The following is a 72089-nucleotide window of genomic DNA, read 5'->3' on the forward strand; positions in this document are numbered from 1 at the left end:
CTGTAAGACTGAGACTTGAATAGTGGATTAAACTGAGTCTGGTTGAACACAAAAAATCTGAATGTGCCTTTAATTTCATTCTTTGGTTTTGAGCCTCATTTGTCATGTTTTAAATGTCTTTTGAGTTATTTTCAGTGCGAGGAAGATTATTGTTGATCTTTAGTGTCACATGTTCTGGGATGTCATGTTTTCTTCCTGCTGTTCTAATAAATAAAGCGCTGATGGATGGAAGACTTGTTCTTTGTTTGATATCCTTCTGGAGTCCACAGCCCAGACTGTTAGGCTGATGGGAAAACCTCGACCCACTGAGCTCTAGTAAAGTAACTCTGAACCAGCTCTATGAGTGTCTGATGTTTGGACTGATGGGGACAGGGTAGAGGTCAAAGGTTATTCTTCCACTTCAGGTCATTGTACAGCCAGCTTTGTTAAAATATCAGAATCACATTGGCTCACTGAAACGCTAAATGTTACGTTTAAAAGTTGTCTCTCATAATCATGCGGTCGGTCAGAGGCTCAATGGATTATTAATGAGAATTAATGAACAATTTCATCTATTTTCATTACAAATATTAACAACAGGAGTAAAGAAAACAATGTTACTGTAAACATGAGATGAGAGACTGACTGACTGAGTCATTGTTTGGTATCAGACCTGCTGGGTCAAAGGTCAGGTGACCAGCAGACTCATTAGAATTTGTCCTGTGGGGAACGTGAAGATCTAAGTTCAAATGTGAGGTTAATAAAACACTGAGTTTGATCTGTTCTGGATGTGTCATTGGTGTTTAACAGAGACACACACACACTTACTGTTTTGTTCCACTCACGTTTTATTCCACACACACTAATACATTAATAAGACACTCCTCTGTTAACAGGAACACATCTGACAACACTTACAGCTTTACAAGGTTAAGTTAAGTTAATAAAACAACACATGGACAAATGAACCATATCTATATATAAAGACTACAACTACCTACTGAGCAGCAGGTTTTACATTCACATGGAGGTCATTCTGTCATCTTTTTGCTTATTCATGTTTGTATATGGAGAACCTGGAAGAGAAGGAAAGAGACACATGTTAGAGCTACACAGATCATCACCATCAGGACACAACGAGCTCTGAAATCAGTCTCCGAACGTCCAACACACATGGAGACCAGGGCTGCGGGCGATTAGTCTTTTTTCTTAGGAAGGTTCAAACTGAGTGAAATGAGTTGAAGTATCTGAGCAACAGCCATGAGAGGCTGAGGAAACACAGTATTTCTCCTTTCCTTTAGGAAAGGAAAGGAGAAATACTGCAGCAACATTTAAAACGCAGCTGTTTTATGTTTGTGACACAATCCAGAACTGATGGAAATCCTTGTCTGATCCACTGAAGCCAAATCCATTAATATAGATGTCTTCTCTTTAAGTCCAGTGAGGAGTCATTAATAAGAACAAGCAGACTGAATTCATAGTTAACAATATCATCATCATAACAAAATACTATAGTCTATACATAAATGTTTCACTAAATCCCTGCCCATTGTGTAAAGCAAAAAAATCTATTTTCTCTATTAAACAATTTTATAAAAATGCCAAAAGTGCCTATGTTAGGAAACCTAGGAGGCCTGTTTTATTTTGCTGCCTTATGTAAACATGGGTTTAGAAAAGTGCTCTATAGATAAATAAATAATATATACTTGTCTGAATATAATTTATTCTGGCCTTTGCTCGGTAAGGACTTGTAAGGACTAAAAACTCTGTGTTAGATCAGCTGTGTGAAGTTGTCTGTTGACTCTCAACGTCGTCTCAGCCCTGAGGTCAAAGTTCATCTTATTTCTCTAAGAACAGCAGTGATGATTCTTACTTGCTGATTTCATGCTGAACTTCTTCTCTTGAAGCTTCATTTTCCTGTGGAGACAAAGAAGCCAGGTGAGCAACCTACAGGTGACACATGCAGGTAGAGCAGAGGACACAGGTACAGATACAGGTAAGGTAGAATAAAGGTCAGTGAATCACACCCATCCTTCCCAGTGCTGATACAGTATGCTCCCAGAGAGTTCCCCCAAAAAGGTGATGAATTATAACTTTGTCTCACCCACTGTGGGATGATTTCTGCCTCTGAATTACATAAACTTGTGACCTGGAAGGAAAATGACACTTTTTCTTAACTGGTCACGTCCCTGCTGCCAAAACAAGGCAGAGGAAAGAAGTGAAACAAGTTCACATCATCACCCCGTCCTACAATATGATAACGATAAAAATCTAATATAAACACATGTGCAGTACACCAGCTGTAGTTTGAGTTGGTTTACATCAGTATGGAAACAGCTGTGTGGGAGACTCCTTCAGCTCCTGTTCTTGTTGTGGTCTCCGTCTTCAGTCTGGTCTTCAGCAGGTGGACTCACTGAGAAGCTCTTCACTCTGACGTATTTGTCTGCTCCTGTAGACGTCTGTGTTCATCCTGCTGCTTCTGTCCGTCTGTCCCTAAAATCACTGTTTGGACACTTTGTATGGACTTTGTTTATTTCCTGTTTCATTTTGAAATAATGTCCCTTGTGTCTCCACTGTTTTACTTCCTGGCTTTGTCTAGTTTCCCTCCGTTGTGATAGTTTCAGTCTTTCCCTGGAGTCTCCTCCTGCCGCCTGTGTTTCCTTCACATTCAGGTAGTTTATCTGTTTATGTCCCTGAGTGTTGTCTGTCTTTTTACCTTAACCCTGGGTTGGTCTACCTGTTACACACTGCGTCGTTCCATCCAGTAAGCCTTTGTGTTTTATTGTCTCTGTGGATTTGTTGATTGTGTTTGGTCCTGAAAAGCTAACTGACAGTAAGCCACAGAAACTGACAGAAAACATCAATAAATATTCCTGTTCCTTTCACAAACACAGCCTTAGATAGAACAGTCAGACTTCAGGTAGACGTTGTCTGGATTCATCTGTTCCACAAATACAGTTTACTTCTTGACCATCTTATGACAGACTGTGGTTCAATGAATTCTGGGTAAATTAAGACTTTTTTCAAATTAAAAAAATGGCTGACCGAGGAACTGCATCCTACCGCTCTGCTCTGTTTACAGTGTATGAAGACTGAAACAAGCCAGAGCCATGGTTTCCTGTTTCTTGTTGTAGGGTGCTACTGGTCAGCGCAGGTGTCACTGACTGTTGCCATGGTAACATTGGTCTTATGTTAGTCTGGGGGGTAAGGTGTCTAATGTTTTTGGCTTAAAATAAGTCAGTCTTTAGTTTCGTGAAACAGTGTGACTAACATTAGACTGGTCTATGATCAGGTTGCTCCACTCTCTCCTCTCTCATTCTGATCGAGGTTGATTTTAGTTTCATCTGTCCGGCTTTTCCCAGGTTTCTTTCAGTAAACTGCAGACTGGCCTTTCTGTGTCTGAGGTTTACCAGGGGTTTGCATGTTGTGAATCCTCTGTTATTGTCCTGAGGTCTTCTCATCGTTGACATGACCTCCTACTTCCTGTAGAGTGTTGTTCCTCACCTACTGTGCAGCCATGAAGGAGATTTTCTTCACCATGAACATGATTTTCTTTTTTCCACCAGATTTCTGCTGTATCATTTTTATAATCTTCACTTTCATGGTCTCCTGTTTTCTCCTTGTGTTCAGGGACCACCTCATTCTCTACTCTCCATCAACTCCCTGTCTGAACAACCTCCTGCTGGAGTGACAATCAGCTGACCAACCAACATTGAGGTTTTCCTCAGGTGTTCCTATGTTGCACTGATGTAAACCTGCTCAAAATTACAGCTGAGACGGATGTTTGTACACCACAGAAGCAGCTGAAACTCACTTGGTTTTGCGGTTGCACACGCACACAACAGTGGTCACAATGATGATGATGGCAGTGACCGAGACCAGGACCGCGATCAGGATGATCCACTTGGTTTCTGTAACAAACAAACAAACAAACAAACAAACAAACTTTGACTCCTTCTGCCAACAAAAGAAAAAAGTCTGTACCATTAAGTTTTTTACTGTTCCTAACTTTTCAGGCCTGTTTTTATTTTCCTGGTAGAAACTGCTCCAACACAGTCCAAGACTGACTCCCTCACTCAGCTTAAGTTAAACTGTCATGTAAACAGCACAGTCGCTGTAGAAGCTTATTTATTTGATGTGTGTTCATTCCCTGAAGAGTGACGTACCCAGTCCGTCGCCCTGTGTCACCTCCACCTCACAGTTTGTGCCCTCGAAGCCCTCTGCACACTGACAGGTGTAGGTGCTGTTGCTGGCTTCTTTGCATGTTCCTCCGTTCTGACAGGGGTAACTGAGGCAGGGACTCGCTGCAACACAGAACATGATCCAGTTTTTACACTTTTCTCTCACAGTCATCATTCAAACACAAACACAGTGGGCTGATTACCAAAGCTTTAACGTGTTTCCCTGCAGTACTTTAAGTATTGTAAGAAGGTTGTCAGTGAAGATCAACAAGGCTCCAGAAAACCAGGTCCAGGGGCCGGTTTCACAAAGACAGACTTTGACTGTCATATGACAAATAGTCAGACTTCAGAGAGACGCCCGTTCCACAAATACAGTTTAGTTCTTGACTGTCGGACTTTGGTACAATGAATTATGGGTAAATGAAAACTTTCTTCAACAGAAAAAAAATGGCCGAATGCGGAACCACATCCAAAATGTTTGTCTTTTGGAAGAATTCAAGAGTTACAAGGACACTTTACTTTGCAAATTGAACGAAGAGGGAAACGATAAAAAGAAAAACATGATTTTTGTCTCTAAAAACTCTTTCCCTTCTCGTTGCTCTCTCTATAATAATGTTAGCAAACCACAAATTGTGAGCCATGTTTTCCTGTTTTTTGTTGTTGGGTGCTACTGGTCAGCAGAGGTGTCACTGATTGTTACCATGGTAACATTGGTCTTAGGACTGAGTTAGCTTGGAGGTAAGGCGTCTAATGTTTTTGGCCTAAAATGAGTCTTTATTTTTGTGAAACAGTCTGACATTAGACCAGACCAACACTACACACCAGTCTGACATATCTCTGTGACACTGGCCCCTGATCCACTGTTAGTGACACACAGATTCAACCTGAATGACCTCTGCAGCAAACATTTGCTATTTGAATAAATGTGTACGATGAGGAAGCTCACTCACAGACCTGTGTACATTTTAATATTTCATGAGTCCTAAGAAATGACATGTCACGTGGTCATGACACGGCCCTATCAGCCCCTGTTTACCTCACATGCTGCTAAAGGGACGCACACACACACACACACACCTCTGTAGCAGTCACGTTTTAAGTCATAGATGGTGCAGACGTAATTATCTGGGCAGGTCTTGGGTCGGCACGCGGCGCCGGTGCTCGTGCATTCACAGGTCTGAGAACAGTCCTCGGTCACAAACGTCTCCTTCAGCTGCAGGATGGAGGGAGAAAGGAGAGAGGGAGGATGAAATCAGATCAGATCACATCATCATCATCATCATCACAATCAGTACTGTAACTGTTTGATGACTTACAGGGTAGTATCTGTCGAGGAATGTGCAGCCGCACTGTGTGTACGGCACGCAGATGCCCTCGCTCATGACGAAGCCCGCGGCGCACTGGCAGCCCTCCACGCAGGAAGAGGTGTCACAGTCGGAGGGTGCTGCCAGGTTGGCGCAGGAGGCCGGGCAGGGCGACATACAGGGGGAGTAGGTGCTGTTGGCGTCACAGGAGAGAGCTGGGAGAGAGAGAAACCACAACACTGTCAAGCTACATGTGGTTTCCAGAGCCACAGAAAGACGTTCACAGATGTACACAGATGTTCGATCTTGTGCTGAAACACTCTCCACTGTCCTCTGACCTAATGTGAATGTTCAACCCACCACAGTCCAGCTGCTGCCTCCAGGATCCCAGTTTGACTCCGGCCTCCTGACAGGCGGCGGCGTACGCTTCATAACTGGCACAACGCAGCGCTGCACTGCCGCGCTCAGCACACAGGTCAAACACACAGTCACTGAGGGAGTCACACACACACACACACACACACACACAATGAATACAGGGAGGGGTGTTAGGTGTATCAGGTGTTGTACATGCTCCCACTCAGACTACTCACTCCTGGTAGGGTTTGGGAGGCAGGGTGGCATGGCAGGCAGCAAACGGCCCCTTGGAGTCAGACAGCGCTCCACACTGAGCCGCACTGTTGTAGTCATTGAGCTGAGACTCAGAGCAGTCTGACGTCTCAAATCCTGAGTCTGGATCAGTCTCCACCTCTCGCCTGGAGACGGATGGAAAAGAGAAACTAATCAATGACAGCAACACTGCTGCTCCTCATGTCTCTGTTACACGTTCATAACGGTGTCCAGGTTTCTGTTGGTGTGCCTGCAGGTCAGTCTCGGTTCACAAACCTTGGATAAGTGTCCCGGTTTCTATCGGAGAGTACTGCAGGTAGTAATATCCAGGTTTCTGAGACTGGGGCAAGCTGTTTACAGCCTCAAAACAAAACCAGGATACTAGTGTGCACGTGAACACACTCACTGAGATCATCAGCTTTCAAGGAAGATATTTTGGTGAGAAGTTATAAGAGCAAAACAGTGGCAGCGCACGACTCCAACTCCTGAGTGAGATACTGAAATGAGCTCTTAATTTCTATTCCATACAAGCTGTTTGTCCTGTTGAATTCAGATCTTTAGATGCACTGGATGATGTTTACTGAATTGAATAACCTCCTTTTTATAGAAAATGTTCTGTTCTTATCATTCTACTTGTTTTCTGGGGTAACTAGGTTGGTAAATAAAATCATATAGACTCAAAATTTCTTCCTCTACCCTTTGTGTGCTGTACATCCTCAAGCCTTTATTTACTGGATAGTTTGGATGTTCTCTAAGATAGCCTTTTCCTCTAAGTTTCGGATTGTATAGCCATGAGATGGTGGAGGTTTATATAAGAGTTTGTTCTTGAATGTCTAATTTGTTGTTCTGGTGTTGATCTCGTACAGCCACTCCCCCTCTGGTGGTTCATTCAGAGACGCGCCTCATCAACCAGTCATGTTCTAACCTCTGCTGTTTATCTATATATATATATATATTGTCTGATTTACCACTGTTTCTTACGCTGATGATGTTTACAGCTGAAACGTCTTGGTTGTTTGCCCCATATTAAATATCAAGACTATATATATCAAGTGTGTGTGCCGGCATCTCCTTCACCTTAGTACTCATCAGTAGCATGTGTTGATAAAAAACTATTATATGTTATATAAGAGCTGGGAGCACCGGGAAAACCAAGGTCTCAAGCTGAAACAGTGATGATGACACAAATAGTTCTATTTCATAAAAACTGCTCTGGGTTTTTACAGGCCCAACATATAGATGCTGAAAAATTCAAGTGCACTTACAGTGGCAGAAAAGTCAGTCAACCCTTTTGAGTTAGAGTATATAAGTGTGTATGTACAGAGACTGTGTTTAGAGTTAAGGCAGTGACCCCGGTTGCGGTCCTACCTATGGACTGTGTGAGGGAGGTCGTAGCTCTTCAGTCCAGCCTGGCGATCAGTGACCCTCCAGCTCTCTCCGAACTCGTTCAGGTTCCTGACCACCGTCCCGTCAGGCTTCATGTACTCATTCCTGGTGATGCCGTCGTAATTTCCACACAAGCCTCTGACGGAGTTCTTGTATGTGCTGGGCAGAATGATCTCTGATGCACACACAGAGAGACAGAGGAGGGGGGTGAGTGGATTCACGGAAGAGCCAAAGAAGCCTCAGGTAGTGTAGCAAACGTTTCTTCTTCTCTTACCTCCACGTATGTTGCCGTCGAAGCGAACAGTGAGTCCGAAGTCAGTGGTGAGCTGCACCTGCCTGGAGTTCATCGTGATGGTCAAACCATCAACTGGACTGAGAGGAGGCGCAACACGCTCCCCATTCACCTACAGGAGGTACAGTATGATTATTATATGTATGATTATCTATACTCCACAAATCGATGGTGCTCCATGAGAGAAACTACTGACCAGGACGGTCTTCCTCGGCAGGAAGCGAACATTGACACCGTAAACATCAATGTACATCTGATCCAGGAATGACACCCTCCTGTTCCCACCACGTCTGATGTTCTTCCCCCTAACCACCAGGGGCGACAGGGAGCTCGGCAGGTTGTGGCCCTGAGTCAGGACGTAGGTGTAGGGGCCCTGGAAGTGATGGGTGAAGCCGTCGAATGTTCGGTGGTGAGGATCCCCGGAAATGCTGCACTTGTCAAACTCTGGAGGACGACAAGTTCATTCGATGATTAAAATGGGTTCGGATTCAAACAACGCCAAGATGTACGACAGGACATTTACTCATTGACTCTTCATGCACATTTTAAGGTCTCTCAGCTGTGATATGTGACTCACTGGTGGGTTTGCAGTAGAGGTCTCCATCTTTGTCCAGAGCACACACTGAGTTTGACTTACAGCTGTGGTCCTTACATGTGATTTTACCACCAAGGTTACACACACAGGATTCAGCACACTTATCTGTCAGCCACGAGTCTCCCACCTACACACACACACACACACACACACACACACACATATACACACACACACACACACACACACACACACACACACACACACACATCGTCAGTGTATGATATTGAATACAGTGATGTCATATTTGTTTTATACCTGCTTCAACTAAAAGAAGTGCTGACTGTCAATCAATAAAAGTGCAATATAATTCATTAATTAACAGTTAATTAACAGTTAGTGATGATGATGTGAACAGTTTCATTCATTTATTTTATGTGAAGCACTGGGTGCATGTCATTTCTTGTGCCAAACCACATTGTGCTACATTTCTTGTATCAAAGATGCTATACAAACTGAGTTCATTCTTCTTCTTCTTCTTCTTCTTCTTATTGTTATTATTATACTATTATACTAATATTTTCCTAGGAAGGTTTGTGGAAAGAACTGTGTAATTTGGTACCGAGCAAACAATAAATGAACGAGTTTAAAGGAGCCAAGGAAATTGTGTAGAAAAAAAACACTTTTATCTTTTTTTCTTCTCTGTTCTTCTAATCATTTTGTGAACTCTCAGATCTATTTTGTGAACTCTTCAGTGGGTCCTGACTGCAGACTGCCTGGTTTTCTACTAAAATCAGTCCCGGTTAGATTTTAATGGCTGCATGTGTTTTCAGGATGTTTTTCTGCTCAGACCCATCATCAGTGTGAACATCACTCACATCATGGTATTCTCCATCTGAGTCCACACAGCCACACTCGTGCAGAGGAACGCACTTGTTGTCACTCAGCACATGACCGGCGTCACACTGGCAGCCCTCCACACAGGTGGTCGGGGGGAGGTGGCAGACCATGGGGAAGAGGTCGGAGCAGGTTGGGGGGCAGGGGGCGGTACAGTCTGAGAAGTGGCTGTTAGGAGGGCAGGGCAGCGCTGCGGGGAGAGCAGAGGATGACGTTTGAAAAAGAGTAAAACTAGAAGGTTTTAGTTGAACTGTGATGGTTGTAACTTACGACAGAAGGTGTTGTTCCTCCAGCTGATGGTGACGCCCGCGCTCTGACAGGCCTGAGCGTACGCCTCCGTGTTGTCACACAGCGTCGCCTGCATGCCGTCATACTCGCACATGTCGTAGACGCAGTTACCCAGGAAAGCTTCGGGGGGCACCAGAGAGTGGCAGGGCTTGAAGCGGTCGGAGAGGATGACCTCGGCGCACTGAGCCTCAAACAGCTTCTCTTCTTCTGCTGTGCAGTTGGGGTGGATGTCTGGACGAGTGTCCGGCTGACAGCTGCGGAGGAGGATGTTTGGATGAGTGGTGTAGGAACTTGTGTTTTTCTAAATGACAATGTTTTTAAATCTGTCTGTATCACATACGATAAGATCACTGAGTTCACCCTGTTAATCAGCAGTATGTTGTTATTGATCGATTACTGAATGGACCTACTCCTGTATGAAGAGACCGGGAGTGTTTATATTTCATAAAGCTCAGATTATCATATCGGTAAAGAAGGTGTTAACTGTCAAAAGAAGATGAGGTTAATTAAAAATAATGAGCTTATGTACAGGAATTTAATGATGTCATAAAGCTTCAAGTACGACGGAGTATTAGGGGCCAAACAGAGGGAAAAAAATCATACATTATGAGCATAAAGTTGTAATCGTCGTATTCGTCATCGCTGCTTCTGTTATTTTTATTTCAGATTATGTTCCTCAAATACCTAATTTTTTACACACGTCTTCTGTAACTCAAAATCTTTTCTTTTTTTTTTAATCATTATGAGCAGGACTGGCTTTCCTCATGGGTTCCTTTAATATTTGTGTAGTGATGTATCATAGTATTTACTTTTTACATTGTAGTGGTAAGTGCACTTTTAACTATGACTGACCTAACATCACATGGTGCTGCTGCCATTAATGTCCCCTTGGAATTATAAGCTTCTATCTGACATTTTTTGTCAAAATTGAGATATTCACATATTCTGTGACAACGTATTAACGTTATGCGAGGTGGTTTCATTTTTGGACTCCTTATCGAGAAAACAGTAAAGGTTCTTGTAAGGTTCTACCTCTGAGCAAATCAGCACTTGTCCATCCCCCGAGGATAAGAGGGACAGCGTATCAAATGCAGTTTAGTCTTTTTTCAATCATTTTAGATCTTGCTGAGCGGTTTATTTTCACTGTTAGCTATCACACCAGCCGCCTAATGCCTTACAGGTAATTACATACCCTATAAATATACCTTATGATTCCAAGCAGAAAATAAATTCTTGGGATTACAAGTTCTTTCTGCATTTGAACTGTTCTAAAAAAAAAAACATTTACACATTTGAAATGATTTTGATATTGTAAATGTAGAATACATTTAGGGTTTAGGGTCAATTGCACACAAAGATCAATAGAACATAAACATCTTTCATAGCATCTATAATAAACTGATTATAAGATGTAATCTGATCGATGTCAGGAACTCAACACTGAGATGAGATGAGACTTTGATATGGTTGTAATCCACTGACCCAGGGTCACTGTCTCCATCTGATTTCCAGCTGTTGCCCAGTTGAATCACGTCCTTGGCGGGTTTCTTGTTGGGCATCAGGTTGTCATCAGAGGAGTTGTGGTTGTAGTTCCCACACATGCCGCACAGCTGGAGAGGAGGGAGGTTGAATTACAGTTAGACCAGCTTGTATCTTGTACCACTTACAATCCATTAAAAACACCAAGCAACTAGAATTAGAGTGATACATGTGGTGAAACCTTTTGTGTCGGACTGTCTGTCATTAACATCTGTCATTAAGGCTGATGTGACGTCTTCATACCTTGTTGAAGTATTCTCCAGGAACAGTTATCTCCAGGTGATGGACTCCGTCAAACTTCACCTGCAGACCAAAGTTTGTGTCCAGCAGACTGTAGGATCCACTGGTTATCACCTTGGCTCCGGCCAAGTCGACGGAAACTGGTGTACGCACCCGTCGTCCATTCAGCTAACAACACAGAGAGAACACAGACATCAGTTTGATGCGGTTGTGAACACATATCCATTAAGGCCTTTAAAAAAAAAAAAAACCTTCCTTACCAGGACTCTGCGGCTCTTCTGCAGCTCCACCACATTATCATGAGGCAGGTAGACTTTGACAGAGCGAACGTAGGAGGCCTCTGGCTGACCACGCTCCTCGTTTTTAGCCACTATCTTAAAGGGAGTGACTCTGGTGGTGTTACACACCTAGAGTATTAAAAAAAAAAAAAAAAAAGGATTTGAAACAACGTGGATTTATTTTTTGTGTTTTGTGTGTCTCATTAAAAATGATGAAATGGTGAAAATATAGGTCAAATTCATCCTGTACCTCCACCAGAGTGTACGTGCAGGTGCCCATGAATGTGTGCATCACACCGTCAAAGGTGTAGTAGTGAGGATCTCCAGCCACATGACACACTCCTTTACCTGAGGAGGAAATGAATGTATCTGGTGATCAGTGATTGGCTCAAGTAGAAATACTACTACTACTACTACTATTAATAATAATAATAATAATAATAATAATAATATAATGTATAAGGACATGATGAAGAAAACTACAACAATAAGACTGAAGTTCACACTGACACAGCTTCAGGTGTGGTGATGAGTTTACCTGTTGAATGGCAGTCCAGTACTCCTTCCACCACTTTACACTCCTGAGCGGGGCTGCACTGCCAGGGCTCGCAGGTGATGTTGCGGTTGCCGTTACACTTGCAGCGCTCTGAGCAGTCCGTCTCTGTGAACCAGCTGTCTCCCACCTGCACTCAGCCGCACATCAACAGTGCAGATAAATAAGTTCAACTCATGTTCAAACTGCAACAACGTGAAAATCATTCCCGCTGAGCGTCAGCACCTACCGGCCTGTACTTTCCATCTTCATCAGTGCACCCACACTCACTGAGTGGGACACATTTGTCTCCACTGAGGACCAGACCGGGGTTACAGATGCATCCCTCCACACACGGCTGGTTGCAAGAGCCACCGGGGCCCGCAGGATCCTGACAGCTGGGCTGGGGACAGGCGGGGCCACATGGGGTGTACTGACTACCTGGAGGGCACTTCAGAGCTGGAGGGAGGAAGACAGCATTATAACGTTCCTCAATCTTAAATGAAATGGAAATGAAATTGAGTGCATGGTGAATGGACTGCATTTCTAAAACGCTTTTCTTGTCTTCACAAACACTTTACACTACTAGTCGCATTCACTCATTCACACACACATTCATACAGTGCTTGATATAGACATCACACACACTCTGATGGTACATCCGGGGCAATTTGGGGTTCGGTCCTAGTAGTAGGACACTTCGATTTAGACTGGAGGAGCTGGGGATCCAACTTCTGATTAGTGGTTTTCCCGCTCTATGTCCTCTCCTCCTTGCTATACATATATATATATATATCTTCAAATGCAATGCTGCAATTTATAGTTTTTTAATGAGTCCTTTTTGAACCAGTGTGAACTCTGAATTTAACATGTCACTGGGTCTGAAAGGAAAACAGACTGGAGACCACTCATTTTTTCTTCTACTGAAGACTTCAGTGACAACAGAATAATAAAGGTGAAGTATTCACATTGAAGTCAAGGCAAAACTATACTCTATATGTTTTTTATTAATTCAGCTTTTCATTAGTAAAAGGAACATTTTCTTACAATGAAAAATTCTGTCTTTAAAATGTAAAACTAACTAAACCTCTCTAAAGTGAATGATCAACTCAGACCTAACATGTCATTTCTTCCTGATAAACCTGATAGTGATGACATGACACACTGTTAAAGGTCTTTGTGTCTCACACACACACACACTCACACACACACTCACACTCACACTCACACTCACACTCACACACACACACTCACACACACACACACACACAGACTTACGACAGAAGGTGTTGTTTCTCCATGTGATGGGGACTCCTGCAGCAGCACACATGTCAGCGTAGCTCTCGATGGCCTGGCACAGAGCCACGGTCTGACCTCCAGTAGCACACATGTCGTACACACAGTTTCCAAAGTACTGCTCAGGGGGCACCACCGAGTGGCAGGGCTTAAAGATACCTGAGGTTCACAACACATGTGGAGGTGAATGCCAGGGACACTCACTTCACTCAGTGATCACTTTCAGCAGTATCAGGCTACTCTACTGGTAGTATCAGTTCTAGTATCAAGGGCCAAGTTCAGCATTTCTGGGCTCCTAAACAATATTTTTGTGACATTTGTGAGGCTTTTAAAGGAAAACACTCATCAAGTTAACAATATGTATCTTTCATATTCATACACACTCCATCATCGTTCTTTTATAACTAATCATGTGATATGATAATCACTCTCTCACATTCCCTCAGCCCTAGTCTCCACTCCCTGACAGGAGGTTAGTATCTACACTCCCCCCTGTGCTGAGTTTGGTGCTTCTTGTCCAGACACCAGATGTATTTAACGCTGTATGTTCTTCATTCACATAATGACCTGCTCCACCTTCACTTTCCCCTGATGTCTGTATGATGATGTATATGATATGTAGGCAGAGATTGTGATGCCAGTGGTGATGATGAGTGGATGTGGTCTACAAAGCGTTGACATGTGTTGTGTGTTGTGTGTTGTATGTGTGTGTGTGTGTGTGTGTGTGTGTGTAATACCATTGGGATCAGTGATCATGCCGCAGTTGGTGGGCTTCTGGGCCTCCTCCTCCACGTCGTCATCACAGTCTTCCTGTTCTCCGCCATTGGTGCAGCTAGAGAAAAGGTGGAGGATTAATTAGAACAGAATAAAGTGATTGTGGCGGGTTTGACTGAAATCTATATGAATAAATCTATATTTTCCTATTTATCTATATCCATATAATTCTATATCATATCTATATGAATAATAGCTGAATCACTTTTGAATATGTAATAAGGGCTGTTTCAGCCTTTGACACTGAACAGGTGTAACGACTATGGTGTCTGAGTTTCTGAGCTTTAAACTGTTAAACTGGGGTCTTTATATAATGGTAATAACATGGTAGATTTAGCACAACATATATTTCTGCAATCAGTTTCTCTTGTCTGACAAAAATACTGTTTTTATTCACAGTTGCTTTAACTTTGTTTAAATTACTGTTACGTCAGTGAAATTAAAGTCAAGGAAAAATAAATTAGTGAATAAAGATTCAAGTGTTTAAGAAGATTTAGTGAGTGGACATGAGTCTGGCTACTTAAAGCCTGTTACTACAACATAATATTAGGGTCAAATTGAGGAATTTCTTTTTTGAAATTTCAAGAATAAAATTGTAATTTTATAAGAAAAAAAAAAATATGAGAATAAAGTCATAATTTTTGATTTTGTAATATTACGACTTTATTCTTGTAATATTACAACTTTTTTCTCATAATATTATGACTTTATTCTCGAAATTTCAGATTTCTTTTTTTTTCTCAATGTGGCCCTGGTCCTCTTTGTCACTGAGGCAAATAAAGCCACTATTCCCAGGACATAAAGCCCCTGTCTCACTGGTCAAAACATCAGGCTTTTGACAGCAATGGAAAAAAGGGAACAATTGGCATTCACACCCGGGTCAAATGACTCTGCAGTAGACACTGGTTTTTATCGGCTCTGGCTCTGATCAGCTCTGATTGGCATTGATGTAAACACAACACCCAGGTGAACACGCTAATTTTCAGCCCCTTTCCTGCTGTAACATCTTTCAGAGCACGGACACGGTAAACACACTGTCACCTGTCAACTGGAAACACCGCGACTACACTGCACACGGAGGGATGAGTGGAGCTTCAAAATAAGTTTTTAAAACACACAATAATTGATCAAAGTGTCTCAATCGGAGGCTTCGACACTGGAGCACCAACTCGGAGATGAGATCTGACAGATCCATTTTACCAGCGGCTAGCAGCTGAAAAGCAAACTGGACTGGCAGTGGAAAAGGCTTTTATTAGAGGGTTTACCCGCGTTAAAAAATCCACTTATACCCACTAAGATTGGTGGAAAAAGGGCAATAGTTGTTCTGTTTGATAGGTTTGTATTTATACAGTGATGTCACTCACTCAGGCCGTGGGTCAGGAACCTGCCAGCTGTCTCCCAGTTCATTGGTGTTAGCAGCTGGTGTATTGTCTGGTTTCAAGTTGTCATCTTTTGAGTTTCCATTGAAATTACCTGCAACAAATACAGAGACTCACTACAGAGTGATCGGTCAACATGGCTGCCTCTGGGACATGCTTCTGGTTGGACCTGGTAGTGCTGGGCTGCAGAGCTACACTGAGGCAGTGGAAGGTGAAAATGTCTGGATGCTGAAATGGGACACGACTCATTACTTATACTGGTTCTTACCACACAAGCCACAGAGCAGGCCATTGTAGGAGGTCGGCACGGTGACGTCGGCGTGGTGGTTACCATCGAAACGCACCCTCAGGCCGAAGGAGGTCTCGAGTAGAACAAACTTTCCGCTCAGGTAGATCTTGACTCCACTGATGGAGGTGACAGGTGGGACAACCACCGTCCCATTGACCTGAAGAACAGAGACACATTTACTCAGATGATGGACAGAGGTCAAAGAAGAGAGGACGGACAGTGTGGAGGCGCCATGTTTATCTATTTTGACTTGTCGCAGCAGGAAACTAATAAAATGAATGATCACTGCAATGTAAAACATTAATAATGTTATTAGTTAAGCTCTAAGTCTGACATGGTACCACACAGCAGAATGTTAACCATCCTGTCAAGGCGACCTACCTGGACTCTACGGCTCTTGCCGAGGATGACAGTCACACCGTTCACATTGATCACCACAGCTCTGACGTAGGAAACCTTCTTATTACTTCCTCTGTGCTCGTTCTGGGTGTCCACAGTGAAGTACGGCAAGTCGGAGGAGACGTTGCAGGGTTTGGTCAGGGTGTAGGAGCAGGCTCCCATGTAATTGTGTGTGCGTTTGTCAAACGTGTTGTAGTGAGGATCACCAGATACTGAGCAGATACCGGTTCCTGAACAAGAGAGGTGAGAGTTTAGACTTCACGCTGATGGGCTCTTTCCTCACTTCTGTCCACAGTGATGTAAACCTGTGCAAATTAAAGCTGAGACTTGGCCCTTATTTAAACTTATTTTATTTCAGCCTGGAGCTTGAAGAACAAAAATGTGTCTGGACTGAAAGCACAATATCAGCTGATATAATGAAGACCTTGACTTCGACACAAGATCCCCTCAACTCAGGACCACAGCAGGTCTACATTCTTGATGTTGTGCTTCAGTAGAGAATATACAAAGAACCAGACCAGACCTCAATATTATTTCTCAGTGTGATGATACGGTAACACATTACACTGAAGTCGGCTGGTTTTAAATAAACATTTATTTAAAGAAAAACTTTCCTGTAGCAGGTTTTTCCACTGAACACAATCTGATGTTTATATTCTGAATGCCTCTGATACTTCCTGAACATGAGCAGTTTAAAAGCTCATAATAAACAGTAATACATCATAACGAGTTCAGCAGTCCAAACACAGTGAAGCTGAAAAATGAAGCTACACATTTCTAATTTATATTTTCCTCATACATTACATATTATCTCACCCACCCACAGCCCATCAGCTGTTAAATAGATTCTATAATCAGAGAATCGCTAATGCAGTTTAAGTCTATGTGTGTGTGTGTGTGCGCGTTTGTGTTGTGTATGTCTATGTAACATACCCAGAGGGCGGCATTCATATTCTCCATCTTGTAGCTGGCAGCTCTCAGTGCTTGGTTTACAGCTGCTGTTGCGACACTGGATGAGACCTCCACTGTGACACACACACTCCTGCTCGCAACCCTCCAAGTACCATTCATCATCCACCTGACAAACACACGGTGAAGATCACACACCAATCAACAAAAAATGAATTGTTTTAGTTCTAGATAAATGGATGTGGTTTGTTCCCACTTACAGGGTGATAGGCTCCACTGGTGTCCACACAGCCACAGTCTTTCAGAGCCACACACTTGTTGTCGCTGAGGATGAAGCCTGGGTTACACTCGCAACCCTCCAGGCACACGTCCTCACAGCCAGGGGCTCCGACCACACCCAGACACGTCTCCGGACACGAACTCACACACAGAGAGTAGGAGCTGTTGGGAGGACAGGCCAGGGCTGGAGGGAGGGAGGGAGGGAGGGAGGGAGGGGGGTGCAGATGATGGAGAACGTCAGAGGATGAATTCAAAGTAGGATGCTTGATGCTGCCTTGACTCAGGATGTCCTGCGCCTCGACCAGAAAAAAGAAAAGTTAATCATTGAGCTGCTGAAGACTTACGACAGAAGTCTGGAGTCCTCCACTGGTGGACTTTGGCTCCGTGGGTCTGGCAGGCATCAGTGTAGGCCTGGAGCTGGTCACACAGTACTTTCTGCTGGCCATTGAACTGACACATGTCATACACGCAGCTCTTGAAGAATGGAGTGGGATCCACCACACTGATACACTCCCTGGAACACAGAACAACACTCACTCAGTTTGGGGAGGAGAAGGAAAAGAAAGACAGCAAATATCTGCCGTTTGACAGAAATCTCTTATTGGCCCCAACTCGGTCCTCGAAAAGATTTCTTTACATTTAAATATGAAAGACATGAAAGCATATCCTAAATAACCCAACCAGCGAGAGGGAAGTCTGCTCCTTCCACCACACGAACACACACTGTAGTTTATTATGACACAATTACTACACTCACTAAAGCACCATTTGGTTTACTCTGCTACTGATAATAGTCACTATATTTTCATAAGACTATAATGTTTATATCTCTGTTATCTATCATCTATTTTAATTATGTTATTGTTGATTCTGACTGTAGAGAGACGAAAGGAAAAGAGGGATGATAGAAGAAGAATCACATGCAACAGCACTGAGGTGTGTGTGTGTGTGTGTGTGTGTGTGTGGTTCAGAGTCCACTGCTGTTCCTATGATATTCCATGAACAAGCTATAACTGTAATCTGAACCCAGATAGTGAGTCAGATAATCTGTGTAACACAAAGTTTATAGACACTTGTTTATGGTTTCTGTGCGGTCATTGTCACCTCTGGCCACCTCTTTCAAAATAAAACGCCTGTTTTCTGTACAGTTGTAAAACAGGTACAAAACTGAAGCGATAAAAAATCAGATAAAAGTATTCAGACTGATGTAAGTACCACACCCTGGAACTCCCCCTGCACACAGTATTTAATATGATAAACACGTGCTCATGTCCTTTTTCTGATATTGTTTAAAGGTGAAACATTAACATAGTCAAATATAGACATTTAATTATGGGTTTACTGAACGATATATATCAACTGGACAAGAATAATTATCTTAATTATCTTATATCAACAGGACAAGAATAATTATCTTATATCAACTTGACAAGAATAATTATCTTAAAAATGAATGAGTAATTTTCACGTTAAGAAAATTCAATGCTTTCAAATTTTAACAATGTTCAGTAAATGACGGACATAAACTAACACCGAGGTGTCACTGCAGAAAAAAAGAAAATCAACATGAACGCCTCTATAACTACTTCAGTTCACAAATTCTGAAAAAATATTCAGTTAATTAAGTGTTAAGTGTTAATAACTTTAACACTGTTAAAGGGACATTCTACCATTTTTTAGCGACTATCCCTGATGATGTCACAGTGATGTCACTGAGCGTCTGGACTTCGGCTTGGAGACGACAGATTCATAACAAAAAGCATTTATCAGGAAAGTCTAACATGAGACACTATCAAGTTGCATCATGGGAAACGTTGGATCAAAGCTTTCGGGGACTTGGACGGTTTAATTTAAGAAGACAACCTGAATAATATTGACTATTAAAGTTAAAGATATAAAAATGGATCAAACAAACAAATGACAACACAGAGGACATCAGGACATGTTCACTGTGGGCAATGGCCACGTTCAGTCGTATTTCAGCCATCTGTACAATTGTTCAGATACTGAACGAGTATTTCAGCAGGGAGGTGGTTTCAGTGGTTCCAACAGGTTCACAGCAGTTCAATATCTTTCTCACCTGAAAGGTCCAGCAGGGTCTTTAATTTTGCCACATTTGTCTGGTTTCACCACCTCAGCTTCAAGTTTGGGGTCACAGTCTGGGTCGGGCTTGGTGCCTGGGGTACACCTGATCAATACAGACACAGCGGGGTCACATTCCATTTCTTTCATCAACAGCAGTTAGTGTCAAGATAATTATATTTGTGTCTGTATTCTGAGTGCACTAATCATTTTTCACATTTGTTTTCTCAAAATAATTTTTTCATACAAAAACAATTTCTCTAGAAAATGCAATTCATTAAATATATTTAAATTAAGCGATTATATAATCGTAAATATCCATATTATATATTTTAGATATACTTCTATATTTTTTCACCCCCAAACTAACATTAACTGACTGCATGAGTCAATTCATGAGCCTGGTTCATGTGTGGCTTAGTCACATGCCTGAGTATCCAAAGAATTAAAAAAAAAAAAAATTCTCAGATTACAGCAGAACGATGGATGTGTGTAAACTCACGAATCATCCTCATCCTCTTCTGTTTGCCAGCTGTTTGCAAAGTCGTTGACATTTCCTACCAGGGTGCCATCTGGTTTGGTGTAGTCATTGTTTGGGTTCCCATCGTAGTCACCACAGAGACCACACATCTGGTCATAGTAGGAGCTGAATAGACCAAGACACCGAGAATAAGGGATTAAGAGATGAAGTGGAAGGTCTTAAGAAGATTAACAAGGACAAATAACGTTTGGCCCTTTAATGGAATTCAACGAAGACACAAGATGTAGAAATCTCTTCATTACTATAAGTCAGGGTATCATCAATACAGTATATAACCAAAGCATTAGAGATGCTGGGAGGATTTATTGAAAATCTGTATGAGCTTTAAACTGCAGCTTGCACAGATGCTCAGCTGATTTCTTAAGCAATGTTCATGAAATATACCTCTTCAGTTGTGTCGACCTAAACTGAGATTAAATTATGATGTTTTCTCTAGACCATTATATGTATATATCATTTGAGGAAATTCATACAGTTAAAGATATTCGTTGAGAAAGCACTCGATATAATCTGTGTTTAAAGTTGTGTTTGTCAATTCAAAGGATGGATGTGTATTCTCTCTGAGTGGCATGAACTGAGGTGCATGTTTCACTCTGACTTGACTCCATCAGGCCAAGGTTGTATGACTTAAAAAGGCGACTGTATGGAGATTAGAAACATGGGCTCCAGAGATGCCATTGAAGTTAACAATGTCCAGTCTAAATAGACTTAGTGTTCATCATTTCAGTAAAAACCATGGATTGAAAACCTGTGACTATATCTCATTAGAATCACAATACTGGTTGTTGTGTGAGGTTGTTCTGAGTGTGTTTTACAGGATTATTTTCTCAGACCCGACACTGTGAACGCAGCTGGGAAGGACAGATTGACTTTGTGACTCAATGTTAGAGTTTCAGTTAACTACATGAGAAACATTTATTCTGTTTGGCTCTTTAGTTTCTACTTTTGTTATTAACTATTACAAAGTGCTCTCATTGCTGTTGTTTGTGTCGTGCTTTATACTTTTTTACCTGCTTTACTTTACGTACATACAGTGGCCCTGAGAGCTCACTGCACTGCAACTTAAGAAAATACATGCAAGAGAGAGAGAGAGAGAGAGAGAGAGAGAGAGAGAGAGAGAGAGAGAGAGAGAGATTGATATGCAGCACTCAAACCCCGGCCCGGCTGCTACAGTTAGGTCATGTGTTGTCAAATTGATGAAGATGTTTTTTGAGGCTGTTTGTGATTTGTCTGTTTTCTTAAGTTGCAGTGCTTTGAGCTCTCAGGGCCACAGCACATACAATCTGTGTGCAACTGTTTTCCAAACAAAAAAGAGAAAAGTGCACTGTCATGTTTCAACAAGGAGACCATAAAACACCAGAACAATTCAGTTCATATTATTAAGACAGCAGCCATATTTAGTAAACATCATCATCATCAAAATCAACCTCTGACATGGTGTGACCACCTCTGAACAAACCTTTATACCAACCTGGGAACTGTGATTTGGGCGTGATGGTTTCCATCCCAACGCACCCGGAGGCCAAACGGTGTCTGCAGGGTGATGTACTGACCGGCAAGACTGAGAGTCATGAGAGGAGAGGGGGAGTGAGGGAGGGCCACTCGCACTCCATTCACCTGCCAGAGGGAAAGACGGTGTCAAACAGAAGCTACAGGTACAGTTCATACACATTTACAGTTTCCTGTCAGCTTTAGAAACTGTGACGCATCACAGATCATAAGACACATGGATAAAAACCCAGCACATAGGATTTAAATCTCCTGCTCTCTGGGATAAGATGACAAAGCACTGACGCTGAGAAAACCTCTTTGATCTTTTGACAAATCAAACAGAGGAGGATAGGGAGGAATAGTGTGGGCGGATTTCTGGGATTATGGAATAAAGAGAATAAAGAGATGAAAGTCAAAGAATGAGGATAAGATCAAATAAAAAAGGTGAAGAGAACCATGGGCAGGCTTTAAGTTGTAATTCCACTAAACCAGAGGATTAGGACTGATAAAGGGAGAGTGCTGTAGCTGGTGTGCACGTGTGTGTGCACATGTGTGCGTGTGTGTGTTTCATACTGACCAGAGTCCTTCTGGCCTTCATCATGGTCACAGTGATTCCATTCACAGTGACATAGAGTTTTCTTAGGTAGGACACACCTGGCACTCCTCTCTCCTCATTCTTCCCCTCCACTGAGAACCAAGGACCTGCGCAGGGAGCACAACACCAAACCTTTTGTCACTCAAGTGAGTAAATTCATATCAGCCTCTTCCACAGTTGAGGGAAAACATCAGAGAACTAGTTCTCTTGTGTTGCAAAGATCGGATTAATTAACTCACTTTCACAAGCAGTTGTCATTGATCAGATTTCGCTCCATACACATAAAACAAAGTTCAGTATTTCCTAAACATCATTTCAGTGAAAATCCGATGTGACTTTATGCCTCTTTGTCAAATGTTGAGAAAAACAAACATGATAAAACTGTGTTCCTCATGGAAGAGATAGTTAATATATAAATACATAAATGTCCTGTTCCTACCTGTGTTGTTCTTGCAGGTTCTGGCCAGCGTGTAGGTACATGTTCCCATGAAGCTGTAGAACTTCTTGTCAAATGTGTTGTAATGTGGATCTCCAGAGACCACACAGTCCTGAGAGCCTGAGAGAGAGGGACCAACAGAACTGAACAACCGCAGGACATCAGACTATAACACAGCTGCCAACCAACTCAGCTTTTAGTTAATATCCACTTCAGTTCCCACTGAGCCAAGAGTAAGGCTTACCAGTGGGATAGCAGCCCAGCTCTCCATCCTGGAGTTTACACTCATGCATCGGGGGACAGTCAGAGGCCACACAGGTAACGAAGGGGGCGTTACACCTACACTTCAGCTTACAGTCCTCCACGTAAAACTCCTCTCCAGGCTGAGACACACACACATTTCAGCTGTGTTAGGAGGTAGAAGCTTAAACCAATAACATTGAATAACATGGTGGGCACAGCTGGCCTGGACATCATGTGAACACACACACACACACACACACACACACACACACACACACCCCTGTGTACCTCATAATACTGGCCGTTGGTGTGTTTGCAGCCACATGAACTCTTCTTCACACACTTGCCGGCGCTCAGGACGTAGCCAGGATCACACACACAGGCTTCAGAGCAGGGCCCACCACAGGAGGGAGGTTTCCCAGAGCATGTCTGCTGACAGGGGTCTGCACAGGGCTCATAGTGGCTATTGGGGGGACAGCTCAGGGCTAGAGGGAGGATGGGAAGCTGAAGTCAGTGATAGGGCAAAGAGGCTTAGACTGGACAGAATGGTGCTAAAATCTAATCTAACTTCATTGCCGGTTTGTTGATTCGCTCTCTTTCTTTCTCTCTCTCTCTCACACACACACACAGACAAACACTGCGTCTGTGTCGGTGTGTGTGTGTGTGTGTGTGTGTGTGTCTATCATAGTCGGACTGGCCATCAGGAGCACTGGGTGAAATCTGGCTGCATCTTTGACCCATTGGACTGTGAAAACATCCATAAAGTCAGTCTCTTTACCGGCCCTCTCTAGGTGCCTGTCATTCAGGGTGTGCAGAGCTGCTGTGTATCTGTGTGCCCCCTCTCCCAGCTATCACTTATCCTCCTGTCATTTCTTCATCCATTCATTCACCCAACACTTACGGCAGAAAGTTTCATTCCTCCAAGGTCCGATGTTGACCCCACGGTCCTGGCATTCATTGACGTAGGCTTCAATGGCTTCACATAGAATGGGCTTGGCTCCATCCAGCTCACACAGGTCAAAGATACAGTCCCTGAAGTAATTCTGAAGACACACACAGGGAATGTTGAGTTACACAACAATTAATTCTGTCTTTTTATCTTATGATTCACTACAAGGGTGGAATAAAATGAATATGATGAAATGAATAGAATTGTCACTTGCTTTAGTTCACAGAGGGCACCAGAAAATGGCACAGCTATTTTAATGACATTATATTGCTTGTTTTTTTAATTGTGGGTGAACTTAAATTCTCAAAGTATTAAAAAAGAGAACTGCTTCATATGCATGTGCACTGCACTGCATATGTCTGTATGTGTGTGTGTGTGGTGTGAATGTGGGTGTAGTTACATTGGGGTTGACTTTGGGATGGCACACGGCGAAAGGACCCTTTTTGTCCAGCAGGATGCCACAGTATCCGGAGCTCTCATACAGTTCCTGCTCTCCTGCTTCACACCCAGGGATGGTGGTGTTGGGTTTCTTATTACACCTGTTAATACACACAGTCAGTCAGTTAGAAGCTCTGTGTGAACCACTGCACAGTGGATCAACAAAAGGCAATTCATTGAGTACAGTTATGATGTTAAGACCAAGCGGCAACCTCCGAAGCTAAAAAATGAAGCCAACACTGAAGAACCAGTTCTCTAATGGCCACTTGAGGCTGGCTCTAAAAGTGAGTCAATCCCCATAGACTCCCATGTTAAAATGTCCAACTTAATAGCAGAAATAACCATGTTTACAGCCTGGTACAAAAACAGTTTTGGTCTTTATAGCTAATTTCCTCCTTCATGACAACTGCACTACTCACTCTGGATCAGTGTTCCAGCTGTGTCCAAAGGCATTGGCACTGTTGGTCAGCGATCCATCTGGCTTACGGAAGTCATCTCTGGCATCTCCATCATAATCTCCACACAGTCCACAAAGCTTTTTCTGATAGCTGCAGAATACAAGAAAACCAGCAAGCTAGTGATGTGTGGAAGTGAGAGCAACAATGAGCTACAGAGCTACACTTTTGCTACCTGATCACCATGTCATACAATCTCCAAACGTTTGTGCCTTGATTATTATCAGTCAGTCAGCTTCTTTTCAAAACTTCCATTGAAAATAGACTTGTGTGTGGGGTTGGGGAAGAATGCACGTAAATATCAGTATCCAGTTACAGCAGTTCAGTTCAGTTTTCACTTACTCCTTGATCACTTTGATGTCCATGAAGTGGTTTCCATCATAGCGAACAGTCACACCAAAGTTCATGGAAACAGTGTAGTGTTTTCCTGACTTGAATACGGAAACACCAGGGACCGGAGACACTGGCAGGTTTACCTTGGTGCCATTCACCTGTATGGGGAAAGCAGGTGTGAATAGCATAATGATTAATTACAGAGTTACAGGCCATTTAAAAAAAATCCAGTTACTAATTCCACTGTAATTGTGTTAGTAACTGTAAAAAAAGCATTTTCAACAGTATGCTTCCAGATATGACAATAGTGTGATTGTACCACCTACCACCCTGTTTAACTGTTTCCCTCCTCTCATTTCTTACCTGCACAGTGCCACCTTTGAGAATGGAGATTTTCACCTTGTGTACATACACATGTACGGCCTTCAAATAGGAGATAGTGGGCCTGTTATATCGATTTTCATTGTCGGCATGGACCTCAAAGTACGGCAGAGCTGTCTCATTGCAGGGTGCAGACATCAGATAGGTGCAGTTGCCCATGAAGTTGTACTTGCGTTTGTCAAAGGTGGTGTAGTGGGGATCACCGGATGCTATGCATGTGGATGTACCTGGAGGATTGACAAATGAGAAGCTTTATGTTAGCAGTTATGTTGTTAAAATATGTTTGGCAAGTAATTTCAAGATTAACAACGCCCAAAATAAATTAAAGTTTCAGTCTTATATCATGGTTAATTTGAAGCAGGATGTATTCCACTTTGGTTAGAATTGACAGTTACAGGACAATGGGTTAACTCTACAGCACAAAAAGAGAAGAATAACAAAGTCAAAGTGTTGCGATTATTGAATCACACCACTGGACAAGTTATGAGGCATTATTACCTTTAGGATAGCAGCCTGCAACGCCATTAACATCGCGACACTCTTCAGTGGGGTCACAGGAGTTATCAACACATTCCAAAGTGTAGTTCCCTGCACATCGACACAGCTTCGAGCAGCCGTCTCCAAAAATTATCTCACCAGGCTGAAACAAAATTCAACAAAGGATCAGTATTGGCAGTGTACAACCTTCTCGTAATTTACTGCTTTGCCATTACATTTTTTTTTTTCACCAAACAATTATGTACATGGTAACTTAACTAGAAAATCTAACCTCATAATAGTTATTCTTGTCATCCAGACAGCCGCATTTCTCCAGTGGCACACAGCGCCGTCCCTTAAAGACAAAGCCTGGTTTGCAGAAGCAGCCACTGATACACGAGCCAGAACAGTTGGTGGAGGGTTCCATACAGGTGGGGATACAAGCTGGACCACATTCTATATACTCTGCATCAGGAGGGCATGGGTCTGTACAGAGAAAATGAATGGGTTGATGAAAAATGAGGGAAAATAAATACATGAAGGAAAGAAATAAAGAATAGCATTATTGGAACCCTTTAATAAGGACATGTCATACTTGGTGGCTTTGAAGTTGGTTTGGGAGTTGTTGGTTTTGGTGTAGTTGGACGAGCAGTTGTTGGTTTTGCTGTAGTTGGTCCAGCTGTTGTTGGTTTTGGTGTAGTTGGTCCAGCAGTTGTTGGTTTTGCCGTTGTGGGTTTTGGTGTAGTTGGTCCAGCAGTTGTTGGTCCAGCAGTTGTTGGTTTTGCTGTAGTGGGTTTTGCTGTAGTCGGTCCAGCAGTTGTTGGTTTTGCCGTAGTTGGTCCAGCTGTTGTTGGTTTTGCTGTTGTTGGTTTTGGTGTAGTCGGTCCAGCAGTTGTTGGTTTTGCTGTTGTTGGTTTTGGTGTAGTTGGTCCAGCAGTTGTTGGTTTTGCTGTTGTTGGTTTTGGTGTAGTCGGTCCAGCAGTTGTTGGTTTTGGTGTAGTCGGTCCAGGAGTTGTTGGTTTTGGTGTAGTCGGTCCAGCAGTTGTTGGTTTTGCCGTAGTTGGTCCAGCAGTTGTTGGTTTTGGTGTAGTCGGTCCAGCAGTTGTTGGTTTTGCTGTAGTTGGTCCAGCTGTTGTTGGTTTTGCTGTAGTCGGTCCAGCAGTTGTTGGTTTTGGTGTAGTCGGTCCAGCAGTTGTTGGTTTTGCCGTAGTCGGTCCAGCAGTTGTTGGTTTTGGTGTAGTCGGTCCAGCAGTTGTTGGTTTTGCCGTTGTTTGTTCAGGGGTTGTTGGTTTTGCTGTTGTTGGTTTTGCTGTAGTTGGCCCAGCAGTTGTTGGTTTTGCCGTAGTTGGTCCAGCTGTTGTTGGTTTTGCTGTAGTTGGTCCAGCAGTTGTTGGTTTTGCCGTTGTGGGTTTTCCTGTAGTTGGTCCAGCAGTTGTTGGTCCAGCAGTTGTTGGTTTTGCCGTTGTGGGTTTTGGTGTAGTCGGTCCAGCAGTTGTTGGTTTTGCCGTTGTTGGTCCAGCAGTTGTTGGTTTTGGTGTAGTTGGTCCAGCAGTTGTTGGTTTTGCTGTAGTTGGTCCAGCAGTTGTTGGTTTTGCTGTAGTTGGTCCAGCAGTTGTTGGTTTTGCTGTAGTTGGTTTTGGTGTAGTTGGTCCAGCAGTTGTTGGTTTTGCTGTAGTTGGTCCAGCAGTTGTTGGTTTTGCTGTAGTTGGTCCAGCAGTTGTTGGTTTTGCTGTAGTTGGTTTTGGTGTAGTTGGTCCAGCAGTTGTTGGTTTTGCTGTAGTTGGTCCAGCAGTTGTTGGTTTTGCTGTAGTTGGTCCAGCAGTTGTTGGTTTTGCTGTAGTTGGTTTTGGTGTAGTTGGTCCAGCAGTTGTTGGTTTTGCTGTAGTTGGTCCAGCAGTTGTTGGTTTTGCTGTAGTTGGTCCAGCAGTTGTTGGTTTTGCTGTAGTTGGTTTTGGTGTAGTTGGTCCAGCAGTTGTTGGTTTTGCCGTTGTTGGTTTTGCTGTAGTTGGTCCAGCAGTTGTTGGTTTTGCCGTTGTGGGTTTTGCTGTAGTTGGTCCAGCAGTTGTTGGTCTTGCTGTAGTTGGTCCAGCAGTTGTTGGTTTTGCTGTTGTTGGTTTTGGTGTAGTTGGCCCAGCAGTTGTTGGTTTTGCCGTAGTTGGTCCAGCTGTTGTTGGTTTTGCTGTAGTTGGTCCAGCAGTTGTTGGTTTTGCCGTTGTGGGTTTTCCTGTAGTTGGTCCAGCAGTTGTTGGTCCAGCAGTTGTTGGTTTTGCCGTTGTGGGTTTTGGTGTAGTCGGTCCAGCAGTTGTTGGTTTTGGTGTAGTCGGTCCAGCAGTTGTTGGTTTTGGTGTAGTCGGTCCAGCAGTTGTTGGTTTTGCCGTTGTTGGTCCAGCAGTTGTTGGTTTTGGTGTAGTTGGTCCAGCAGTTGTTGGTTTTGCTGTAGTTGGTCCAGCAGTTGTTACTGGTGGTACAGGAGTTGTTGGCTGAGCTGTAAGTGAAAGATAAATAATTTGAAAACATCTGTCATTGTCAGAGCACATGTGTATTTGAGATGGTGACGATAGTAACTTCAATTCCCTCTGTTCAGTTTCTCACCTTTGCAGGCCATGATACACACAGCATCAACAGCGATATCTGTCTGAGGAGTTTCTCCAAAGGTACCCACAATCACAAACTGAAATACATGTAAGTTAGTAAGTAAGTTACTGTAAAGCTGTACGAACACACATAAATATACACAGAGACACACCAAGTTCTAGTATTTACCTGAGTAGCAGCAGTTCCAAGGTAGCGGACCTCTGCAGGCTTCCAGCCTTGACCCTGGTTCCCCTTGACAGTGAAGAGAGCAGGTCCAAGGCTTCCACCTGGTCAATACAGAAACAAATTCATGCAAAAACAGATATTTTCAGGTTGGCTTTGTTTCTGTCTGTCTATGCACATTACAATAAATGTAGAATTTTACCTGCGGTGATGGTGTGGACTCTGAGCTCCATTGTGGTGCTGGTGCCATACAGGTAGTAGTGGAAGGTGAGGTCCAAACATCCAGACGAGGGGGTTATTACAGGGCTTCTGATCTGAGAACTGACTCCAGGGACAGCTTCGTAAGCATCCAACAACATGTAGGCACCAACTACATGGTCAAAATAAGAAAATTTGTTATTTAGTAAAATAGAATAAACACTTGCTTGCTTGTTGATTTATTCTCTACACCACAATAATGTAACAAAATAAAACTTTTATTTTCTCAATACCTATTACTTTATTTTGATTTAGTTTTAGTATTCACTGGTTGGGTTATTGTTTCCATCTTTCCTTGACTGGCACAAGTGTTTCATAGAGGTCATCAAGGAATTAAAATAGGCTTCAGTGTCCCACTTAGTTTAAACAATTTTATTTTATAGACGTAGATGTAGTAGAATATTGCAAATTCAAGAAGAACAGTTATCTCTATACAGGCCTTTTGAAAAAGAAGAACCACTTACATCCAGGTTTGGAGAAGTCGTCATCAGGTCCAGTGCCTTCAGTGTCTGTTGGTCCAATCCACTGACTAAAGCCGAACACATCAGGGTTATCAGTTTGAGTCGTCCACCCGCACAGGTCGTCAAGAGTGTCAAAATCACAGCCAGAGACACAAGCTGTGGACAGAACCTTCAGTCAGTCATACAGCAATATTTGTTTGTGTGTGTGTTTCTGTGTGTGTGTGTGTGTGTGTGTGTGTGTGTGTGTATGTAAACTCACAGGGACATGCGCCTTCAGTGATGACAATGTTGTCCAAAGCTGAGTCACAGGAAGAAGTGAAGCCTCTCTGTGCCTCAAACACGATCTATAGACACAGAGAGAAAACATCAACACCCTGAAGCCGCTGTTCAGCTTTGCAGATGAATTTTCATGGAAAATTATCTCAGGTTACAGTGAGTTGTAGCTGAATTTACCTCAACTTTGGAGTTTTTATTTAGAAGACAATAAGTGCATTCCCAGCCTTCTTTTATCAGCAAATTAGCATTAACAAAAAAATATAGCTTTTGTTATATCATATAATATTGCTATTGTTTTTACGCTCGGCTGAGGTGGAAAAGACGGTGTATCAACAAAACAATGACAAAATACAACAGAGACTTAGGGGAATAAACCATGAAATATATGAAGCATGTGACTTCACTGGAGAGAAGTGGAGTGTAAACTGATGAGGAGACTGTAACTCTCCTCACATTAACACATGAAACCAACATAGATGTAAATTTCTACCATGTTTTCCTCACTGTTTTCGTTTGTTTAAGCTTTGACTGGAGCTCTTTTAATTATGTCATCTTGTTAGGACTGGAGAATTAACACCACCAAATCCTAATATCCATAAAACAATAGTGGATGGGAATGTGTTTATTTACATTGTCTTTTACTAGTTTTCTAGAAATTTGTTTAAAATTTTCACTAAAACTTGGATTTGACTATTATAGTCAAGAGTCCATCCTAACCCACTGAACCCTAACCATCCATAGGTGATAGTCCTGATGGCGTGTAAGGTTGTTTATGTCTGTGCTATGAAGACTTTAGACAACATACTGTAAGTCTGACTACTGAAGCCTCATATTAGATGGAGGAATATATTTTAGATAAATAAGGACTTTTTTAAGCCAGTTTAGCAGCTAGTTGTGTATATAGAAGTTACTTGTCTTATTTTTCCTAATACGCTAGGTGTAGGTCTAGCTGTAGTTATATCAATACTGCCATGATTATTGATAATGTATAATATTATTATCATGGTTTTGGAAAATGTTGACCTTTTGTAATGTGTTTATCTTTTGAAAAAAAAGTTAAAATACTGAAAAATAAATAAAGGATGATGGTGACTGGTCATGTGACCTATGTGTGTGTATTTATCACACTTGTGAATGCTCTTGTAATTTTACTGAGTGAACCTGACGAAGCCACAGGCGAAACACGTTGTTCGCTCTCAATAAAAGTCACAGTGAAATGATCTCAGTGTGTGGTGGTTAAGTTTGATTTTGACTTCAGTTGTTCCTGCAACCAACCAGGACCTGACCACTAATATTGGCCGTGCATGAGGAGTTTTGTTCTCTAAGGAATTTTTTTTGATTTGGGTGAAAGGACCCTTTAATGCATACTGAACCGATTCAAATATGCACTGTTCGAAGTGTCCTAACATGTGACATGTGCGATTGTGACAAAGTGTCAGTGCCATCAAAATCCAAACTGATGAGCAGAAACATTATGTAAATAAAACAGCCCAGGTTTATTGCTCAGGGTGTGACTGTGTGTTTTTGACTGTGTGATGAAGTAACAGTGTTACAATTGATCTGTCCTCAGGTTCATCTCCAACACCCTCTTGAAGCTTAGATTGTTTTACAGCTGCTATAAAAACAATATAAACTGTAAACTGTGAGGGTAAAAGGAGATAAGAGTAACTAAATAATCTGTGCAAGTTTGTGTGCACTGATTAGAAACTGATGAATAAGTCTGTTTTGTAGCAACACGTTCAGTGTCTTTCTCATGTCTCTATTGAGATCAGAGAGTTTAGAGCTAATGTAGCTCTCAAAACTTAAAACAAAAAAAATGTAATTTATATAGTGTACAGATTTTAAAAGATCAATTTTCAGTCTATTGTTATCATCCATGTTGAAAAATTGTTGGTACAATTAGTATTGTTGTGGGTTTCAGTTGAGATTTTTAATGACACAGTCTGAATTCTAAAGTGAATTGTGTATTAGTTTGGCATGACAGAGGATTTTCTTTACATTTCATAAGTTATGTCAATATTTTAATATTTGAATTTAATACAAGTGTCCGAAAGAAACAAATATGCACTTACGCATGAAAATTTCTACCTTGTTTCTCCAATTCAGACAAAAAAAAAGGTTAACTTTTCCAATGCAGTCACTGTCAAAGCAATGCAGGCTTGGGAAAATATTCCTCATGTCAGCACAATAGCAAACAGGTGAAAAGGACAAGTAATGTTTTAGTTTCAAGTGGCTGTCAGTGTGCAGGACTCTCGAGTTCATTTAGACTTGGTAAGTCTAAGAAGTTTGTCAAGATTTAACAGTGAATTCTGAATAAACACTTAAAATTTTTAATCAGTCAATCATCCCAGTTGCCTCTCTCAGCTTTACGTCCCTGTTTTTGATTGATAACGCAGCTACAGTGACCTGCTAACACTCACTGTGACGCTCTGACTGCTGGGTTTGGACACGGTGACGGAGCCCTTCAGCCAGGAGGGACTCTGGATTCCGGTCCTCTTCCAGACCTCTTCGTCTCCACTGGGCCTCTTAGCCAGAACCCTCAACACATTCTGATTATCTGAGCCGTACATGTAGTATCGAAACTGGACACAGATCTGAGAGGCCGACGATGAGAGGGCAGGGCTCAGCAGCCGAGCTTTCTGACCGTTAGCCACGTTATCACACTCATGGTAGATGTAGTATCCCTCTGCAGAGAGAATCAGAAGGACAGAGGATGTGTCTTTATCTTATCATACTAAATCTCTAAATTAACCTTAAATAACCTTGCCAATTAGGTAATTTTACAGAAATGAAATATTTAAAATAAACCATGCACTCAGGACTGACTTCCATCAGGGTAGTCTCCACTAGGGCCAGAGCCAGGTGTTGGGGTTGGACCTCTATGTCGGGTCCAGTCACTGTTGTCTGTGCTGTCCTGGCTGAACCTGCAGAATGGTTCACTGTTCTGGTTAAAGTCACAGGAGGTTAGCACTTCTGTTGGAGACACAGAAATACAACACAGTTAACTCAGTTAAGAGCAGCAATGTAATGTCAATTAACACCAAAACAATCTGTGGTTATTGTGATTTAAGTTTAGCTATTGGCAAAGATATTGTTTGCTCTTTTTTGTTTTGTTTTTTGTGAAGTGCTACATAAATAAACGTAACTATTTTCATCATTATTATTATAATTATTATTAAACGAACTAACTTTTTGTTATTGCTCAATGACCCAAAAGGTAAAACTCCTGGATTTCCGAGTGAAAACAAAGTGGGTGTCTATTATAAAAGCTAATATCAAACATGTAAAAGACTAACTAAACCCCCACGACGGCACAAAAGAGTATTAACATGAAAGAATTGACTCCGTATTGATGTCAAAATGTTAGTTAACCATCCATTGTGTCAATGCTCATGACTGAGCACAAGTGTTAGCTGACATTAGTTCATATGTACCATTCTCTATTGGTAATGAAATGATCTGCTAACGCTGGAAATAAAGAGGTGCGTTGTCAGCAAGCTAACATTAGCTAGCTAAACTGTAACTTGAGGTAAAGTTAGGAACTAGCTAACATTGGTGTTCATCTGTAGATACTTGACACTTGTCTAATTCAGGAACTCTGAAGGTAAGAAGGTAAGTGTATTAAACAAGCTAGATAGATAGCTTCTGGGAATTACATTTACCTACAGTGTCTCAATTTGCTTGAGCGACACACAGGTGCAGAGACGCCAGCCACTGACGGGAGTGAGGTACTGGTAGGCCTGACGAGAAGTTCAGCTAACTTCGAGGTAAAGAAATGGTATGGTCCACTTTAGGGGTGTATGAGATCGTAGTAAAAGATTCTTCCGGCATTAATGTATTCTTTAAAATTACAGGTAAGAAGGATATATAAATTGTTCAACCCCCCTATCACCCCCCCCACCTCTTTTTTTTTTTTTTTTTTTTTTGGGGGGGGGGGGGGTCTTAATCGGGGGTATCTCCCGTACTCCCCCAATCTCCCCCATAATTCGAACCCTGTCGAGGACAGTGTGGTAGAAGCAGTGGATCATATGCTGTACCACTGTCTTATCTCTGTGTGAGCATGCTTTATCAAATTTATATTTGTCTACCTTTTAACTTGTGTTGTAGTGTGTGAATGTGCAATAAAGATGCAAACAATAGATTGGATCATTGAGAACAACTTACCATCTTGTCTTTGTGTTTTGTGTAAACTGTAAAAAGATAAAAGGACAGGGAGAGATTCCAGTCAAAGTTCATTACAGTAAAGTACAAACGCCTCATGAGAAAATACACCAATATCTAAATATACAACAAGTGAATTATTTACTTTAGATACAGGAGACCCCTATGGTTGTATAAGCCGCAACATAATATAACAACATAAATGTGTCTGAAATATAAAGTGTAAATATATCCAAGCAAACAATTGGCAAATGCTGTAGGACGTGAATTCATCTCAGGTTTATGCATCTGTGAAGCAACAATCTGTGTGTGAGCAGTTTGTCACAAATCACCAGTTTACAAACTGAGGCTTCATACTATTTAACACTGACCCTGTAACCTGTCTCGAAAGTGTAAAAAGTGTAAAAAGATTTGCAGTGAGTTGATAATAGTGGGTCAGTAAGTACAATAAAGTCCCCTCACTATTATTTAAGGCATTCTATGCAACTCTATACATTGTTATTGGAATATAATAATTTACACAGATACCATAGCACTGCAGGCCAATAGTGAGGATTTTAAAAATGCTGAGGTGATGACCCCCCCTCGTACCCATGACCCCAGAATAATATTATTCAACTTCTTACATTATGTATTTATTTTACCATTCATTGTATTATATTTTTTATCATTGTTGGAGAGTGGACTCACCTGTGCTGTGCCTGTCCTGTTATGCAGCAACACATCCATAAGAGCAAAATTAGAGACTGTAACGTATCCATGGCTAACTGTGAGTTAGCAGCAGAGGAAGACAGAAGGGACAGAGTGGGGTCCTTTATATAGAGGACTAGGAAGGGTCAGGGGAGTGCTGTGTCATCCAAGTGGATGTGATGGGTGGGTGGTTGCTGTGGATGCTGAATTGCTGCCATACTTGAAGTTGCAAAATTTGTAAATGAGTAACTGTGAGTGATAGGGCCAGGGTGTGTTCTGTTTGGGTGTGGTTTATAGGTATGTATGGGAGCATATGTGTGTATGCGTGCCTTTTGACCTCTCAGCAGTTCACAGGGTGGGGATGCCCATCAAACACTATATTACAAATTAGATTTTGTACTGTAATAAACAGAATACGTCGATCACATGGACGCACCTTTTCAGCATGTGTTGTATATTGACGTGTGCGAGAAAAGAGATTGCCTCTCCTATGTTCACGTATTTATTGTTGAACATGTATTTTATTTGACCCTTCACCACCAGCTAATGGACAGTCAACTGTCAAAACAGTGGTACTGTTAACTATGGACAACAGACCAATACACATCACACTCAGCTGTGACGTGGTAACCATCATCCTCAAACTGTATTAGGGATTGTTAACTAGCTGCAACGTGGCAGTGGAAGTTTAAACGTTTTGGAGGACAGCTATTGGCTAATTTATGATCATTGCTTACACATGTTGTTTTATTATGTAACTTTATCACTGTAGGCGGAAATGCCTCCAAAAGCAAATTAGACATCAGGTACTTTTAAAGAAGCAATTAAGTGTTACAGCTGCGCTCAGCTAATGAGAATGTTCTATCATCAGTTTAAACATTTATCTTCTTTGAAACCAGTGGGAGAAATATTTGCTATTTACAGTAATTCCCCCCCTCCCCTCTGAGTGGATCATGAGCATCCTTAGAAACACAGGCAGGTGAGTTGTCAGCTCTCAGGTGAGCTCTGATGTCACATCTGCATATTAAAGAGACCGGAGGAGACTTAGATCCAAGTGCACATACACAACTTTTTATGTTACAAAAAATGTCTCCAACAAAGATAAAACCAAACCGGCGCCCATGGAAATGTGGACAAAACTGGAATTGAAACAACTATTTAAACACCACATGAAATAAAATATCTGAGGTTCACTGACCAGATTTTTCTGGAGGTCTTCCTCAGTGGATGCAGTTTTGTCAAAGATCTTCTTCTGTTGTATCGGGGGCCACCACAAGTAACCCACTGGTACTCCCTTTCTTAGCTGGACTGTCAGAACATCGAACCAGTCCTCGAGTCACAAGAGTCAGCTGCACATTCATGCTGCCAATCTCCTGTTCTACCACATCCCCAAAGGTGTTCTACTGGATTCAGGCCTGGAGACGGGGGGCGACACTCCCCACATTATCACGCCATCACACCAGCAGTTGACACAAGGCAGGTCGGCTCCATTATTATTGACGATTATTTATAATTATGATTATTTTCCTGCTCTCGTTATCAGTTATCAGAAAGAATCTATCGTTGTTCCAGCGGCTAAGATTCCATCACTGAAAGTGCTGAATGTCTATGATCCTGTGGCGCTCACTTCATTAGGTTTGAAAGGTTTTGAATGAATCATGAAGAAGAGCTCACTGGCTATGACACAGCGCGTAATTGACCCACTACAATTGGCCTATGACGGGGGTGGAGGATGCCACAGCGACATTAATGAATCTGGTTGTTGGGCATATTGACAGAACACTCTTAAAAATGTTTTGTTCATATTTTTTCTAGTGAATTTGAACTTTTGCAGTGATCTGTTGCCTTGGGAACCTCAGCAGGGTATAAAAATAAGCTGGGAAATATTTAATATTGTTCAACATTGCCAAAAGATCATTGGCACTAACTTGAATGATCTCAGCCATGTTTATGAAGTCGCTCAGAGGGCAAAGGTCATTTTTGGCAGACCCTCATCATCCTCTCCATGCAGAGTTTTGACTCCTGCCATCAGGGAGGAGATATTTCAGATCATTTATCCCGTCAGCTGTTTGGGTTTTAAACAAGTTGCTGGCCTAGTTGTCATCACAGTTAACAAATACTTACTGCAACTTATAATGCTGACATCTACTGTACGTTACTTATATTTATGTCTCTATAGTATTTAATGTGTATATGTTGTCTTGACAACTGTTGGAAACCAAATTGCGCCTCTGGGACTATAAAGACTTTCTAATCTAATCTTTTTTTTTTTCCATTCTTCATGGGAGGGGTTAGGGTTCAGTAAGTGGAGTGGAGGTCTCTCGGTGGAAAAGAAAAAAAAAAAGAATTAAATGACTATTTAATAAAAGAAATTGTTCATAATATGATTCTCTGATTTTTAAAAGAAGTCTCCACACTTTTTGATCAGCTCATCCACACAAGGGAGGGAACAGAGGACGTAGTTACATAATCATTTTCCCTCCACCTACGACAGTCACACCTAGACACACTAACCTTAGCAACAGTTTTATCTCAACCATTAAAGCACATTAGTCACACATTGGGTGGAGGAGGCAGATTTTCCAGTAATGACAAAATGTGATGGAAGAAAAAGAGGGTCACATATGTAAGTCTCAGATGTCAGGGGTCAACTGAGAAGAATCACACTGTCATTCAGGTTGCTACTTAGGACGCTTGGTTTCTTGGTTTGGTTTTCCATGACGGCGCGCTCTACAGTACTAGTGCCAATGTCCTGGGCAGGGCCTCCAACGATAACTGTATCCGATTGCCTCTCAGCCTCTTAGGTTTCATAGAGGTTTGAGATCCTGTTCTCCAGGCCTGCGATGTTCTCGCTGAGACTGATGAGGCTTACAGTCGGAAGGAGAGGTAGGTGGGGCTCCTTCAGCATTTGCTCCAGCTGTTGCTGTCATAAGTTAAAACCCGGACGTCTTATGAAAAAGTTCAAGTTGTATGAAAGTTCAGTAAAAGCGACGGGCTAGCCTAGCCACCAGGCTAAAACCAACCTAGCTATGCTAGTCACAGTCGAGCAGTTCAACAGGCCAACAGCCAACTTCCAGTTGCTTATTACTCAACATCCTGAAGTCAGATGACTGAAACCACCAGGATCCAACGATGTAGCGTATAAATATATACCATACAACTGGATAAAATAACAAATTTGCTACTCGGCTTCTGGCAGTCAGACACAACGCCAGAGCTCTTGGCAGATCTCCTTCACTCATACTTTTTTGATGGTGGTTGGGAAAGACTGTGTCCAAAACTGTGTTGTTACTGTAAAATTCATCACGTTGAGATGACAAAGACACACACACGTCATCCAGCGAGGACAAACACTTCAGACATGATTGGATGACACGTCTTAAGACCTGGTTTGTTTGAAGCATCAGAGGCTTTTACACTATTCCTTCCTTGGACATGAAAGTAATGTGACTGTACTGAATTGAAATGAATCAAATTACCAGAATACCACCGTTAAACCTGGGGCCCTCAGGGTCTGTTGGCCGGAAGCAGTTATCTGATTGTAATCCAGACAGGTGACTGTTTAAAGTGCAGCCAGTGTTTGAATACAGGGTGTGTATGTAGAGCTTTCTCTTTCTGTCCCACTATTCTGATCTTTAGACTTTTTCAGATGGGTATAGTTTCATGCGCAGCGTGTGTCCTTTCTTATGTTTGAACAAGTATGAATGCAAAGTGCTTACTGGTATTATATATTTGTCTAGAGTGAATGCATTTTATACTCTTTACATAGTTCTGTTTACCGAATCCTAGCTCTGCACAACTGTTACTAATAAACTGTTGCAACTAACTAAATAAAACACTTGATCCACATCTCCGAATCGACTCTGGTGCCAGAACACTGACATCTGTCTCCCAACAAGAAAACTTTGTCATCCAGAAAAATATTAACAATAGTTTGTCACTACTGTCGTTGAAGTATCTTTTATTTATGTATTTAGTCATTATTCATTAGGATAAAAAGAATATAATTTCTTTATGAAATGAATCAGAAATGCTACAATTTCCATCAACAGGTTATTTTTGGAAAAGACTTTCCGAAGGTAATGCATAACGCATTATAAGCACAGACATTATAATGCATTCATGAGGCTTTATAAAACTCTATAAATGGTTATCGTCATACATGTCAGTCAATTGACGATAATGAGTTTTATTAAGTGTTATAAGTGGTGGAGATAATGTTTTATATGTTCAATGTTCATAATGCTTTATAGCTCCATGCAAAAGTGAAAGAAGTATTTAAAAGAAGAATCTGAGCCCTGGTTTACACAGCACATTATGACTACTGTGACTTCAGCTAATTATACAGACACACAGAGAACTGCTCTATAACGTATCACAATACAGTATAAGTCCTGAAATGGAAGAAAAATCTTATAAATACCATTAATATGCTATAGCATTGTGAGCTTTAAATAAAGTGACAGTAATGTATAGGGTTATTAGAAATGGTAGGATACTACGGCACAGTTATGGGGAGTACTCCTGGCTGCAAGCTACAAGTGTAAGATAAAAACAATTCACACTGATTATCAAAGGCAAAGCTTAAAAAACAAAAGACTGAACAAAAGACTGCATGGGTCAACTGAAAACTTTTCCTAGGGTAATAATGTTCTTTCTTTCTTTCTTTCTTCTTCTTTCTAAACACATACTGTATCTAGTCTATCTAGTTTGTTGTTATGTTTAGACATGAACAAGCAATCACAATCCCACTTAGGAGACAGGAAGTGTGTACCATTTCTTACCTTTGGAGCTGCGTGTAATGTGACATCTTTTGTTACAGGGTGTCTTTGGTCTAAGGGTTAGCTGGTTGGGGTGTTAGGTTAGAAGAGATGGTTGTTGGATCGCCACGACTGCGGGTCCGAGCGCTGGCAACAGAGTGTAAATATTGTTACCGTCTCCCACACTCCATATGATGATTAAATTCCTCTTTCTCTTTTCCGTCCTGTCGGCCAATCAATAAGATGACCTCAAGAGCCAAGGTAAGTGCCATCAAGCATGTCTATATACAAAGGGGATAAAACATTTAAATAATAGGGGTATACACACACAGTAACTTTCACACATACATAAAAATGATAAGTGCTGTACACCTCTCACATACATATATATATATATATATATATATATGCACTAACCCTCTCAAAATGAAAAAATAAGTTGGAGAAGTGCTAAGGTGGCTCCTGATCTATTGGGCTGTTGATCTAGATGTAATATTGATATTCTGTTGATATTTTAGTGGACTCTCAGATGGAGCATGAGCATTGTGGACTTGGATTCCCTCCCTGCTCGACTGTGGCAGTCTGTAAATGTCATCAGGTTGTTATTTTGTTTGTTTGTTTAACCAGAATAAACCTTATCTATAAAATGAACCTTTCTAAGCTACACTGAGTCTAGTCTCTAGTTTTTGACCCCCTGTTGTAGAGTCGCTGCTCGAGCCGTGTGATTAGAGTCGTCTCTCCCACATAAAGCAAACTGCAATACTGTCGTGTGATGCAATAAAGCAAGTTCTGCTCTGAAGGGTAAATGTCTCCATAGTTGGAGCACCTACTCCCCCACGTGGTTTGAATAGGAATTTTCTTTGTTTCAAAGCCCAGTGACTGTCCCTCTGTGGGCCAGCCTCCGCTCTGACCAGTGCATCTCCTGGTTCTTGTTATTCTCCGTGCTGAGATGACTGTGTTATCACTGAGCTGTTGTGATTGGCCAAGGTATTTACTGGCTATATTAGACAACCTAAAGAATTCCAGCTGGGTGAAGTTGAAAAGTATTCTGCATAATAAAATGAAAGGTGGTGTTGGCGATCTGCTTTGGAAAGAGGTTCCTCTGTCGGGCTGAATGCTGTCTGTGTAGCCTATGAGTTGTCAGCACTGCTTAAAGGGATTGTTAGACATTTTGGGAAATACATATATTTGCTTTCTTTCCAAGAGAAATGTGATATTCCTGTCCATGTCTGGGTGTCGCTGGAGGGAAACAGCCAGCTGGGATCTGTCCCAAGTTCAAAAACTACGGTGGCCCTGAGAGCTCAACGCGCTGCAACTTATGAAAACACACGGAAATCGACAAAACACGAAACTAATTCAGAAAACATCTTCATCAGCTCGACAACACATGAGCTGCAAATAATCACAACACAACGGAAGTGTTTCCAGGGGACACAAGCGGGGGTGGGGGGGGGGGGCCTTTGCTGCATGTCAACCCCTCTCTCTCTCTCTCTCTCTCTCTCTAATTGTAGCTATCGAAATGAAAAAATAACTTAATAAGAACCTGCTGGGACACACTTGTTGTTCAATGCCCAGTTGTGACTTGTGGAGTTAAAAGCATTGAACAACAATGTTGTTGATTTTTTTTTTTTTTTTCTATCTCAAGAAAACCAACATTTGAATGAAGTTATTTCTTTTAAAATAAGCTACATTTTGTGATTTGATACCATTGTTGAAGGCTGTAAAGCTTCCATCTCGATCTGTGTTGTCAGTGTTGGACTCAGAGCGAGGCTGCACAGCTCACTTCAGCACATACTCGACGTTACGTGACACACAGATAAAACATTTGTTCACGTTTGCCCGCAGGAGTTGACGGCACACAAAACCAATAAAACCAACAGACGTACAAGTTATGGGAGTGGTTTATTCCAGGATGCAGGTTGAGTGCACTGCGCTTCCTGATAAGGACACACAATTGTTTTAATCGCAAAATCAACAGAATCAATAGATCAAACAAACGGCAGAAAGAGGAGAAGAATGAAAGAAAACCAGTGCGGTCAAAATTACATGGTCGGTGCCATCATCCGTGAAACTCCTTCACTATTATATTGTAATATCAGAATTCCCACTTTCCCCTTTGTTAAAGAGGACATTGATACAATAACAACACATCACTAGAAAAATTAAGAACAAGTTGAACATGAGCAGAATATGTACAAAAGATGAATTAAGGTGTAAATCAGAACAAGTGAATGTGATCAGCTGCTGTAAATACACGACGAACCGAGATGAAGCATATGTGCGCTTGGTGTTAGTAGCAGTGGTGGTTGGTCTGGAAAGGCCTTTTACCCAAAGATGTTTTGACTCAGAGTCTGTAGACTTGTTAAGATGCTGCCCAGTCCATGCTGAGAGCACTGCGTACATCATTAGTGCATTCAAACGAACAAAAGACTTCAGAAATGCCAACAGAGACACTCACCAGTGTTTACACATACTAGGAAAAATGAAGGAAAACAAGTGTATCAAAAATATCCATATACATAGTCGTCACTGTGTACGTGTGAGCATCTATATAAGACAATGAAATTATTTGCAGTTAACAATGAAGACCGTCAAATTATCTTCCGCATGAGATTACACTGAAAATATTGAAAATGGATACATGTGAAGCAGGCAATGGCGCTGAGGAAACCGGAAATAATGAAAATTCTTCAAACTCAGGAACTCAGTGGAGGGTCAGTTGAAAAAAAAAAAATGCTGTGTATATCGGTAGTAGTGTTAAAACACTCACACACAAGTCAAAGGGAAATATGTCCAAAGTGGAGATTGTTCATATTTACACATTTACATACAACAAACCAAACCTTTAAGGAGACATGATTCCACCATGGGCTATGCCTAATATAGGCTGATACAGTAAAATATATCAACTACACCTTCCCTCCATGACAGCAACCTTTGTCTCCAGGGGGAACGAGTCTGACTCAGAACGTGTGTGTGTGTGGGGGAGGTGGGGATTGGGGGGGGTGGGGGGGGGGGGGGGGAATAATGCAAGAAGGGGTGGGCGGTTATTAGAAATAAATAAACTGGACAACAGGTAATGGTCACTGAGCAGATTAACACCTGCTGCTTGAGGCACCACGGGACAGACGATGTGCTCCTACAGAGGCGGTGCCGACTTGAAACACCACGCGCCAAACTTGTGTCGTAATAAGAAATGTGAACGTATACTGAACGCTGTGTGGACATACCGTATATTTCAAAGCTGAACTCTCCAGTACCTGTGAGTGGGATTTGAAGAAAGTGCATCACCGCCCTCTCTTCATATGCAAATTCTCAGGGGCACATCGCACCCTACATTCCATCCAGAGAGTGTTATTGCCTCTGAAGAGAGAGTGTCGAGTAAATGTGGGAAGCGCAGAGGGAGTAAAAGAAAACAAGAGGGGGGAGAGTAGAAATGCATTTTTCTTTAATTTACTTGCACTCTACCTTTAGTGCTCAAAAATCACCAGTCTTTGGCAACCACCTGCTGTCAGTAGCTGTGGCCTCTTGGTTCAACCCTCTTTGAATGTGAATATTACTGGAAACCAGCGCAGTGAGTCATGCTCGCTGATTCTCAGTGTCTACAAAGTGACAAGACGACGTACATACAGATTTTGTTTTTCAAAACACAGATGAGTGAGTGTCCTCAGTGTGATCTCCATCCTCACCAGGTGTCAGTGCAGGCTGAAGAGGGGGGGGGGCTTGCAGTGATGTAAAGTACATTAGGTAAAGCAGAATGCCTCCCGTCCCGTAGCAGTAAGAGAGTGGGGGGGGGGGATGGAGGTGAAAGAGACGTCCCTCCACCAGGCTCAGCCCCTCCTGAAAAAAAAAAAAAAAAAAATCTCACCAAAGCTGGAGCTGAAGGGAGGCCATGGAGTGGAGGTGAAGTATCCCAGGAGAGGAAGGAAAAGGAGGAGAGGAGCGAGGAGGAGGAAGGCAAAGTGGAGTCCCTGTGCTCGTTAGCCAGCTAGGCTAGGCTAGTTTGTTAGCATTGCCATGGCAGCCATCAGCTGGTTAGGTAACTGTGTAGGTCTCTGGAGTTGATGCTCAGGACCACACCCGAATGGTTGCCTGGCAACAAGAGGTGGGGGGGGGGGAGAGAGAGAGAGAAACAGGACACAGGCAAGTGAATGAGCAGTGCTAAACAATGACATCTTCAAATCTCCACATGCTCTGGTTCACTGGTGTTAAAGTTACCCTGTGGAGGCTTCTCAGTGCTCCTCACCTGAACACATGGTGTCAAATGTTTTTCATTCCTCATTTAATATTTACGAAGCTGATTTTTTAAAAAAGGTATTTTGACAGCTGCATTGTTTACATGATGAATGTATTACAGTAACTGGTTACTGTGCTCTAAGATGGAGCCACATTCATTTAAAAAGAACACTGGCATTCATTTCTTCGAATCGCCCAGCAGTGAAACTAATTACAGTCATGACTGATTAATCCACCAAGTCAAAAAGTCCACAGGGCACCTTTAATGTTTATGTTAGCTTAACATCCATGCAAACTAGAGTTTTTAACTTCAAATGTTGGTCACTCTCAGTGATGGAGTGGTAGGAAAAGAATAACTTTCAGATCCATCACAGTGAATAAATAATACTTACAATATTGTATTAATCATATCATTTATCATATCATATCATGTCATATCATAATATATCATAAAATATCACATCACATCATTTTATATTATATCATATTATAATATAATATATAATAATATATCATATCATATATTATATCATGTCATATAACATAATATTATATTATATTACATCATATATCCAACCTAGTTGCCAATGGATACTACTACATGTTACTTCAGGAGTGAAATGCCCTTTAAACTTTCAACAATTACGACCAATTTGCACACAAATCAATAGTCTAGGTTTTCTAATACTAACTTTTTTAACTTGTGTTAGGACATAATAGCTTCATTTAACACCATAGTGACATTATGTCTTCTCATGTTTTGGCAAGTCCACAGCCTCATTTAGTCTTAAGCATTATGGCAAATAATAACTATAATACATACAACTAGTTGTGAAATGATTTTACTGTATCTGCAAATACAAGGGATGACCACACGGTTTTGTAGGTAAAAGTAAAGAATTCAAAATGAGGCTTTTAGTGTACCAGTGATAAGGATGAAAAAGGGGAAGTCCTCCAGTACCTTGGTGTGTGTTAGCTGCTGGTGTTAGTGGCTTGGTTTTTAGTAGCAGTGGTTAGTGGTAGTCCTTATAAGGGAACAGAAGGCGGGGCTACCTCCTGCGTTACCTAGAGTCTGCGAGTCCAGGTCGTCGTCAATGAACTCCTCGCCTTGGATGATGTGCTGGGTGTCCTCACTGTGATTGACGGGGCTGGTCATCTCCTGCTCCTTCTCGTTGTGCATCTGGGCGTAGACGTTGCGGTTGCCTGGAAGCTTCCTGTAAAACAGCGGGGGATAGGCATCCTCAGTCCTAAGCCAAGGACTGTGGGATTTGTTGTTCTCATAAGATGAGTCTGTAGTTTTGAGCTGCATATTTCAGTTCAAGTGACTTTTTGGTGAATGTTTGTGCTAAGGGCCGTGAGGAGGTGCTGCTTATTGACAGGTCACTGACATGGAAACAAAGCATGCAGGTGTCTCACACAGGGAATCTGCTGTGAATTGTCATGCAGGACATTAGGGTTGTGCAATATGACTCTATACATTGTGAAATGATGTCAACAATGACTACTGTGTGTCAATACTGCAAATCAACCAACTACTGGTGATACTGATTTTTACAACCAGACCTTTGGTCTACACTAGAATTAGCAAATATAAAACACACTGAACTATGACACTGAAGCCTGTTGCCGTGAGCATTTAGCTTAAAGCCCCCTTCTTTGTAAGCACAGCCTCAGCCTCGGAGAAGCTAGCATGGCTGTAGACTCTATCTATATGGCTTCTAAATTCAATTGAGAAAGTTATATACTGTATTAAAACTGCGATATAAAATATAAAACACCACGACAGACATTCCCTCGTCTACAAGCTGCATATTCATTCTTTTCATTCGTTCATTTGTTGTTTTCAGCTGATTGCTGATGCTTTCAGGCTCAACTGTGAACATGGTGTATGTTTTCTTTTTGCTTTGAGGATGTAACTTTAAAAGTGAATAAATTAGGGATCAAATATGATAGTTTTTACATAATAAATTTGAAGTTACAATATCTCCAGAAAATACTCAGACTTATAGGACAACATATAATTGTCACTGAATCATCTTGGGGCCTAAAGAAGTGAGTCATACACAAGAAAAAACGTCTCCTTTCATCATCATCAGTGATGGACAATTGATAAAGTGTAGTTTGATCCCAGGCCTGACTGACATGTTGCAGCTCTTTAACACGACTCACCTCTTGAACTTGAAGAGAATGAAGGAGCCGGTGGCGATGATGCTGATGAGGAAAATGACTGCTAGAGCCCAAACACCTGGACCATCGGCTGCTCCGTGGTAACCTGATGATGAATCACACAAATATACAGATGAAGAATGATTTATTGTTTGCACAATCTGAGTAGAAGCTTCAGAAGACGTGCAATTAAGTATAAAAAACAGAAGAAGATATCAAGACAAAATCTGCAGGAAGGGAGAAAGAGATAAAGCCTGTCAAAAGCACCCATCAAAATCCAACTCATTTAAAGTTTTAAATGAAGCACAGCACAGACGCCAGGCGCAGACTGGATAATCTGTTGATTTGTTAGGAAACCAGGAAAGGAAATGGCGTTGAAATCAAAGAATGTTGAGATTATGTTCATTCATACAGAAAGCTGCAGGTGTATGGGTCATGAACGCACCAGTCTCTGCTGCTGCAGCTGTTGAGTCATTAGCAATTACACCTAGCCCTTGAAAATAAATCAATAACATGCAATTATCATTAAAAAAAAAAAACACCAACAATTGTAGTTTTAAAAGCAGACTAAATGGGAAGTAATGCACATGGCGTCTAAATATACCTCCGTTTGGGTCGGCTAGCATCACCAGCACTTGTAGACCTCGCACCACGAAGCTGACGTTGTTGTCGTTGAAGGCCTGCATGATGGCTTGAATATGCTGTGGATGAGAAAATGTTAAATTAACAAAAACACTTTAATTAATAAGCAAAGCATGTGTTTGTGTCTGCAAAATGTGTCCTTTATAGGGTGAAAATTCATTTACTGGATGTGGTTCTGTGTCTTTGTGTGTGTACCTTATCTACAAACATGCTCTTCTTGGCCGGTTTGCTGTCCAGTGGGAGAACATACAGGTCTGCAGCGGTGGGCAGGCCCGGCTTCACCACTGTAACCAGGGACTCCTGAGGGACACCTGTGACCTAAGGTCAGATGGTTACAGGTCAGTCACATCTTAAAGCTTCACTAATCAATATTTTTGTTAACAAAAATGTAAATAATACAAAAACATAAAAACTTACTCACACATTCACATCACTACGAGTCTTCCCTTACGGAAATAGCACATTTGAAATTCAATATAGGCTATTACATGTGATTTCACATGTGAAATGTTTCAGTTCAAGTTGTAATTTAACAAGTGAATCAATTAAGTTTCATGTTAAGTTTCATGTTAAGTACAGGTCGTCAAAGGTTTCACACTGTTTAACACATTACACCACGAAAATGTTCCAAAACCAGACGTTTCCCATGTTTCACGTGTGATTTTAACATGTTTTCAAATGTTACATTTCACATGTGCAAAAATGACATTTACATGTGGGCACGTTATTTTTGCACATATGAAATTCATCTGGTTTTTCTGTAAAGGATTTGATATATCTCTACTTTCTACAATAATTACTTCCTGTTTTTAATTCCTTTTTTTGTGTCTTCACGTGAGACCCATTGTAGACATATATTAGATGTATTTCCTCTACTAGTTGAATGCTTACTTAAATGTTCTGTAAACAAGATTTTAAACAATAATGTAGCAGCAAACAACTACTTTCTATGTAAAGATACAGTGGGGTGATTGTTTTGCCGGTGGATTGTCAAAACATCTGAAAATAATTATAATAATTAATAAAGTTTTTATTTTTAATATATTTCTATTTCTATAATTTATTTTTATATTTAGCACTTTATTCAGCTGGGCTTCCTGCTGTGTGTTTGGGCTTCTGAACACCTCGCTGACTGAGAATGTGAAGGAGGTGGGACTGTGGCGTAACGGAGGCCAGAGGTGTAACGGGAACTCGGTCTGGGGCGACATCTAGTGGCAGTGACGAGCGTCTACAGAACCTTCAATGAAAGCCGACAGGCTGTGTAACAGTCATACCATCCTACCTTAGCGAGTATGTTGGTGACGACGTGTCCGATGTCCTCCCTCCACTCTGGGATGTTGGGGTTGAAGTGGTCCAGGTTCCTGCTGAAGCTCAGGGGGATGACCTGGAAGTTATCTGGGATTGGACAGAACAAGGGAGAAGTAATCAATCACCACACTTATTATCCAAGAAGGAAACTGAGTGATAATAAGCCACAAATATTGCAGATTGAGTGTTTAAGACTGAACAGCAAATAGACATACAGAATATATGTACACTGTATATGTATGTAACTGCAATCAAAATCATTTTCAACCTCAGTGGCGTGTGCTGATTCAAACAGTCACTACACGATCGCTCTCTTCAGAAACAAACACCGGCAGCTCATAAATAAAACACGTACAATCTGTTTATGAAAACAAACCTGACATAACTAACCCTGTGACACACTCACTTACCAAAAACAGCAGCTGAGATCATCCTATAGTTTCAGGCAACAGTGGAAAAATGTCAGCCGGCAGATTTGCCCCAGTTGTGTCAGAATGAGTCACAGAACCAGGAATAGCTGTTAACTCTCTTAACTCTGACCATGAGATGCATCTGAGAGCTCTGGAAAAAACTAGTTAAGATCTTATTGTCCAATTACTGTTCTCCAGGTGAGGAATGAACTTTCACGCTCAAAAAACATGAAAGCTTCAAGTTAAGAGTGTTCTTTTAGTTAAAGGAGAATGCTGTGATTTTATATCCTGGGTCCTATTTTCCTTTGTTTCTGTCTGTGAATGATTCATAGAGACAAAACCTCCACCGCGAGCTTGATTAAAGTTTCATTGTGTTACCGTAGACTTGGACAGTGCTGGTATCCTGCACCATGGATCGGCCATTGGAAGCCTGGACGGTGACTGAAATCTCTCCTGTCTCCGGGAAGCGGGTCAGAAGGCTGTTCTCCAGGGTCAGTGTGGGCTGTGTGAGAGTCACGACAGGTTGGCTGTTAGTTACATCAACTTTTCTGGAAACACAAATCAGCTTCCTTAGCAACATGAACAAATTAGGCTTAAAGTTTCAAGCCTAATGGTCAGAAAGAATTGTGACCACGTCTGGCAGTAATGTCATGGGGTCACTGCTGCCAGGTGAAAGGTTAAACCACTGGAGGTCAGCAAGAACAAGATTTCATTGGGCTTTAATTTGCTCTTTAAATCTACAATAATCCAATTAGTTTATTATAAAAATGATCAAATGCACTGCGTCATGTGAAACGTGCTGCTGATTCCTCAGAGAGTTACATCTGAATCAGCAGTTTGCCTCCTTTTAGCCTATTCTAGCTGATTGTTTTGGTTTTTGTGCTCACAACTTGTTTCCTGCTGCTGTTGTCAGTGAAGAGCTGTGCTAAATCCCATTTTTTATAGTTTTTTTATAGCATGTGATTCCACTTGCTGTAATCGCCATGATTTTATGTTCATGTATCTGTGTGGATTTATTGGCCAGTTCATGAGAGATGTGCCCGAGGTGCGTTGCCGAGCAGCAGCAGCACAGTGTGAAAATGTTGCGCAATAATGTCCATATGTACAACGTGTGGACATATATGCGCACTGTGATTTGTAGAAATGTTGGTGAGAAGAGTTACGAGTGGGTCACTGTTCTTTTCAAGCGCTGAAATGCTCAAATAATGGCATATTGGACGTCTTAAAGCTAGCTAGTTAGCCTGTGCTAAAATATCTTGCTGAGCACGGGTTACACAAACAGCAGACAGTGAACTCATCGGTGAATGTAGGGGAAACATTCAGCAGCTAAAGGGCCAGATACTTTTCTCTGAAGTTGATGGAGACCAGAACTGAGCTAGTGTGTGAATGATAATGGTGCTCTTTCTCCAAATGTGTTAATATACAACAGACATGTTTTCCATACCAACTTTACTAGATGATAATATGCCAGTGCTGTGTTTACAGCTTGTGCTGCCGCTCCCTGGTGGCTAATAGTCAATTAAGAGATCCAGAAATTTAAAAATGCAATATAAAAAATCTATTTCGATGTTACCAAATGTATGATTGAATGAAGGTGAAGTTACCTGCAGGTTGTCTCCTATCCACCAGTACAGGACAGTCAGGTTTGCCTCAGTGGGAAGAACTATGGCGGTCAGATTGACCTCATTGTTTCTCCCAGCGATGGGAACCACCTCCAGGTGCACTTCTTGTAGAGGAGCTGTAAGAGAAGAAAGGGATGATTGAGACGATTACACAGCAAACATGATTAATTCTGAATGAGCTTAAAATTACAGGTCGAATTTGTATCAGTGAAATCAATTTTTCATACAAGTGCTTCAAATAAAGACGCACAATGTTTGAGGATAAACCGCATCTAATCTTGACAAAACAAAAAGGATGACAGCACCGTCTCCTACAGTCTCCCTCATCAGTTTAAACTCCTGCAACCGAACTAGTACATTAAGTTTTAAAGCTGCACAAATACAAAGAAGTTTTTATCAAAGTGAAAGACAAAATAAAATAAAATATCCACCGACGTAGACATGAGAGACTTTCCCAGTATGATAAAATTTCAAGCGTCAGACATGATAACTGGGAGGAAATAATTTGTTTCTGGGAAGTGAAAAGTGAGAAGTTATCTCTGACAGCAGGGGGTGAGTGTTTGAGAAAGCGAGACACACCGACTGCAGAAGTTGTTTTCATCATCTCTTTCTCCACCAGACAATAAAAGAAATCCAGGTCATGCTGACAGGCTGCGTCATTTCTGTGTCGTGAGAACTGCTTGGAAATAAAACCTTCACTACCTCCCAAAAAGAACAAGATTCCAGAGGCTGTCAAAGCGCAGAGTTATATAGAAAAACGAGGTGACAGTCCGGGGATCCGACCTGTGACCTGGATGTACATGGTGGCCTCGTCGTGCCCCGCCATGTTCTCCGCCTTCACCGTGACCTTGTAAACGCCCGGGTTTTCATAGCGATGCTGGATGGGTTCATCTGTCACCGTCAGGTTCTGGTAAATGGCCCGAACCCCGTCACCAAGGTCCACCTGGTACTTGGTGCTGCTGGTGTCGCCCTGGTGAGAGAGAGAGAGAGAGAGAGAGAGAGAGAGAGAGAGAGGGAATGATGACTTCCGGCACATTCAGACCGAGCGAAGGAAGGAGGAACCGACGGGACAATAACTTTCATCCTACCTGTTCCTGGTGGACAATAAAAGTGATGTCATCACCAGGCGCCACGGCCAACATCTGCCCTTTGATGCCGACCCGTAGTCCTCTAGGGGGCAGCAGGGGGCAGCTGTGCTGTTTGGCGCTCTGCTGCTTGTTCAGCCCCCCTTCACACGCGTTAGATATCACCTTCCTGTAGCTGAAAGACAGGAATGACAGTAATGAGTATGGAGGTGTATGTTGAGTCTTTACAAGAGTCTCTCTAATCTCTCTAATTATATCAAACTGGCTGCCATTAATCTCGGGGTAATATTTGACGCTAACCTAACATCAAACATGTGGTTCAGTCTAGTTTTTACCAGCTCAGGATCATTTCTAAAATCACATCATTTGTGTCAACCGCTGACCTAAAAAAAATTATTTGTGTATGTATCTATTCTCGGCCTGATTATTGTGACGCACTTTATCCAGGTATAGGCCAAGGCCTCCATCCACCGTCTTCAGCCGGTACAAAATGCTGCTGCTCGTCTTATTTCTGGGGCAAACAGGTGCAATCACCTGACTCCGGTGCTCGCCTCCCTTCACCGGCTCCACGTTAGATTTCGGATTGATTTTGAAATTTTATTGTCAACTTTTAGGGCTTTAAATGGCTTTGCACCCAATTCCATCTCTGATTTATCGACACTGCTGGTCACCACAAGGTCAAGGTTTGTGACGAAGGGTGACCGGGTGTTTGCTATCAGAGCCCCCGCACTCTGGAGCGCTCTCCTGCTTGAAATCAGAGGCATGTCTTTTCTCAGCCTTTGATCATGTCTGATACGTGTTTTATTTAGATTGTTTTCTCCCTAATTATTGTCTTTACATATTTTATTGACTGTCTTCACTTACTGTCGGATCCTTTTGCATGATGTTGATGTATGACATGTTTTTATTTATGCTGCTTTACTCTTTTACGACGCTCAGGTTCTTTGACCTTTTCTTTTATCTGATTTTATTTTTTCGTGAAGCGCTTTGTAACTTTGTTAAGAAAAGTGCTATATGAATAAAAGTTGTTATTATTATTTTGGTTTCTTTCTGAGGGTGAGATGAGAGGATTGATATCAATTCCAATTTCATATCTGTGCATTATGAAAGTGCATTATAGCCAGGAGGTAATTACCTTAGCTTAGCATAAAGCCTGGAAGCTGCTACCCTGTCTGAAGTTAAAAAAATGATGTGACCGCACATATGTGTGTGTGTGTGTGTGGACATGTGCAGACCCAGTGGTGGACTCGTAGGTTTGTCTCAGATGGCAGTCTTCAGGTGGTGAGTCTGGATCATGCCAGAAGTCAGCGAAGCAGCGATCGCCCTCCGTGTGGGACCGCTCAAAACCGTAGTCACTACACACACACACACACACACACACACAATTTATATATGATTTCATGCAGTTTGCTCGTCTGATTCGTGCATTATTTTCTGCTACAATGATCCACTTTCCCCTCTGCGCCAGTGAAGTTAAAAACGTGCCAAGGCTTTCTATAATTCTTTAGGTCTCACCAAGTGAAGTCTTTCTCTGTGCATTGACAGGGTTTGACGGTGAGAGCGGAGGTGTAGCTCTTTCCTTTGATGCAGAACGCTGTGTCCTTTCTCTTCCTGAAACTCCGCTCCTGGCCCATAATGCACTTCTCTCCCTGAGAGTAGACAGGGGGACGTGAGAATTGATTTTCAGATATAAGCAGGAAGTGTGTGTGTGTGTGTATATGTCTATACATTACCTGCAGGTCTGTGAGCTGCCAGGAGTCGTAATCAGACTCAGTGCACTGATGGGGGAAAGACTGCCTGAAGTCCACTTTGACCAGCTCCCAATCTGACCTGTAGCTGATGTGGCCAAACACACTGTAAAAACACACACACACACACACACACACACACACACACACACACACACACACACACACACACACCAACAACACACACACACACACACACACACACACACACACCGTAGACACAAAATGAACACAAGTTAATATATTCCCTCACATGTAGCTGGGTCATCTCATCTGAAGGTGTAAAGGTGTGTTCAGACAGAAAGTGATTGACCGCTGGACACTTGTTGATGTTTATTCACCGTATGTTAGATGTACTGTAGGTTTTTTTTCAGATTCCTTTAATATGGTACAATAATGTACAACATACAGTATATATGTCTTTACTTAAACTTGAAAATCATTGAGGGTAAAGCCCTCATTTACAATGATGTCCAGTAGATGAAAATATAGTTAAAAAAGAACATCAATCAAAACAAACATATGAATACAATATAATAAATAATGTACTGACAAGAATCAATTCAAGTGGGTACAAACAGAAATTAAAAGGTCAGAGATTAAGAATCTAAAATGACCAAGAGGAACCAACAAATTCATTTTTAAAGAGCTTTGTAGTGAGTTCAGGTGGACGGTGCAAAAAAGCCAAAAGCAGTTCTTCCAAGCTCAGTATGAACTCCAGGACCATGGAGCGTCAGCCGGTCATTAGTCCTGGTCTAATGTGATCCAAACTAACATTGATGCAAGATATGATGGCAGTTTTTCAATAAGGGCTTTGTACATAAACAAATGCATGTGGCAATCACACCTCTGGGTGAGAGGAAAGACGAATGATGAGCCTTTTGCAGCTGAAGCTTGTACAGGATGTCACCATTATCTAAAACTGATTAAAAAAAAGTTGCCTCAACGAGAGTTTTTCTACACTGCAACAGGAAGCAGGATTTATTCCTAAAGAAAAGACAATCTTTCGCCTTAATCTATTCACCAGACTTGATACATGACTCTTAAAGGATAACTTCTCATCAATCCAGATGTCAGGATATTTGTATAGTGGCACCTTTATTGATTATTCGAATCAATATGTGTTTACTATCTCATGCTATTACAAACTGTTTTCTAATCTATATTCTTGGTCCCCGTTCTCATCAGATACATCACAAAGGCTTCGATCCAGTCTTAACTCTCCCGTTCAATATGATCAGCGGGATGCTAATCTGTGCATTTGAGTTATGACACATAACGAAAAAACATTCATGTTACACAACTGGATAACCTATTTTAAATTGCAAATCAAAAACCCTCCTTTTCCCACAGATTCTGTTTGCCATCCTCCCTTCATTAACCCTGTACTAGCCCACAGCTGGCTTCCTCTGACATCCAAGTCATGAAGGCAATTATATCATGTAGCCATTGCAACCTCCAACATGGTGATAATCTTTACTAAACTGCCTTGCTGTATTAAATATGGACTGTAACTCCACTGGGAGCTTAAATAAACTCTTCATTAGGTAGTAAAGCCTTGAAAAATGACTCCCAGAGCGACAGTTCCGCCTTCTCTCCACTAGATGGTGATGTTTTACAGTGCAACACAGGTGATGAATACCATCCCCATCCCTGAACTCTGTCTCTTCTTTGTGTGGAAAAGACAACTGATTTGTGTTGTGAGAGAATTATTGAAGCAGACTGATGTGACGCATGTCAGCAACACTGACATATGTTGCTGTGCTGGTAGCGGCCTGTGTTCACCTTGTTGAACTACATGGTGAGTACGACCTAAAGGGAAGTGATGGATGTCTTGACTGTGGACTCATATGCTGTTAGTCCACCTTCATGTGGGGCTCTGTGTTCATTAGACTTCTATGTATGTATATGTAAAAGAGTAATACTTCCCCCACTGGAGAGGACTTCCTAGGGGGTCCTAGGGTCAAAATTAACTATGGGCCTCTACTGACCCCCTAGAGGGCATACTACCAAACAGATTTTCGATGGATCAAATTACTAGTCACCACAGAGTGAAGCTATGTCACTGACCCTAAGTAGTTTCTACCCATGCAGATAGTTTTGTATGATGAGGTTTTGCTTTGCACCTTAAGGAATACAGTAGTCCCTGTGAAAATTGGTATTGGCCAAAGTAACTGGACACTGGGTCTCATAGATTTGTTCTGAAGTAGAAGTGATTTAAGAGAACGTGGACTCAAATTTTCTTGTAGTTTAAATTTCCTCTTAGGTATGAATGAAAGTTCATGAGTGATCCAGACCTGTCATACAAGCCAGATACAGGTTGTCCGTCTGTCAGTGGTTAGCTCACAGCGAAAAGGTTCTGGGATTTGCCTGAGGTTTGTGTTTATCAAAAGTGATAATATAGTGAGCGTATAAGCATATGATTCCAATGGTTTGGACAATATGGAACCGGTTCTCGATTTGTGGAGTTTACATGTTCTCCCTGTACTTGTGTGGGTTCTCTTCGGGTACTACGACTTCCTCCCACAATTCAAAGACATGCAGGGTAACTAGTGACTCTAAATTGCCCGTGAGCGTGGATGGTTGTTTGTCTCTACGTGTCAACCCTGGGATGGACTAGCGACCTGGACAGGGTGTACCCCACCCTCGCCCAATGTCAACTGGGATTGGCATCCTCCCCCCCTGCGACCCTATAAGGATAAGCCCTATGGATAATGAATGGTTGAATGGATGGATGGACATACGCTTAGTGCAAAATTAATATTCTGCTCATTGTCATGGTCTGGCAATTTACTGAGAGGTTTAGTGTTAGTCAAGTTTCCATCCAAATGTACTTTAATCAAATTCCCAGAACATTGGTAAAAGAAAATGCTAATTAATGTGCATTTCCATCCACTGCCGTTGTGAGTATGTGGCATTGGTGCTAATTCTACACTCCATTGCAGAACAAGGTGATGTAATTACGGGAAAAGTTCAAGTTCAAAACAAGGGAGAGCCATGTAGAATACATGATAGCATTTATCTTTGTTTATCTTTGTAGAGGAAAACTACAATCTTGCACAGTCATGGCCAAAATGATTAAGACCCCTGAATTTCAAGTACGTAATTCTGAATATGTTCAGACATAAATGTAAATGAATGAATTTTGTATAACCAGAATATTTTACTAAAAAGTCCAAAGTTACCGGACAAAACAAAAAAAAACTAACTTGTATAACAGTGAAATAATAAAAAACACAAAATGTACCCCAGACACAAGTATTGCCCCCTTTACTATTATTTGCCTGCAAAACCTTTGGTAACAATTACAGCTTCTAAACGCTTCTTGTAGCCAACACCTGTCTGCAGGTAGGTTCTGCCACTCTTCCGGCGCTATGATTTCAAGCTCCTTTTTGCGATGGCACATTCCAGCTCTCTCAAACGGTTTTCAGTGGGATTTAGGTCAGGATTCATTGCTTTTCCCTTTCAACCAATTCTTTTGTGCTGCTGGATGTGAGCGTCGGGTCGTTGTCCTGCGAAATAGAGACCGAAATAGCTTTGCTTCAAATCTAGTTTTCTGACATTGGGTAACACATTTTCGCTCTAAAATGCCTCTGTAATCTTCAGATTTCATCATTCCTTTTGATACATTCGACGCCTGGAGTATCAGAGGCAGTAAAGCAGCCCCACAGCATGAGAGAACCTCCACTGTGTTTTAGTGTAGGTAGGATGGTCTTTTCACGAAGGGCTTTATTTTGTTGCCTATAAACAAACTGATGCATTGCATTCACAAAGAACTCTACTTCGGTTTCATCTGTCCACAGAGCATCATCCCAGAAAGACTAGCTTTCAATAGTGGTGCCCTCTTTGACCTTTGCCCACTGAGCATCGAGTGCGGCGCATGGTATGGGCTGAAACCACCACTCCAGATTGCTCCAGGTTGGTCTGAAGCTCTTTAGATTCGTGTTTGATGTTTTTTCCCCACAGTGCGCACCGACCTTTGCAGACTCCTCTCATTGAATTTTAAAATTGTCCAAACCATCAGAATTGTACACCATAGAGCTAATCAATGCCTCTGACTGGCTTGTTTTTCTATATTATCACTTTTGATAAACGCTCGTCATGCGTCAACACACGGCTGCGTGCGCATGAAGCATGAAACTATGTGGGAATAGTCCAGACAATATATGGGTTCACATCTTTTTAAAACAAGACAATGATCATCTGGTCTCTCAGCGAAGGTTTAGTTACAGCTTTAGACTAATGTAAGATGGATTGACAATGAGTATTAATCAAATCATGAATTTAAAAATTTGAATAGCTGGTCATACTCACCTTAGCTCTGGCTGTACAGTCTAAACATAAGTCAGGTGTGACTGTGTGTCAAAAACCTGCGTAGGCTACTTTTTCACACAGAAAACTGATGGAGGAATCACGAATGGAACTGATAAAAAACCGGATTGATAAGAACAATCCATTATGGCATTGGTGTCAATAAAATCTTATCACTTCAAATCTTAGCATTTGTGATGCTCGCAGACGGCTCTCGTCTTCGCCATTGTGAAAAAACAAACAGGAAACAATCAGCACCATTGGTTAATTCAGGCCATGTCAACACTGAGAATGAAGCACAGGAGAGTCTTATTTGTTTATGTTTGTTTTAAATTTGATTTATATTAATCAAATGGGGCCAATAATTGTGACCAGCATACATTTTATGTCTGTATTTTTTATTTCACTCTGTGAAAACTTTTCATTGTTGTTTAATAACTTTGGACATTTTATTAAATATTCTGGTTATACAAATTGGTTTGTGTGTGTGTGTGTGTGTGTGTGTGTGTGTGTGTGTGTGTCTGAAGACTAATGTTGAGTGAGTCAGAGTGTTAAAGTATGCGACCGTCTGTCTGTGTGTGTATTAGTGAGACCATTTCTTTGCCCTTCTCGGGGGATTACAGTGGGGGAGCTGGTCTTATCTCTGAGCCAAGGCCTGGAGTCTGAGATAATGTGACAAGTCTCACTCCAGATAACTTAGTGATAGAGAGATTGGGAAAAGAGAGAGGGGAGAGACGGAGGCTTAAAAGATGTGAACTCTCGATGCCTCCCTCAAGTTTGGGTCTGAAGCTGCTGACAGCTGGGATTTTGTGCCAATATTCAATATTCTTCATTTTGACCATTTTCATCACAAAGAATCGACAAGATTGAGGTTTGTGCTTCAACAAGAGTAAACTATAGGACAAACACATCTGATTAAGTTCAAGACAACAATAACAAGAACACTATAATTCTACTGCAACAGGCCTGTGAGGCTCCTGATGACACACCAGAAATTAAATCTTCTGAGAAACACACATTTTGAACTGAAAAGGGCCGTTACAAGACATCTGAAACTCGGATGTCTTAAAAGTTTCTGTAAATTTGATTTTAAACAATAATACAGCGGTAAGCAACTAGTTTCAATGTAAAGATATAGTGGAGAAATGGTGCCCTGAGCAAACGATAACATCATGCTGGTCAAGTTTTAAAGTGTCCAAACTGGCTCTTAAGCGATACTTAAAGAAAATGCTAACTCTAACTTGAACTCTATCTGCCTATCTTAGCTTTAGCTGAACTTCTTTGCATTTTTGCAAAGAAAACAGATGGTGAATGAGGAATGATTACAACAGCCAATAACTCTTTTGCGTTCATATGGGCATGTGAGTATTGTATTACAATACACTTTAATATAGTAACCTTCGAACTGTTACATTGGATGATAACATACTTTCTGCATAGTATGTAACATTGAAAATTGCAAGTCATCGTCCTGCCTTCCAGGCTCTTTCTGCTACGTTTGAATACATCACCCCGCTAATAAGAGGAGGCACCCTCCCTTAGTGTTGCCCCCATGACTTTGTGGACCTCCTCGGGTGATAAACCCTTGAGACCGACGTAGCAGATGACCGCACGAAAGTCTGTTCCCAGACAGTGCTGACTTAGAAATACCGCCAAATAAGTTCAAACCTTCTGCACAGTAGCTGTTGAACTAAATGTGCATGTAATGAGCAATTATTAGCAGTCATATAAATACCTTGTGTTGGTCTACTGATCAAATTTGTAATCAGTCTAACAACCTGATGTCTGAGGTAAGTCCGGCTGCCTTTAGTGCCACCAAACTGGGTTGCTGTTCTTGTTTAGTGAAGTGTACGTGGCTGCCCTGTCTGACCCTCTGAGATAACCCAGGAGAACCGCGCATAGAGCGGGTGTTAGGGTTCAACCGGTGATGTTACCATGGGTTTCATTTCTGCTTCCGCAAAGCTCCCTCACTTCAGTATAATTGTCATTTCCACTCACGTCATGACCAGGGTCTCGTCTCCGGGCTCGCTCAGGAGTCCATCAACAAACACAGATGTGCTGGTGAAGTTGTGAACGGTCCACGTCCGTCCTTCATCAATACTGAACCTGCAGACAGAGAGGAGATGTTCACAATGAGCAATACCCAAACAGAGACACTGATGAAACTCATCATTCTTATCTTTGTTTTTAAAACAGCCCTGCAGGAGAGTTAGTAATGGCTTTATTATAAATAACACACTGCAGGGATTTGACTGTTTACCGGAAGAACTGTGAGAATGGAATGAAAAAATTGTGTTTTTCTGGTTTGTCATAATCTGGGATGTTAGCATGTCTCGCTAACTAGCGAACTACCTGCAGCAGTAACCAAGTGCCCCTGTGTGCATCATTTAGGCTAATGTTAGCAGCTCTATTAGCCCTTCTTTTATATAGTGAGGCCTCAAGTGTCTTTCATACTGATGATACAAATACAATCACAAAACTAATAAGTAACCTTTTTTTTATCAGTGACTGAAGTGATAAGTTATCCTGGAGCAAAGCATTAAATCACACATTTGCTGGATAACTACAGCTTTCTGCAGTGCCGACTTCCTCACTCACCTATCTCATCTCCTCCGGCCAATACCTCAGGAATTATAAGAAACGGATGGAGTGATAACCCTGTCATCAAATAGATTAGCGGCGGGCCAAATTTATAATTATGCTCCTTTCCGCACACCAGCATTGAATCAATTCAGTGAAGGAAGTGAAGGAAGAAACCTTGAATGAGACTTACTAACAGAACACAGTCCTGAATGATCTGAAACAACCTGAGTGTGTGTGCATATGTAACGTGTGTGTCTAGCATGTTACATTAAAAACATAATTGGAGCTTTAAATTGTTACTATATCTAATAGCTCAATCTTGTAATGTAGAATTCAATTGTGAGTAATTTTAGCTTTATTTGATTGTTGTAAAGTGACATATTTGTGTCATTTTTGTATTTTCAGTTTGTTATTTTACATTTCATCTTTGGTGCTAGGTTACACAGTATCCATGGTAACGATACAGCTATATAAAGTGCATTACCGGGACAACAAGTCAGGACGGGCTTGTATCCCACAGCTGAGTGCGTGATATATATGAAATATTAATGTATTAATGTATATGTATATTCTATCTGAGAGAGGAAGTAATTGTATTGATTGACATGATAATTGTCTATACGCATTCATTTATCTTTATCAGCGGTGTCTTTATATAATTTATAATAGAAATGTTTGATCCTGATTAAAGTTAGAGAGTTGAACATATGATTTATTTATTTACAGTTCACTCATTAGTATTTTAAGTTTCCTTTGATTCAGTGAACAGTTCCTTTGAACAGTGTTATTGAAATCAGGCCGGTGTGCCCTAGATCCCGAAGCGCTTGACAGTGAACCGACATCAGAGCGGTCTGTCAACCAGTCACCTGTCAGCCGTTACTTCAGCATCGTCTCCTGCACAACGCAGGGACCGTAACTGTCATCACTGTCAGTGTTATAGAAGAGATTTTTTACAGGGGACTGTAAACTGTCTGTTCAGGAGCTACGGCGGCCCTGAGAGCTCGACGCACCGCGGCTTCAGAAAACACACGCAAATAGACCGAACACAAACACATTCAGAAAACATCTTCATCAGTTTGACAACGCATGAGCTGCAAATAGTCACAACACGACGGAAGTGTTTCCAGGGGACACTAAGAAGTGATGCACCCGGCTGGGACGCACTTGTTGTTCAATGCTTTTAAGTTCAAAAGGAGCAGACTGAACCCCGTTACACACACACACATGCACAGTTGTAACTTTTTAAAATTCTAGATCCCTCACTTTTCATGCGGCCATGAAAATGGCGTCGCTTTGAAGCATGCAGTTGTAGGTATCCTAACCCCCGCATGCGAACATGGTGTAATTAATTACTTTAAGAGAGTCACAGGCATGAAGAGGAGTCCAGGAACAAGTCTTTGCTTTCGGAATGTGGAGAGAGTATCGTGAGTGTGTCTACGTGGAGGATTTGGCTTGAAGGGACATATTAGGTGAAGAGGGATTCTTCACAGTGACGAGGACTGACTCTCCTCTAAAGCTGCAGCTGGCCGTGGTTCTCCATCCATCTCTGTCTGCTGCTGAGGGGGAGATATCTCTGTCTCTGTCGCTGTTTCTATCACCACTGCTTCTCTCTTGTCTGGGAGGTTAAAACCAAGCTACACAGACTCATTAAAAGCTTTACGCAGCCAGTTAGCACTGGCTCAGTAGTGACCTCACCGGCAGACGACAATCGCAGTCAAACGCTGCTATCATCGTCGTTTTCCAGTAAGTACAGTGTGTGCACAGTGGAAGTGTACAAACATATGAGACACCCCCAGAGCGCCATTCAAACGATGAGCAGCCACTCCGCTGACCGTGAACCACAACATCTCTGGTTTGGGTCTGTCTACAGCGTTTAAGATTGTAGTTACCAGTTACACTTTCAAAAGAGAAGAAATGCAGCGGAGGAAAGAGCAGCTGGTGTATCTGTTCCCAGCACAGCCATGGATGGATTATTCACTGCGCTGCTCCCAGTGTTCCTCCTCCCCTCTCTGTGCACTGTGTATAATAATCCTGAGACACTACCAGCCCCCGGGTTTACCGTGTAGTAAATTAAACACAAATTGATTTAATAATATGCACCTGGAGAGCTCAAATAATAAAAAAAAATTAATCAGCTACAATAATAAAGTTCTTAAAAGTACATTTTTACATCAGGTTCCTCTTTGAAACAGGGTCAGGTAAAAAAAAAAGAAGCCTTAAAGCCCTGAAACCGATCATCATCCTTATTCCCACGCAACACTACAAATAATCACTTTACCAGAAAAGAACTTCCACACCGTGAGTTTTGGGGGGGGGGCCCTCAAGGTGCAGGGCCCAGGGCCACGTTCCTACTTCTGCCGCGGTAAAAGTCTTAAAACTTTTAAAAGATTACTAAATTATATTTTGCAGAGCTGTTGGGGGACGATGACGATTCAACGCTAACGCTGCAGTTTCACAGTCGAGCCGAGTGAGCCAGCTACTTAGAGCAGAGACATGCACTGAACATGTAATGAATCAATGTGCTAAACGCTGGAATAACATTTCTGTTCCATTATTAGTTTCTTGGATTCAGAACAATAGTTTTTTTTTCGCCTCCACGGCTGAAATGTGTTGCTCTCACACACACACACACACACACACACACAACGCTGTTCTCTTATTACGGAGCAGCAGAGACAGAGTTTTGGAAGCTCTACGTCTCAGGAGCTGATGAGGTGATGCATCACGGTCATCCTGTGTAATGAAGTGGTGAAAACCATGTTTAAGAAGTCGTCTTTTCTCACACTTCCTCGTGTTTCCGCGGCTCTCTGTGCGGATGTTTTTCTGCAGTGTTGCCGGAGCCTTCGGGGTTATTGATTTAGCCGAGGCAGGAGGGAGGGAAAATGTGAAGGACAACACTCCAGAGACGGATGAGGACCCATCTAAAAGGTCATTTGATTTAGGTCTGTGATAAATGTTTTTCTGAGTACTCCCTTATCTGTGGTTTCTCATTATTTCATCCTCATTTATTAAGGTCGACAAGATAACATCTTGCTGAGCTTGAAAATGTCTGCATGAGCTGTGGGAGAGGGGGGGGGGTTCTTAGATGATTTTGAAGGGTACAGTGGATACTGGGGGACTAACTGATCTTTCCTGTCCTGTGAAAATATATAAAATGACTCAGTGCACTGAATGGGTCAGGTCAATCAACCTTTAAAGTATGACTTCTATATTTTTACTTTTTCATCTTGGTGTCTTGTCAGTCACCTGTCAGCAAAGATTTACTGATGGAACAACTGAGCCAAAGGCTTCTTCCATTCCAGAATAAATTATTCAATTAACCTGCATAAAATCAGGTCAGACACATGGATGACACTAAACGGTCTTAATAACTAGATTTACCGCCTCCGCCACTCGGACTAGTTTTAGGTTACATCCCTGTTCATCCTGAGTCATATAAAATATTAAATATTAACCATTTGTGTGAAATTCTGTCTATTACTACTGTGAGACGTCTTCAGTTGTAGTTTTGGGAGGTCACACTGACCTTGACCTTTGACCTTTTACCACCAAAATCTAATCAGTTCATCCTTGAGTCCAAATGGACACGTGTGCCAAATGTGAAGAGATTCCCTGGAGGAGTTCTAGAGATATTATGTTCACAAGGCCAAAATCATGTTTTCTGAGGTCACTGTAACCTTGACCTTTGACCACCAAAATCTGATCAATGGGAAGGACGGACGGACAACCCGTAAACAATACGCCTCCGGCTTTGACCGTCTCTGACGTGGAGACATAAAAATAATGATCTCACCCTGTTAAAGGAAAGACTGCTACTTCTATGGCGACATAACAGTGACCTTACTTGAGTATCTTGAGGGGAATAGAGGTGTCCTTGATGGCGACAATGACCCCACCGTGGTCCAGGTACAGGATGTGATGCTCCTCCTCAAAAACCTTCAAAGAAGACATAAAGGGGTTGGAGGTCAACTGGAAATGATGTCACCAACACAACAATTTACATCAGTCCAAGTCAGAACAAGAGAAAAACAAGTAGAAGAAAACTGGTATTATCTTAAATTGGAATTAATGAGTAACTTTCATGAAAGCACAGGAGAGGAGCGCCATCACACCGGCAGTCGACGCAAATAAGGGGTGGTGGGGGTGGGGGGGGGGGGGGGGTGGTGGTGACCAGGGACAGGAGTGCAGGGAGGGTAAAAAGAAATGACACAAAGGAGGACATGATGTACCTGTCTCCATGTCTTCCCACAGTCTGAGGTGATGTACATCTCTTCTTTATACTCCACTAGCTTGGAGCCGAGGTTACCTGGAAGAAAGATGAAGAATTGAAAGTTTCATCAGGCGGGGGTGGGGGGGTGGGGTGTCACATGAGCTTTGTGTCAACAGCAGACTCAAAGAGAGGGAAGAACACAGAGAGCACCTTCTCTCTAGGTTGTCTTTCATATCTCTTAGTAGGGGGGTGTAGTTAAAGTTGGAATAATTCATTTAGATTTGGAGAAAGGTGATTTCCAAGATATTAAATCAATTTTACTGTTCGTTTGAAAAGGAGGTCCCCGGCCTCAGACACCACACTATAGCTGCTGATCAGATTATGGATTGAAAGGAGTGAGGATGAGGGGTTTGTAATGTATGACTAAATGTTATTGGCATATAACCTAATTATATGGTGGAGTGACTTTGGATGCTTGTGATGTGATCGCATTGTTTAATGAAAGCTGCCAGAGATTCAATGAAAAGTGCAAACAGCAGTGAGGATAATGGGTTGAGTGTCTCTTTGTTCCATGATGTTATTTGTGACTAGCAGTGATTAAATATAAAAGGTGCAGTAAGAATACATCCAGGTGTGTGTGTATGTGTGTGTATGTGTCAACCATGTAATATATATACACATGGATGAGTGCGAATCTTTACGACAGGAGAGACACAGGCTCTGTTCACACCAAGCGGCACCAAGAACCAAAACCTGCAGTTCCTCTAATGACCACTAGAGTCTGGCTCCAACAGTGAGTCAGTCCCCACAGACTCCCATGTTAAAATGTCCAACTTTACAGCAGAAATAAACATGTTTACAGCCTGGTACAAAAACAGTTTTGGTCTCTATAGCTTATTTTCATGACAACTGTACGGGGGGTGAATTTTTTTTATATAACTCACAAAATAATTGAGGGTGTGGCGTCTTTGAGTGACAGGTGGGTGAGTATATGCTTGACACAAACCGGCATGCACTGAAGTCTTGGATCCACATATGCCCCTCCACTTTGTCCATTTTTGGATTAGCTGGGAGTTAGGGGTGGAGTCAGACACTGCCAAGATGGCAACAGTGGAGCAGATCACTCTCAGCGTCAAAACCGCTTTTCAGAGACTTGTGGGTGTTGTCACAGAGGCTATGTCCATCTTTATTTACAGTCTATGGCTCACACGCATTAAAATGCATCTTGAGTGACCATGTGTGATCGGATCTCACTTCCCCTCTTCATTTGTGCTCGTGCTTTGTTGTTTTTAGCCAGGCGTAAGAGAGTGTCCATTCTGCTGATCACCAATGCCAACTGGCTTCGGTGTGATCAGCTTGTTCCTGGTGTAAACAATGTGACCGTGGTGGATTGGCTGTGCAACGTAGTGTAGCTGAAAGCTAGCATTCAAAAAGGCAGCTGAATGAAAGAAGTCTGACAGAAGAGAAAGCTAACAAGTCGGCCCTGTCATGATACAACATACAAGCTGGTTGAGTTTTGTCTATTTACTGTAAAGATACACACATCAACTAGAAATACTTTTAGAGGTCTGCACCTGGTATATGCTCAAACAGTAAAATAAATTAATAACTAAAGTACATTTTTGCTCTGGGGACTCACCGGCGCCCATGATGAGACCTGGGGCAGAGTCTTTGGTGTGGACAGTCCCAGAGACGTAGGGGTTGTCCGCCCAGCGCAGGTGCAGGTGGAGGTGACAGTCCGGCTGCGGAGGGGACACAAAAACAAAAATCCATGTAACCAGAGCGTATACACTGATCCACCATGTCGTAAGTTATTAAACAACCCAACTACATCCATAGTAGAGCTCAGTACGGAGGTTTCAGATATATAAGGGGGGTGGGTGGGGGGATTCACTTCATATGAGAAAATAAGACATGAGATTCACAAATGCAAACATTTGTCAGAAGCAGATCTGTTCATACTGACACCAAGTTGCAGGTCAGCGCAGGCCAGTACACTACACTGACCCAGTTGGTAGCAAGGTGTGCAGCCGTGCCGGAGACTAAAAGGAAAATGCCATTTTTAAACGTCTCTTTTAGCGCTCACCTCTTAGTATTTTTGTGGCTTGTAAACAAATGTCTGTGGTTTGGAGCTTAGTTGCACTGTTGAATACTTGTTGCTGCAAAGCTTTCCACCAGTAAAACAGTAGGACGCTTTTATTGTGAAGCATGCCATGTATTTGACATAGAGTTAGCAGGGCTTCATTAGCACAACGAGATATGAACACATTTAGCTCCAAATGAATGTAGTGACATTCCAACCCAGCAGAAATTGTCAGTGTTACATTGTTACATTGGAATATATGACCTATAACTTCTAGCATGCCCACTTTATTTACAACCTGCCTTATCTTCTTCATCTGTCCGTTCAACAGTGTCAGCGTGTTAGAGTGTGTTTTCCTCAAGTGTTAGCGGCACATATTAACTCTGCTCTTTGTGTATTCACAGTCACAGCGATGCCATTGGAGAGGGAACACTGAATCCCTGTTTGTCTTTTTTAACACTGAACTAAAAGCAGATTGTAATTGTAAAAACATTAGACACTGAACTGCTCCTGTCCATACAAGAGGCCATGACGCTCACCCAGTCTCTAGAGGCCAAAGCTCCATCAGCACTTGTAGCACTTGTTTACTACAGGCGCTGCTGGAGTTTTGACCTCTTTGGACCTTTCTCCATGTACCGTGGATGAAGGTGAAGGTGAAGCCAAAAACCTTCCTGTGTTTCTGACCCAGTCTCTGTCAGGCGGTAAGGTAATGGATACAACTGACCGTGTGTTGTTTGCGTCAGTGAGGCGATGTGAGAGACGCCAGTGTTTGAAACGAAGCCGTCTCTATGACCAGCAGACGTAAAGACGTGATTACAGAAGAGCTGAGGAGCGGATGAAGCTATAGGGAAGAAGAGTTCGACATCGGTTTGTGTGTGTGTGTGTGTGTGTGTGTGTGTGTGTCTCACACAGTCTGGAGCTGATTCTCTGATATCTGCGTCTCATTTCAAACCTTTCAGCTGACTAGAGTGATGGTTCAAATAAAGGACCAGGCTTGCTCCCCCCTTTATCTCTGCGTGTGGTGTGATGTATGGATATCAGACTGCAGCTGACTCATGGCTCTTTGCCGCTGTTGCCTCGCAGTAACAACTTTGACAAGACGGATGGAAAAGCCAGGCAGGCATCTCACACACATTCCTCAAAGTGCAACACTCATCCTCCCTTCTCCTGCTTTGTGTTCACACTGCTGGTCAGAGTAAGCTGGTCAACAGCTCTCAGTGTATTTGATGCTGCAGCTGCATCACGGTGTGCAGAGACACATACACATACAGAAATATAATATATGACATCTATGTTCCTATATCAAGAGTGATGTTGCTGTATATGTCTCCTATAAGAGGATATATTATTATCACATATATACATCCTCTGGATATATGAAGTTTATAATATATATGAAACAACCATAGTAAAATTTGTATATGTACATATATCAAAAATATCTATGATGAATTTTTATATGGTATAACATGTTGTGAGCATATATGTCAACAATATATATTCAATTTATATATGTAAGTTCATTTAAACAACTTACATATGAAAATTCTACATGTTTATACATGTTTTTTTTTAATTAATTTCTCATTAATTTTAAACATGTCTCTTCTCATTCTGGGAAAGTGATCTCAGACGCTGGGACTCTGCTGTATAATATCAATATATACTGACCAGCTTTGAGATGGATATATATTCATGTAACATCAAGGATGTAATGCATTTCACAGCACTATATTGCACTTGGTTCTCTAACGTATCACTGCGTAGCTATATGGAGGAAACACACACAGTGTAAATAAAGTCAGCAACTAAAAGGGGCTCAGTACTTACTGCTTTGCAGCTAATCGGCTTGCCATTCATGTCAGTGGTAGGCGGGGCCAAGGGTTCCCAGTCTCGTCCTTTGTTATAGGTGATGAGCGTCATCACTTTGCCATCGATCTTCTGATTGGCCAGGAAGACACCTTTGATTCCACGCACCTGGGGATCGAGGTGGATTTACGACAGCTTGTTAACCTTGCAAGACATTATCTGAACTGTGACCACTGCGGCCAAAAGGTGCGGATACGGCGTCAGAAATTCTAAAATGTAGAGTGACAGTAGCACAAGTGCATAGGTAAACTCATAAAACTGACTCAGAAATGTGAGCTACATAGCATTTTAAGTCGGGTAACTTGAGGTATATATTCAAAATACATCATTTCTAGAGGAACATCACATTTAAAAATGTCTTGCAGGGCCTCGTGTATCTTTCTCCAATAGTCTCTGACGACAGGGCGGTCCCAGAAAATATCGTAGTGGTTTGGGTTTTGTGTTTTGTGTTTTGTATTTTGATTTCCACAGTTTCTCCAGCAAACAGGAAGACTATTATCATAGTGGGATTTCTGAGAAGGTGTAATAAAATACCTTATCAGGCCAGACTCCATGTTGTTTCCATATTGTTGTCCATATAACAATCTCTCCTTCCTTTTATATTTCAGTTTCAAGAGAATGAATGTGCTATTTCTTGTTTCAAATGTTACATAGTCTCACACACACGTCCCATTATTTGGATTTAAGATACTATTATTCTTAACATGAGCTCATGTGTTGCCAAAATGATGAAGATGTTTTCTGAATTTGTTTGTGTTTTGTGCATTTGCATGTGTTTTCTTAAAGATGCAGCCACCGTAGACACTCCTATAAGTGTTTTGCATGGCTTGGCAACAATCAGTCGTCTTAACATGAAACCTGGTCCTGTAGTTTCTTCTGCCCCACCGAGGCTCTGTGCAACATCCTCAGTAGAGATTCAGTTAAGACTAAATATAGCGAAGCAGAGGTCTCATAAAGAGTCCCAACATAAAACTGCTGTGGCCGGATTGTAACTTTACCTTGAACTATAAAGCTAGATTTGAATATCAACCAGAACATATAAGAGAATGTGGTTGAAACCTGATTACCCATGGACTAATACATTACAGAGCCATGCCTTTACTTGGAGGCTGAAAGCAAACCACTGACACAGAAAGTGCAGGGCTGTAAAAGTTGAATCCGCTGAAATCAATACACACTGCATGGTTTCTGTGGCTGTGACATCACTAGCTGCAGCCTCTGAAGCTGAAACATTTAACAGAGAGACGACGATGAAGACGACACGGACAGACATTTAAACAGAGCCAGGCAGCGTGTCAGACACGTCTGCGACCACAGACTCCCCGAGCTCCATTTGCTATTTATTATACAGCACTGATGTTTACAGAGTGAAACAAAAAAAGAAGGTGATTGTTTAAATCAAAGCACATAAGCCGGGTTGTATTATCTCCGGACGCAGGGCTTCTCTCCTTTATGTCTGCACCTCATCTCTTCTCTTCACTTTTCTGCTTCCGTTTGCCCCCAGCCTTCACCCATCCCCCTGTGCGTCGTCGTCGGCTTCTCTGTCTCTATCTACAGTATGTGGTGAGAGTGCCGCCCCGAGCGAGCGATGTAAGAGGAGAGGGAAATGTGTTCTGCAGCGAGGGGCCTCTGCTGCGTGTGGTCCATTCTTCTCTCCAGCAATAGCTCTTTCCATCTACCTCCTCCACTTTTCTCTGTGACCATTTATCGAGAGACTTTTGCCAAAATGCTCAGACACAAAGATTAAGAGTAGCTTGAATGCTACAACGTACAGCACAACAAAAGTCTTCATGATTAATGTAAGATGGATTGAGTTGGACTGTAGTTTGCAGCGGAACTGTCTATCTTAATTGTAAGGTTTAAATGTTAATTCATGTTGTATATTTGAGTTAATTTGCTAAAAAAAAAAATATATATATATTTACAGTATTTATACGGATAATTATTTACACATCTCTGATTGGTCAGTTGAGCGAATGTGACTTAGCAACAGGAAGTGTTCTTGTTATGAAGTGGAGAGAAGTAAAAACTCCATCCAGCTGTTTCTTTTATCAAACGTGACCCGTAACGCCAAGTACCCAGCCCTCGCGTTACATAATCTCATTCCTGAACAACTTTTTTTTTTTTTTTTTCAAGATATGACAGACAACGATTTCACTATTGAAGAAGCTGAGTAATGATTTTTTTTTTTTTTTTTTTTTGGGAATAGATGCAACAAAAACAAATAAGAGGAGATAAATCTAAGTTTTTGAAATTTGACAGAACATAAATCATTCTGTTTTGAAAATGACAGATCCTGAGATAAACTCTTATTATGATTACAATATCTTTATGAGAATCACTTTCATAACTTGACACACTGGAGGGTTTTTCAATCATACATTCGGATAGCAGAAGCCTCCATGCAAATGTTATTAAAATCATTAAAACATTAATTACAAGTTATTGCCATAAGTGAGACTTAGTTAAGAATTGAAAAGGGCTTTTGTGTTAAAAGGCTACGACTGTTTTAGTGTAAATCAGACAAACAAAAGGGACGGTGGTGTTGCATTTCATGTACAGAAAGATTTTCGATGTTGATAGATAAACAGTATGTAAGAAGGGAAAACTTCAGTGGCAACCACCAGGATACCTGAAGCTTGTTTTATGTGAGAATGAATTGTGCCCAGACTTGGCAGTAGGAGTCTCTTTAAAAACTCATGTTGGCTGTATCGAGTTCACTTCTAGCTGAGGCTCGAAAGCTCACAATATTTACGACGCAGGGTTTTCTTTTTTACTCTGTGGACTCTTGCTCTCGAGTGAAGGCAAGACAGAGCGTGGGACTGACAGGAGGAGTGGTGTGGTACGTGATGTCATGAAGTTTCACACCTCCACCATGGGCTTTGATTTGTGACTCAAGCAGTGAGTCTCTGGATGGTGAGATGAGTTTCCTTCCCATGGAGTTTGGGCACAAGATTAGGAGTCAGACACTCTGGAAGGAGGTCGGAGTGAGCATCCCTGCTCCACTGCACTGAAAAGAGACGGTCGAGGTTGTTGAGAAATCTGATTAAGATGGCTCCCAGATGCCTCCCTGAGGAGGTGTTCTGGCATACCCCACTGTGAGGAGAATGAGCGACTGACCCAGAACTCGCTGGAGGGGATTACATAATGCCATGGAGTCTGGGCAAATCTCTGGATTCCCCAAATAGGCCGGAAGACCTGTCTAGGGAAAAAGGGCCTAAGCAAAGCATGGATGCACGAATGAACTGATGTGTAGGTTACCATGATACATTATACATCTCCTGCACACTGCAGGAACTTTCTGTAAATTGCAGAGACCACTCCCTGACTTTTGTCATCTCTTGTTAAAACTCACTCTAAACCATGCCCCCCCCCCCTGTTTGTGCTATAATGCAGTAAGGCTCTCAAATACTGCTGGTGTTTTAGCAAGCTAGCAACAAACAACACTTACTGAAAGCAGATGCAAAAAAAACACACATTACCTAGTGACTCACAATTTGTTTTGAGACTGTTTGAGAAAAAAATTCTCATATCAAACATCCTCCTTTTCCCCTCCGGCTCCTTCATGGAGCTGCAGCCTCTGGTGTGCACACAGCACCAAAGGAGAGGAGGAGACGCTGTCTGACTGAGGTCACAATTCTGTGTGTGTGTGTGTGTGTGTGCGTACGTGCGTGCATGTGTGTCGGATATGATTATGTTTGCTACAAAAGATTCAGTGGTTGTATGAGGTCATAAATCATATTCATATTTTAGGAGTAAAAAAAAAACAAGACTGTCCTGTAAAAAACAAGCCCACAGGTCGTCTGTGCAGCAGGTCATTATGACCCATAGTTACGTTTTGTTGCTAGGAGACATCTAGTGGTGGCAGTAATGATGACAGGAGCAAAGGGAAAAGTGCGGTGACGTAGTACAAAGAGAGACAAAGTCCACGTCAGGAGGAGGTTGTGGTGGATGGATGAATATGATTCCCATGTGAAACTAACTGTTTATGTTGTTGCTATTGTCCGTGACTGTCCGTTGTTGTTATTGTAACCATGACAACAAAGAATGTCTAATCTTGAGGAAGCACTTTTTTTGAACACAAATCACCACCTTTTCCCAAACCTAACCAAGACATGACCGTTATTATAGTAACCACGGGCGACGATCGGTACACCGCTCTTGGTTCAGTCGCGTGTTTATTATGGTAATCATGACAACCGGGGCGCTATATCAGGAGACACTGCTATGGGTGGTATCAGAGGGTTGAAAAAGCAACCTGTGTGGTTGTTCAGGTCGGAGGAGCTGTTCAAAAAAACAACCCAGTGCTGTAAACGCAAGACCCGTCCCTGTTGGACATGTCTATGAGTAACATTATATTGGTTTATTATTGGGGGGGGGGTGCATTTGTTCTAAATACTGAGAGGGACATATCCCCTGCATCCCCTCCAAAATCTATACCTATGGCTGACAACAGGTAAATTAAAGAGTGGGTTTTTCATGAGGGTCACACTGAGGGTCTGTCTGGAGGTGAAGAGTCCCAGAGGAGAAGGAGCTTTCATTTTGCCTCAGTCGTGTTCACAAGTCCAACTAATTACATTGTGTAGAATATATGTATGTATTTTGAAACTGAGGTTCATTTATAATGTATAAGTGTACATTTTTGAA

General features: G+C 41.8%; 2 protein-coding genes across 2 annotated transcripts in view; both read right to left on the reverse strand.

Annotated features, from left to right (window-relative positions):
* Window positions 1–999: 999 nt before the first annotated feature.
* Window positions 1000–34314, reverse strand: LOC111226904 (zonadhesin-like). The gene is made up of 53 exons (XM_022752213.1): window positions 34311–34314; window positions 32385–32531; window positions 31979–32244; window positions 29542–29626; window positions 29286–29438; window positions 28766–28933; window positions 28570–28667; window positions 28399–28477; window positions 27627–28291; window positions 27072–27175; window positions 26379–26665; window positions 26099–26292; window positions 25828–25969; window positions 25312–25556; window positions 24958–25106; window positions 24580–24708; window positions 24123–24261; window positions 23675–23816; window positions 23062–23258; window positions 22775–22913; window positions 22534–22650; window positions 22077–22201; window positions 21480–21625; window positions 19970–20113; window positions 19466–19573; window positions 17730–17899; window positions 17367–17569; window positions 17131–17275; window positions 16180–16427; window positions 15778–15955; window positions 15495–15603; window positions 14094–14188; window positions 13339–13515; window positions 12311–12519; window positions 12067–12211; window positions 11779–11876; window positions 11511–11657; window positions 11254–11418; window positions 10954–11081; window positions 9454–9725; window positions 9165–9373; window positions 8329–8473; window positions 7948–8195; window positions 7734–7863; window positions 7442–7634; window positions 6058–6219; window positions 5825–5955; window positions 5477–5679; window positions 5238–5373; window positions 4146–4283; window positions 3794–3890; window positions 1853–1926; window positions 1000–1055 (listed from the first exon to the last, which is right to left on the reverse strand). Exons 1-53 carry the CDS (start codon window positions 34312–34314, stop codon window positions 1000–1002), a joined length of 8583 nt encoding a protein of 2860 aa, XP_022607934.1.
* A 10091-nt stretch (window positions 34315–44405) lies between these two features.
* Window positions 44406–72089, reverse strand: part of sorcs2 (sortilin related VPS10 domain containing receptor 2) — a 334331-nt gene continuing 306647 nt past the window's right edge. The window contains 18 exon segments of the mRNA XM_022752257.1: window positions 44406–44664; window positions 45575–45677; window positions 46017–46064; window positions 46176–46272; window positions 46409–46531; window positions 47496–47608; window positions 48310–48433; window positions 49536–49669; window positions 50337–50523; window positions 50642–50813; window positions 51874–51993; window positions 52154–52287; window positions 52372–52492; window positions 58696–58803; window positions 63125–63216; window positions 63510–63586; window positions 65130–65232; window positions 67404–67550. Of these exon segments, the coding sequence (XP_022607978.1) occupies window positions 44406–44664; window positions 45575–45677; window positions 46017–46064; window positions 46176–46272; window positions 46409–46531; window positions 47496–47608; window positions 48310–48433; window positions 49536–49669; window positions 50337–50523; window positions 50642–50813; window positions 51874–51993; window positions 52154–52287; window positions 52372–52492; window positions 58696–58803; window positions 63125–63216; window positions 63510–63586; window positions 65130–65232; window positions 67404–67550 (2262 nt within the window).

This window comes from Seriola dumerili, unplaced genomic scaffold (assembly GCF_002260705.1).
Source record: "Seriola dumerili isolate Sdu_G_001 unplaced genomic scaffold, Sdu_1.0 BDQW01000167.1, whole genome shotgun sequence".
In the NCBI taxonomy this organism is placed as follows: Eukaryota; Metazoa; Chordata; class Actinopteri; order Carangiformes; family Carangidae; genus Seriola; species Seriola dumerili.

Coding starts and splice junctions, on each gene's coding strand:
- LOC111226904 (XM_022752213.1), bottom strand. Junction 15,956..16,179: donor GCAAGAGCCGTAGAGTCCAG/GTAGGTCGCCTT, acceptor TCTGTTCTTCAG/GTCAATGGGACGGTGGTTGT. Junction 4,284..5,237: donor AAAACGTGACTGCTACAGAG/GTGTGTGTGTGT, acceptor TCTGTGTTGCAG/CGAGTCCCTGCCTCAGTTAC.